The sequence below is a fragment of the Hipposideros armiger genome, unplaced genomic scaffold (assembly GCF_001890085.2).
Source record: "Hipposideros armiger isolate ML-2016 unplaced genomic scaffold, ASM189008v1 scaffold_408, whole genome shotgun sequence".
NCBI classification, from domain to species: Eukaryota; Metazoa; Chordata; class Mammalia; order Chiroptera; family Hipposideridae; genus Hipposideros; species Hipposideros armiger.
Genome location: NW_017731758.1, coordinates 1074642 through 1132553, shown reverse-complemented (window position 1 = coordinate 1132553; position 57912 = coordinate 1074642). Strand labels below are relative to the sequence as shown.

The following is a 57912-nucleotide window of genomic DNA, read 5'->3' as shown; positions in this document are numbered from 1 at the left end:
TGCGAGCTTAGAGCAACAGGGTCGCCGTATTGATTCCTGGCCTGAGCTGAGCTGTTGCTGAGCTGCCAACAGGTGGCAGGATGGCTCAGCCAAAAAAAAATAATAAATAAATTTATGAGTTTTAAAAGGGAATTAGGAAAAATATAGGACTATGGCTTTGCTGTTAAGTATGTTCGCCCTGCAGAGGATGATGAATTCTAGAAGGAATATAATGCTAAGTTGTGTAGAGCTATCACTGGCTGCAGCAAATAACAGAACTGCTCTCCCTTCTTCTCTCTCCCGCTTTGGGTTGTTTTTTGACCCCCTCCACCAATTTTGCCCTCCCAGCACCTGAGGCAACTACCAATCTGTTCTCTATATCCAGGAGCTCAGGGTGGTTTGTTGTTGTTTTTAAGATTCCATATATAAGTGCGATTACACAGTATTTATCTTTTTCTGACTTAGCATAATTTTTGTTTTTTCAGCAATTGTTCCATTTAATCTAAATTGTCAGATTTACAGTGATGTATATAGCATCTTATAATGTCTTTTAATGTCTCTGGCATCTGGAGTGATAGCCCCTTTGTTTCTGATACAATTTGTCTTGTCTCTTTTGTTTCTTTGACAGTCTAGCTAGAGATTTATCAATTTTATTGAACTTTTTATATAACTCACTTTTGGTTTGATTGATTTTCTCTATTTTTGTTTTGTTTTAAATTTCATTGATTTTTGCTCTTGTACTTATTTTCTTCCTTCGCTTTGAGTTTATTTTGCTCTTCTTTTTCTAATTTTTTGAGGTAGAAGCCTTTATCTGAGACCTTTTCTTCTTCTAATATAATGATTTAATGTAAGTTTCCTTCTAAGCACTGCTTTAGCTCACAGGTTTTTATATGTTGTGTTTTTATTTTCAGGCATTTCAGTGTATTTTTTTTTTCATTTCCTTGAGACTTCCTCTTTGACTCATGGAGTATTTAAAAGTGTGCTATTTTTTTTTTCAGTCTCATAAAAGTGTGCTACTTTTTTCAAATGCTTAGAGATTTTCCTATTACCTTTCTGTATAGAGTTCTAGGTTTTTTTCCCCCACATTTTTGTCAGAAACCATATTCTGTATGATTTCAATTCTTTTACATTTGCTAAAAAATTTTTCATGACCTAGGATATTGTCTATCTTGGTGAATGTTCAATGTGCACTTGAAAAGAATGTATATTTTGCTATTGTCAGAGTGTCCTATAAATGTCAGCTAGATCTCGTTGGTCGATGGTGTTGTTCAGTTATTCTGTATCCTTGCTCGTTTTCTACCAATTACTGAGAAAGAGGCGTTGAAGTTCCCAAATATAGTTGTGGATATGTCTGTTTCTCCTTTTGGTTCTGTCAGTTTTTGCTTAACCTGCTTTGAAGTTTTCCGTGTTTTTTTTTAATGTATGCACAATTTAGAACAGTTTTTCTTCTTAGTGAATTGGCCCTTATGTCATTTAGTCCCACTCTGTACCTGGTAATTTTCTTTGCCCTGCAGTCTACTTTATCTGATAGTAGCGTAACCAGTACTGCTTTCTTTTGATTAATGTTCACATGCTATACCTTTTTTCCACCATTTAACCTACTTATATAGTTATATTTAAAGTGATTTTCTTACAGTCAGCATAATATTTATCTAGTCTGCTAATATGGCTTTTAAATGATGTATTTAATTGGTGAATTTAAGGTAATTACTAATGTTAGGACCTAAGTCTACCCTTGTATTATATTTTTGAATGTTTGTTCCCTCTATTTTTTTCCTGTTTCCCTTTTCCTGCCTTCCTCTGGGAGGGTTACTTGAAATATTTTTAGTAATCCATTTTGATTTCTCTTAAGATTATTTTGAGTATTATATATATTATATTATATATAATATATTATATTATATATAATATAATATATTATATATAATGTATATTATATATGAGATTGCTCTAGGAATTATAATATGCCTATGTAACTAGTCACATTTCATTAGTGTAAATATTTTATTACTTTACTATAGTTTCAGGATCTAAATCTGGGTGGTATTCAACATTATAGTTCACTTCTAAAATCTTTTGTTGTATTGATTCTGGTTAGTTTCATGGGTTGGTCACTTGGGAATCTCCCTAAAACTTCATAAACATATTTAAATAGAAGTAAATAGTGGAATATAGAAACCTGGACATTTAGGTCCCTTTATAAATCTCCCTTTTAAAATACACTTGTGTTAAATATTTCCTCTACCTACATTGAGAATCACAACAGAAAACGTAATTTTTGCTTTCAGCCATCTAAGAGGATAGTCTGTTTTTCAAATGTCCATGTCTTCCATCGTTTTTTCCTCGTTCCTACTGTTCCAAGATGCCTCCTGTTATCGCTTCCTTTCAGTTTGAAGAATTTCTTTTGCCAGTCATTTTAGGGAAGATCTACAGGTGACAGGTTGTTTTAGTTTTCCTTCATCTGAGAATGTATTTCATCTTCATTTCTAAAGGGTATTGTTGAATGTAGAATTCTGCCTTAAAAGCTCTTTTCTTTCAGCGCTTAAGAAATGTGGTGTCACTCCATTCAGGCTCCATGGTTTCTGATGAGAAATACACTGTCATTCTAATTGTTATTCCCTCATAGGTAATATGTCATTTCTCTCTGAATGCTTTCAGTACTTTTTGTCTTTCATTTTCAAAAATTTTGCGAGATGTGTCTTGGCATGAATTTCTTTGGGTTTTTTATACTGTTTGGGAATTCCTCAGATTGTTAACCTATCTTCAAATTCACTGATTTTTTTTCCTTTGTCATTTCCATTCTTTTATTGAACCCATTCAATGTGCTTTCTAGTTTAAAATTTTCAGTTTAAAAAAATTCAATTCATTTTTCTTTACATCTTTTATTTATTTTCTGAAACTTCATTTTTTTTATTTGTTTCAAGAGTGTTCATAATTATTCATTGGAACATTTTTATGATGACTGCTTTAAAATTTTTACAGATTCTTGACTTTTCTCATTGAAGTGTTCCTGGCTTTTGGTATGATGATTTGGTATGAAGTGTTCCTGGCTTTTGATTATATTCTGGACATTTTGGGCATTTTGAGAATCTAGCTCCTTAAATCTTCTAATTTGGCAGGTAGTTACCCTATTTGGGTTTAGAACATACATCTTGGTCCACTTTTTCTTTTCTTTTCTTTTTTTCTTTTTTTTTTTTTTTAGTTGATATTTTTGTTCGTATGTCAACTAAATTTGCACAGCATTTACAATGCTATTCTTGTCTGCCCCACTTGAGTGCTACTTAGAGGCCAGTCTGAGTCCTAGTTGGCATTACGCACTGTCATTCACTTCTAAAATCTTTTGCTGTTTGATTCTGGTCCATTGCATGCATAGTTCTCTTGGGAGACCCCGCAGTACTTCATAAACATATATGTAAAAATTAATTTTCTCTTGTTCCTTTCTCTAGGTAATCTTTCCTTCATTTTGACAGGTATTGTCAAAAGGATTCTGTCTGGCTCAGTGCTTCTCCTTTCCTGGTCTTTTGGTTAGAGAGTGGTCTTTTCATGGGATTTTTATGTTGTCTGCTTCTTTTGTTATTGTTTTTGGGCTCGGACACTCTTCAGTCCCCAGGGTATATGGGTGGAAAAATAAAACAGAGAACTTACTTCATATCCTTTTTTGAGTCCTGAAGTCCCTAGCTAATTTGCCTTTTATTCACCTTTCAGAGTTTTCTGATATTTGTTTTATGTATTTTGTCCAAGGTTTTTAGCTATACAGGAAGAAATATGGTAAAATGTGTTTATTCCATCCTGTCTGGAGATGGAAGTCACAAACCCTAGGTTTTTTTTTTTTAATCTGAACAGCTGGAAGGATAGAGTTGCATCAGGTGGGTAAAGGGCCTGGATAGAACAGGTTTGTGCATGAAGATCTGTACTTCAGTTTTGGTCATGTTGAGTTTGGGATATCTACTACTCAACAAGTAGAGATATTGAGAGGGCAATTAGATAACCAAGTCTAGAATTTAGGAGAGATATTTGGGTTGATGATATAAATTTGGTGTAATCAAACATATATGTGTTCTTTAAGGCCACGGGACTTACCACTGAATTTCACAGTGTACAGGTTGCTGGTGACTTTGGTAAGAAAAGGCTAAGTGAATGGTGGTAGAAAGCATTATTGATGTGAATTTATGAGACAGTGGAATAGAGGAATGGGATCATGAATAAAGGGTTCTTTTGAGGACTTTTGTTGCAGGAGGAGCAAATTAATAGGGGAGTAGTTGGCAGAAGAAGAAGGGTTAAGAGATGGTTTGGGGGCAGGGTGTAAATTTTTTTTTAAAGAATAATATCATGCGTGCTGTTTGGAATGATCCAGTTGAGGCAAAAATGATGTAGTAGAGAGAGAGGAGGCATGTTATAGTGATTCCTTGAGTATATAAGAAGGAATGGGATCAAGTGCACAGAAGGAGGTATTGGCTTGAGATAGCAGCAGGAATCATTCATCTATGGTAACAGGTGAGGAAGTAGATATGCAGGTGCAGATGTGAACAGTGTGTGAAAAGTCTCTTCACTTCTCAGTGAAGTACAAAGCATGGCCATCTCTTTGTGAGGATGGGGTAGAAGGCATTTGAGGTTTGAGAACAGAAGTGAAGGTATGAAATAACCAGAGTTAGGAGTGAATGGAATATGGAAATGTACAAAGGCCCACCAGAATTTTGTTGTCATGAAAGTAAAATGCTGCAAGTTAGAATGACTATGTGTATAGAGGGTAATCTGGTGGGAGAAAGAAATGAATCCAGCTTTAGTCTCTCACTACTCAGTTGCTCCTTTACTCCGCACACACCACCCCTCATTGTCCTATTGTTCTTGAAGACCTGTTCTTGAACTATAAAAAAGAAACATTGCAACAAACTTAAGGTGGCAGTTCCAAACATGTGTCCTGTGGCCACATAGAATATTTTCAAATTGTGAGGGAAACACAGCGACATCTGTTGGAAACTTCATGAACTACTAGCTCAAATAGTACACAGTTTCATTATTACACAGTGAAACATTCCTTTCCATTACATAATTTAATTGAATTTGTACTAACTGGGCAAACAGTTAACCAAGTTTACTATTTGTAAGTGCTGAAAAGGCTGTGTAAAGGTTAGACAACCTGAGCTTTTCACCAATGATGCATCTTGCATCACAACAATGTACCAGCTCACCCAGCACTGTCTGTGAGGGAGTTTTTAGCCAGTAAACAAATAACTGTATTGGAACACCCTCCCTACTCACCTGATCTGGCCCCCAATGACGTCTTTCTTTACCCAAAGAGAAAGGAAATATTGGAAGAAAGACATTTTGATGACATACAGGACATCAAGGGTAAACAATGACAGCTCTGATGGCCATTACAGAAAAAGAGTTCCAAAATTGCTTTGAAAGGTGAGCTAGGTACTGGTGTCAGTGCATAGCTTCCCAAGGGGAGTGCTTCAAAGGCGACCATAGTGCTATTCAGCAATGAGGTATGTAGCACTTTTTCTAGGATGCGTTCACGAACCTAATTGTCAGACTTTGTGTATATCCATGTGTCTGAGTGTGTTACAGGACTTTGCAAAGATAGTCTCTTCCTGATCTATAACTGTGAGCTTCCCAAGTCAAGATTTGTGCTTTGTGAATTTTTGGGTCTGGTACCCAGGACAAAGTCTTACACATGCTAACAGAGAAAATGTTGCTAGAATATGGAAATTAATTAATGGCATAAGATTTGCATAAGCAGATGTACAATAAAAGCTAAAGAAGCTTGAGCTTCAGGGCCCCAAACATTTGTGAAAGTGAGATATTTTAAATGCAATTAATTGGAAGTATTATCTCCTTCCACTTTGACCTACTCTCCATCACATCTGACTTCATGTTTGGTGAGATTACAGAGGCTGCAAACATTTTTGGGATTGGGCTCAGGGGGAGCTGAGTTAGGATGTATTTAGTTTGGGTTTAGTGAACACAATGTTTATGTGATTGACTTTCACAAATTTAGTAATATTTCTACTGACAAAGACATTTGATGTCTCAGTGCTAGTTCTTCACAAGAATGAGTCACTTGATCCCTCCCTATCATTTATGGTAAGACATATTTCAGCTCTAACACCTCTAACTATAGAACAACTCTATACAACATATATCTATATAACAGCTCTATAGCTATAATAGCTCAAATTTGCATTTCCAGAAGTGACAGTTAATCACTGAATCAATACATTTTATTTTAAAAGCTGCACACTGTGCAATCTATTTGAAGGCAAAAAAAATAGGTTGTGGGAAACTCGGCAAAACAAAGAACATGGCTTCATCAATTTGAAAATTTTCACGGAAAAAAAAGCGATAGAATGGGAAACCTATGGATTAAAAGAGCTAGCACAATGTGACTTTCTTTATATCCCAATTCAAACTATTAGAAAGTGACATTTATGAGATAGTTGGAAATCATCTGTCTGAATATTTAAGAAAATATTACTTTTTAGATGTGAGATGGTTATAATAGTTCTTATCTTGTAGAGACATATAAAATATTTATAGAGAGAATTATATATCTGTGATTTACTTCAAAATACTAATGGAAGAGAAAAGTATGAAAATACTGGATCTGATTGTCAAACCCAAAGGACATAACTCATAAGATGCCAAGGTCATCATATTAATGACAGAATCATTATATGATTGTAGTTCATGTCTTGAGGAGTTATATTATGTTAATGTCAAGAAGTAAAAATCATTTCAGTTCCTACTAAAATTAAAAGTTACATGTAAATTGTGTGTAAGATACTTTGCTTAGTAAAAAAAAATGTTCTATAATTTTTATTTTATTAAGCAATGCCCAAATATTCCAAGCATAGTAAATACATGTTTTTAAAAGATCAAGTAGCATTTGTAATAGAGGCAGTATTGTTATCCTTAGTATGAACATAAGGTGATCTGAAAAACTGTCTTTTGTCTTGTCATTGTAATAATAAAACAATTGTAGAATTTGTATGAGCCAAAAGATTTTTTCCAAGTGAGACCAATACTTTATAACATACTAGGAATAAGCCAGTACAAAATAAATTTTAAAAAATTCCCTTAGTGCCCCAAATCCCATCACCTGCATCCTCACCCTCGCCCCCAAGCCCACATTTCTGTGTTGTTCTTCCGGCAGTGAGCAGCAGAGGGTCATCAGCCCTGAGAGCAAAGGTGAGGGTGCACTGCTCAGGGTCACACTCCAGGTTCACAGCCCCTCTGCCAACAGGTGAGCCCACTCCACAAGCCAGGGGCCATGAAGCCCAGGGCGGTGAAGTCATGTGCTGGTGGTAGTAGGACAGGTAGTGCAGGTAAACTTCCTGCCTTTCTGCCCCTCCTGGAGATGTTCCTGGGCAGTGACACAAACTCTGGAGTGAGGTCCCAAAGCAACTTGATGCCCTGTTGATGGCAGATGGTAATCGTGTACAGGTCATCAAGCTGCTGTGGGCTCCACTCGAGGTCAGGGATGAGGACAAAGCCATCGGCAGGATCTGGGTTCTCGAGACCAGTACTCACCCCTTTATTTTGTTACAGTTAACATTGTTGAACCCTCACCGCTATTTGAAACTCTCCCTTTAGTCTCGATGACCTCTAACTTCCTGGTCATTGTCTCTCAATCTCATTGATAAACTACATTTCCTCCAATTCATCCTTCAGTCATTGATGTGGGGGTGGGAAGAGGGCTTCTGCATCTGTAGCATCTGTAATCCTCTCCTCTTGGGATTATGAGGAGCAACAGCACAAACTCAAGGGAGATGTCATTCATGGTAGGACCAAACCCAGTCATCTGCTTCCCCTCCTAGTCTACCAGAACCGCTGCATAAATCTTCTGCAGAAATAAAATATGTCAGTTTAGAAAACGCTTCATAAAGAAACCACTTGACTTGATATGATTTTATTTTTCACAGAATAGCACCATAACAACCAGCTTTCCACTTCAAATGACCATAGATACATGGTAGTATCAACTTGGATGAACTGCGTGAAAGGACTCTAAGAGTGACCCCAACAACTTTCTGGATGAACTCCATATACTGCAAGAACTTGAAATCTTTGCCACTAGGGGAACTCTGACGTTTCTCTTCTTTAAAGTTTTTTTGGGAATAATCCAGCGAATGGTTTTGGGTATAATCTCCAGTGAGTCTGCTGGCATACAGGCGTAAAAAAATGGCTGGTTGTGTTTTCCTTCAGAATGGACGCTGCCATCCTCTTGATGAGATTTTGATGCTGACCTGTGTTTGCTTGGGAAATAATCTACTCTTTCTGACTCATCACCACACGCGTTCTTCTTTCTTGTGCATTTCTCTTTACTCTGCATATAACTATAATCACAGTTCCAATGAATGTTCTTTCTAAATACATCAAATTTGGCCTTCTTTCTTTTTTTGCTTTCCAGATGTCTGTGAGGTTTGTCTTGGCTTTTTCTAAGATGTAATTTAATATTTGATTCTGTTAAGGGAGCTAAAGTGTAATTTGTTCTGTTTCTTGTAATCCATGAAAACTTCTCTTCACTGAATGAAACGGAAGATGATACAAATGGGACTTCTACAGTGTTGAGTGAACGGTGACACAACCAGTCAGGAGATTGCATTTTGGAGGACGACGACCTATGTTTCCTGCTTCTGCAGGATTCGTAGGAAGGTGGTGTCACAATTGAGGAATGTTTTCTGCAGCCTCTACTATGATGGGAACCTGAATCTTCACTGTAAAATGGTTTCAAATCAGTTTTGATTTTTTTCATCGTGTAGACATTTTCCAAAGGAATGCCTTTCTGTAATTCAGATGAAATGTTTTGTGATTCCTGACTTAAATAAGGGTTGGCTTCTGAAAACAAACATTCTTCACTCTCACGTACTTCAAGAACTGAGCACTCCTCCAAGTCAGCGGAACTCTCAATAAATGTCTGACGGTCAGTAAAACCTTCAGAAACCTGAATTGAATGAGAATCAACTAAATTAGGAACATGTTCCTGAGTCTTTAAATCAAAAGATTCATGTGTATTTGTTTCTTGAAACCATACGTGACATTGTTTATCTTTTTCTGGAGTTACATGAGATTTTAAAAAAGCTGTAGTGCCTTTCTTCACTGTTCCACGTTGTTCAGGGTTAGAAGCACACACATGGGTTGGCTCCAGGAATTTTCTGATCAATGATGAGTTTTCATAGGGACTGTGGTTTTTGAAAGAGCAATGTTTTTCTAACAGTTCTGTATCAATGGAAAGACTATCACTTTCTCCACTATTATCTACTTCTTTACATATTGCAACTGTGTTTAATTTAATAATATGTTTGGGAAGTGTTTTTGGCTTAGGGGACATACTTTCTACAGGAATCCCCAGGAAAAAACGAAGCTTTTTGTATTGCAAATCAAGATCTATTTGATGAAGAGGTTTTTCCTCAAAAAGTAACAAAATTCTGTTTTTTTGTTTTGGTTCTTTGACACCAGAATGAATATGTTTAGATCGAGATTTCCTTCTACCCTGAGCATCGGCCATTGCGTAAGATTCTATTACAATCCTGGGAAAGGCTTTCATTTGAATTGCCAATGTTTTCACAGAAAAGTGTATGAGAAGTTTGTCTTTTTCTTCTACTGGGTATTTCTGGAGAATATGAGACAATGGCATCTCATTAGCAGAAGTCACTGCAGATGCTCCACTTTCTAGCTTTTTAATACTCTTCAACTTTGTAGTATTCTCCTTGCTGCCACTTGAAACATCCACAATCAGTGTCTTCATACAGCTGACCTGAGGTGAATCTTTTCGGTATTTGTGTTTTAAGTTAAGATCGATAGTATCAATCCCTTCTAGAGGCAAAAAGTACATTTTTTTATGTCTTGGATAAAGCCTCCAACTCTTTTCTTCTGAAATAGCCAGTTTGAGATAAAAGTTGAACTTTTGGAAGGACTGTTTTGCCATCTCTGGTATCAGATTCAGTTGTATTTCAAGTGCCTTTGACTCCAAATGACTGGCGAGCTTATTTTTTAATTTGGGAGTCAAACATTTTAAAATGGGTTTTGGCTGCAATCTAGGATGTATCTTCGTGGATGTTGTATCTGGACCCCATGCAAAAGGTGGTGACTTCCAATCCTCAGGTTTAAGGACCTGTACTTTTCCCACTATATCAGCATAAACTTTGTCTTGGGTCATATTTTTTAGCTGGGACTCAAAGACATTTTTAATTGCTTCGTAAAGAGGAAGTAAACTTTCTGCATTTGTACTATCTGCCACTATTTTTATTTCATTACTTTTAACTTGGGGTGGTATGGGTACAGTTCCTGAAAAAGGGTTTTGTTGTTGGACTGTTTGTGTGGTTGTGTTCTGGATGGGTTCACTCTGACCCCTATGCACAGGTGGCGAGGCACACTCCATGGTATCAAATAGATGAGTCTCGAGTTGTGCTTCTACTCCTGGAGGGGAAATACTCATAGTTAGGGTACTTTTCACGTGGGTTTCCACATTTTCCTTTGGATCTTCAGATACGCATGGACACTCTGTGGGTGTCAGAATGGGTTTTGGCTCCTTTTCTTGTTGCTCGATCATAAGCAAGTCAGGTTCTTTTGTGATCCTTGAGATAACATGCCCTGGAACAACCCTTTCTTCTGTTTGTGGAGTTAAATTTTTCTTATTTATTTCACTGCTGAGGTTTGCTTCTGGTTTGACACCAGGAAGTTTTTGCATTTGCTGTTGGTCCACCACGAAGGGGTAGGAATCTTCTGGAACTATGTTTGTAAAATTCTGGTCCCATTTTTTTATAGTGCTTGATTTGTTCCTCTTAACAACTTTACTAGCATTTGGTGACTTCTCCTGGAATTTAGAAAGACAGATTCTCTTTTCTCTTTTTAGGTTCATCTCAGATTCTATTGTTTCTTCCGTCTGAGATGGACTCATCATGGAAATAGAAAGACTTCTGATAAATATTCCTGAGGCACCTTCCTTCCACAAAGCTATTTGTTTTGGTTTGTTAAAATCATACTCTAATTTCTTTCTATTGCTTCGAGTCCCGTGTCCTGTGTTGCCAAGAATCTGTAATACTGGATGCTTTGGGATTGTCATGGTTGAAAATTGGGGGCACATTTCTCTTTTCAAATCTGCTATTGTTAATCTGCCTTTCTGGCCTTCAAATTTGTGAGAAAGAGGAATATAGGCATACAGTGAATCCAGCATATGTTTCTGAAACAATTTTTGTGGCTGAATGTTTTGTTTTGCATTACATATTTCCAGTTTCTTTTTATGTTTTTGCTTGATTGGGCAGCTGTTTGCCTCATCAGTGATGACTTGAGTCTTAACTTGAGATGTCTCTGCTTTTACAGATGGAGCTTTCAGGTTTATAGTATTGCTTGTATCCATTTTTATTATCTCCTTCTCCAAATTGACAATGGTGTGTTTGTGCATTTCTATTTTGTCCTCTTTCAGATGGACAGCTATGTTTGTGTCTATCTTTAATTTCCCGTCTTCCATTTCTAATTCTTTTTGGTTTGCATTTATAGTCTTGCTTGTGTCAGTTTCGTTTTTCTCTTTCTGATCTCCAGATTGAAGTGGGAAAGTCCCGCGGGGGGAAGGAGACTGCTGGAGCGATTTTAGAATGCATTCGTCTTGTTCTAGGATAAGCAGTGCCTGTACTTTTTTCCCTCGTGTGGTATCCAACTCTGTAATACCCATATGCATTCCTGGTAGTGTTTGTATTCCAGGGTACATTGCAGTTTGCTCATGTACCCCTATTTCCAAGGGTGTCTCCTGCTTTCCATTTTGAAGTGCAAACTTAAGAGAAAGGCTTGAGTTCAGCCTGGTCTTGTGTCCACTCTCAATCTGCTGTACCCCCAGCTTTTTCATGACAATTTCTTGTTCTTCTATATTTTGGTGAGTATTTGACTTTTTGATATGCATTTTCTTAAGTGACCCCTTTATCTGTTGTGCTAATACTTTGGAAGAGAACATTTTGCTCATGTTGTCATTACTTTGTACATCTTTCTCTGGCTTATCAAATTTACATGAATCTGCAGAGCCTAGAGATACTTTTGATAATGTTTGGTGGTCATCTTCCTCAGAAATAGAAAATGCTTTTGAACTTACAGGGGTGCCCAATGTGACACATAGTTCCTCAGATATTTCCTTTGGCAGTGAAACTGAAGTCTGAGGACCTGTTTTATGCTTTAAGTGATCCATTATTTTGGTTTCTTTCTTCAGATTTTCAATTTTAGTTGGATTCACTGTGGGGTAGGGAAGAAATGTAGTAAAAGTTTCTGGGTTGGACTTTTCTGGCTGAGCCTTTAGCCCTGTACAGAAACATTCTGGCCTTTTTCCACCTCTCAGGGTATCCAATCCTGTGAAAGGAATGTCCTCGTGCTGTGAACTTACAATTAACTGACTCAGATCTCCTTCAGATTTGGCTTGTGGCATCTCATTCCTCCGCTGTACACTGATCATAAAGTTTGAGGTCCACTGTTGCACTGCCTCTTCTCGTGGTACAGCGCATCCTGCTTTTTTCAGAACGATTTTACTACCAGGAACTGACTCTCTAATAGCTGTTGTCTGGGTATCTAATGATTCCTGGGGTTTTTTCTGCAGACAAGCGGATCCTCTCATTCTTGGTGTGTCTTTGTCTCTTTTGCTCCCTGAATCTAGATAAAGGGGAGGTGCTGATGGGATGGAAAGAAAAGTGCTTGTCCGAACCATACATTGTTCGTCTTTATTGTTGTGCACTTTTTCCTTCAGCTTTTTAATATTCAACACAAATTCCTTTGTATTAAATATATGGGAAATTGGTGAAATCCTGGCCTCCTTGTGTTGCATCCTGATCCTCATGTCTACTTCATGCATTTTTTCTTTCTGTGATATATATTGTTTTCTTTTCCTTACACCACCACCAATTGCCTCTGTATTTACTGTCTTCTCGGCATCTGATAATGCTGAAAGCCTTAGTGGAAATAGACAGGGTCTTTTAACTCTAAGCCCTTCTCCATCTACTTGTGTACCTTTATCCAACTTAAGGTTAGTTGGAGGAGGTTTGGAAACATACACTTTTCTTAGCACCATACTGGGTGGTTTACCTTGACCTTCATGTTTCTTCTGTTCTTGCCTTCCAATGTTCAAATGCACTTCTGTTCTATGGAGCACATATGGGGGTGATTTCTTTGACTTCAAAGTTCTATCTGTGGTATGAGTCAAAACTCTCACAGCTACTGTTTTTTCTCTGTCCCTCTCTTCTTTCTGAGGTACATGCTGTTTCTTGCTTTGAACATCTTTTATGATCTCTCCATTAATTGGCTCAGGATGTACTATTTCCCCCGCATTTGATATTCTCTGCAAAACAGACCTTTTAAGTACTAGCATTTCATCACCTACTAGTATTTCTTTACCCAAATTGATGTGAGGGAGAGAGGGTAATGAAGTAGGAGATTGGGTCAGGAGCACACCTGGTTCATCTTTCCTTTCCTGTATCTTCTTTTCTTGGTGTCTGGGGAACATGAGGTTTATTATCTCCACTCCATCTTCTTCCTTGTCCTGTGGCGTGCACTGTTTTCCTTTTTGTGGACGGATCCAAATATCGCTTGTAATTGGCCCTATGTATACCACTTCCTCAGAATCTGCTAATTCCTGGACGTGTACTGGGGAAACAGAGGATCTTGTTAATGTGGGTGTGCTCTTTTCCTTGATTCTGGTATCCATGTTATGGTGAAGCGGGGAGGGTGTAGAAGCACAAGTCTTAGTCAGCATTACTCCCACTGGCTCACAGGGAGCCTCCCGAACCTTCCCCTCTTGCTCTTCAGTTTTCCATTGCAGGTCCCCCAGATTGCATGGAAGTAAAATAGGTGATTTCTTTGCATTCAAAAACATATCATTGGGATCTACTACACCATTCACATCTACTTTTTTGTCTCTATCCTTCTCTTCTTTATGTAGCATGTGTTCTTTGAATTCTTTTATATTACTGGAAAGTTCTCCATCAGTTTCTGCATATGCTATTTTTGCTGCATCTGATAATTCCTTGGACTGTAGTTGTGGCAAAGGCAACTTCGTAACTCTTATCATGTACCCCTCTTCTTCTGTTGTATCAAATTTAAGATATGGTAGGGTCAGTAAAGAAGTACAAATGTTTTTCACATTTGTAACTAGTTTATTTTTATCTTCCTGTACCTTTCTCTTTTGCTCTTTAATTTTCCACTGCAATTCTTTGGTATTGAGTATATGTGGAAGTGGTAATTTCTTTGCCATCAGATCCATATCTATTGGGAACATGTTGTCTTCAATATCTATTTTGGGTCTGTCTTCCTCTTTTAACATATAGCCATCAAATGACTTAGTATATGCTTTTTTGCCTGGATTGGATGGATCCTGACTCTTCAGTGGTGGAAAATGGGATTGTGTTTCTCTTAGTGTGTCTTCCTTTCCATTCATTCTAGTCTCCTGTTTCAGGGGAGATGGAAAAGGTAAGGAAGCAGAAGTTTTCCTCAGAACCACTTCTGACTTACCTTGGCCTTCGTGCACATCTTTCCATTGCTCTTCAATATTCAAATGCAGTCTCTTTCTACTGAGTAGATGTGTAAGTGGTGATATCTCTGCTCTTAAAGTTATTTGGGGGAATAGCCTACCTTTCCCATCTTCTATTTTTACTTTGTCCTTTGCCTCTGTACATGGCATATGTTGACTAACTTTTATTATTACATTACATGAGCTGATCTCTTCATTGGAATCTGCATATTTGATTTCCTCAGCACCTGATGACACAGGGAACTGTAACTGTAAAGGAGACAATCCTGTAATTTCAAGCAAGTCTTTTTCTACTTTGTTTCTGTTTTGTATTCTGTCCTTTTCTTTCTGTGGTAGATGCTGTTTTCCTTTCTCTACATAGCTGTCAGTGAACTTTGTAAAGGCTATTTGCCCTGAAGACAATGACTGTTGGAACTCAAGACATGGCACATAATTTCTTATTATTCCTGGTTCACCTTCCTCTTCTTTTATTGCATCCAATTTAGGATGTGTTAAGGAAGTAACAAAAGGACAAATTTCACTCACAATTGTGTCCTTGTTACTTTCCTGCCCCCTTTTCATTTGCCCTTCCATATTCACTTGCAATTCTTTTGTTTTGAGTATATGGAAAAGGGGTGATGTCTTTGCTTTCAAAGCTGCACACATGGGATGCATTGTGTCTTTCTTAAAAACGTATGCTTTATCCTCTTCTTTCCGCATCATGTATTTTGTTCTTTTTGAATCACTTGAGATATCATTCAAAGATGACACTGTATATTTTAATTTGTCTGCATCTGATGATTCCTTCTGCCATGAGCACGAAAGAAAGGGTCTTGTTATTCCTCGCTTCTCTTCCTTGCCTTCTCTACTTTTGTTGAATTTAAATTGAGGTAAAGAAGGTCTTGTCAGAACTTCATCTAGTTCACTTTTCCTTTCCTGTGTGTGTCCCAATTTTTCTTTTATGTTTGTCTGTACTTCTTTAATTTGGGAGCCACAATCTCTAGGGGTACCAAGTACACGTGGAAGTGGTAATGTCTTTGCCTTAGAAGTTGTGTTTTTGCAGTACATTATATCTTTTGTAGTTACTATTTTTCCTCCTTTCTCTCCTTTTTGTGGCTCGTAGTCTTGTCCTGATTTTACATCTGAGATGATATCACCCCCAACTGACTTTGTATATTCTCTTTTCTCTGCATCTGATGATTTGTGGTGTGATAGTTCTGGAAGAGAGTATCTCCTTACTTCAGTTAAATAGTCTGCTTTTTTTATTTTTGTATCCAATTTTAAGTGAGAAGCATCAGGCATGGAAGTGCTGGTATTGGTCAGAATCACACTTGATTGACATTTAAAATTTTGTATCTTTTTCTCTTGCTCTTTGATGTCCCACTGGATTTCCTGTGAAATGGATGATTTCATTTTCTTCAAAGGTATGGCTTTTGCCATTTTTATTCTCTCATCTTTTTCCTGCATTGTATGTTCTTTGGCTTTTTTTACACTGTTTGAGATATCACCATAAAGAGACTTTTTATACACCATTTTTCCTATATCTGCTGACCCCTGAAATTTTGGTTGTAGAAAAGAGGATCTCGTTTTTATTAGCATAGCTGCTTCTCCTTTTATTCTTATATTCACTGCAGAGTAAGGTGGCAAAGAAATGAAAGCACAAAATTTGCTCTGCATCCCAACTTGTTTATCTTTATCTTCCTGAAGCTTTTTCTCTTTTTCTTTGATGTTCAACTGTAATTCCTGTGCAATTGGAGGCTGCTTCGCCTTCAAAGCTATTCTTTTGGGATGCCTTATGTCTTCCAAAGCCATTTCAACTCTATCTTCCTCTTTATGTGGCCTAAATTTTGCTTTTTTAATACTGCTTGAAGTATCACCAGTTGGCTCCTCAAATATTTCCACTGCATCTGTTAATTCTTGGAGTGTTAATGGAAAACAGCATCTTGTTATTCCTCGCATATATACTCCTTTTATTCCAGGACTCTGTTCCAGGTAAGGTAAAGAAGGAATGGAAGCATGGGCTTTATTCTGAACTACATGCAGATCACTTTTATCTTCCTGCATCACTTTCTCTTGTTCTTTATTTTTCCACTGTGGTTCTTTTCCATGCAGTATGTGTTTAAAAGGTGTCTTCTTCCCTTTAAAAGTGATACATTTGAAGCCCATTATGTTTTTCACATATACTATATTTTCTCTGTCTTCCCTCTTTTTCTGTGGCAAATGTTGCTTTGGTTTTATTACATTGCTTAAACTATCTCTATTAATTGACTCTGCAAATGATGTTTTCCTAACATCTGACGATGCCTGGAGCTTTAGTGGTGGAAGACAGCTCCTTAGTATTCCTGCTTTATCTTCTCCTACTTTTATTCTTGAATTCCAATTAGGACATGATAGAGATGGTAAGGAAGTACATAAGGTTGTCAGTTTCACACCTGATTTACCTTCACCTATCTGCATCTTGCTCTCTTGCTTTATTTGCACAGGCATTTCCTTTCTATCGAGTGTATGTGACAGCGATGATTTCTTTCCCTTCAAAATCACATTGAGATTCATTATTCCTTTCATATTAACTCCTTTGATTCTATCCTCCTCCTTTGTCTGTGATATATGTTGTTTTGTTCTTTTAAAATTATTTGTGATAATCCCATCAACTGTCTGTGTATTCAATTTGAGGTGAGGTAAAGCAGGAATAAACTCATATATATTTGTCACAACCAAATCAGGTTTACCCTTTCTTTGTTTCTTATTTACCGTTTTCTCTTTTATGTTGCACTGCAGTTCTGGTCTGTTGCCTGGGGTACCACAGTCAGTGATATCGAGTGTACTTGGAAATACTGATTTCTTCAACTTCAAAGTTCTTCTTCTGGAGCATATTATGTCTTTCTTAACTCTTTGCTTTACGCTATCCTTCTGTATTTTACTCTCAGGCAAAATAGGCATGAAGACAGAAGGAGAATGTGAAAACATTCCAGGTAAGCATATATCTTTTTGTACCTTTTTTTGATATGCCTTACATAATGGCACCTTCTTTCTAATTCTTAGCCTAGGGGAGCTGCCATTAGATGTTAAATCAATTACCTGTGCCCTATCCAATGATTTCTTTCCTTTTGGAAATGAAACATTCAGATGTTTTATAGTTTCACTGCATGATTCTAAAGGCAGAGCTGCATTTTGTTTTTTCATTTGCTTTGGAGGAATTGAGGGCACAGTACATTCCAGTTCATACTCACATACAGTATTTGGTTGATCTTTAGAAAACAAGTCTAATCCTGTTGCCCTGCTTGACACACTACCTACTTCTGATAATGCTTTCTTTGTCTGAGGCATTAAGTTTTGCCGGAGCCACGGATCATTTTGAGGGTAAGACATATGCTCCAGAAAATTCTCACAGGGGATCAACAGGTGCTGTTGTTTTTGTTCTATACTGAATAAGTTTTGTCTTTTTTCACTTTTTTGAGTATATCCAACTATGTCATCCATTACTTTTAATGCTTCTTTAGCTTGTGAAGTTAAATATTCACAATGCATCATGTTTGTGTCATCTGATTTTACTTGTTGCAATGGGGTATTAATTTGAAGTAGACCTGTTTTGGAGTAGGATGCAGGCTTTGGAAGCATCTCACATGTACATTTTTCTTGCTGTTCTCCTTTTCTTGTAATAAGTGAGCCAATTCCTTCTGCACTTAGAGTGTAATCCACAGTGCTAACCATTTCTTCTGATATCTTCTTTTTACATGGCATCTGACTTTGAAACATTTCTTTCAAAGAATGAGACGCAAGCTTTGTAAAAGTCTGGTGTATACATTCTGGTTGCTCTTCTTTTCCTTCTGTATTTGAAGTGTGCTGTGTTGGACTGTCTACGGCCTTGAATGCTTTCTTTACCCATGGAGACTTAATCTGAAGTATATCCAATGAAGAATAAGAAATAGATGTTGGAAGAACTTTGCACATACTTTCTTGTTGATGCTCTTTTCTTCCTCTAATGTGCAAATTAATTCCTTCTGAGCACGGAGGTTGGTCCACTGGAATACCTGCTTCCTTTGACGATTTCTCTACCGTTTGACCCAAAACTGTTGATTTTATTCCTTTTGCTGAGACTTCTTTCTTTAGCTGTTCAATATGGAGATGATGCAATATACAAGAGGAAATGGATTCCACAATATTTTCTTTAGAACTATTGAGTTGCTTTGCCCTTGTTTTTTCTGAAAAGTTCATTTTCTGTCTATTTGATTTTAATGGAATATCAGTTAACTTTAATTGCTCTTTTTTCCATGGGTTTACATCTAAGCTTATAGGGATGCTAACATTTTCTTCCCTTGTTGTATTTACTGACTGTTTTACATGAAGAGGTTCCCTATTGGGGCAAGATACAGAATCCAGAATACTTTCAGGGATGTGATCTGGTTTCACTGCAGACATATTTTGCTCTACTTCTAGATTTATACAGGGAAATTTCTGTCCTTGTAAGATATCAGTTTCTTTTAATCCTTCTCTTCCCAATAGATGTGAAATATTTTTTCTATTAATGTACATGTCTTTCTCAGCTACCTTTCCTGTGTTTTCCAAATTAGGAGGTTCCGTAATGGGGCAGGCAGTAGACTCCAGATTTGTCATTGAAGTATTTCCTTGTTTCAGCAGTTCTTGCTCTTTGCAAATCTTCTGTTGAGAAGCATCCAACTCTGTAAGGAACATATTCTGTCCTTTTGAACTTAATGAATTACCAGTTTTCTCTGATACTTCTCTCCCCCATGGAAATGAAACTGAACATTCGACAATGTCTACATCTCCATCCTTTATTCTTGGTGCAGTAAGGAATTCAATTTCTGTATGTGTTCTAATTTGGGGGATGTCAAACCTAGTGTAATTGATTTGCCTCTCCTGTGAGGAGAGATCAAGATATACGTCTCTTCCCAAATCTACTGCTAATTTGACATGGTCAGGCTCTTTCTCCACTTGTTGGTTAATCACTAACTGATCTCTACCTTGTGAGAGAATGTCTAGTAAAACAGTTTGGTGGTTATCTTTTTGCTCTGTAATATATTGTTTCAGTGTTTTAATATTTCTTGATATAACACTCTTATCAGTGGACTGTGAAGATGACATTTTTCTTCTTAGTGATTTGTTCAGCTTTAATGGTGGAGGAACGCGTATCACCTTTCTTGACTTGTCTGTCTCTCTTTTTACTTCCACAAACCCTTTAATTTGAGATGGAATAGATCCAGAGTCACAAATAGGGCTCAAGACTAAATCTGCTACAGTTTTACCTTGCTGGAACGCCTTCTTCTGTGTATGAATGTCACATCTCAGTTTCTTTTTGTTGCTTTGGGCTCCATATCCTGTAGTATTAGGCATCTGGGAACCAAGTGGTTTCTTTGTCTTCACTTTTGCCTGTTTAGTATGTACACTGTTTTTCACATTTGCTGCTTTTGCAAATTTCATCCTAGGATTTCCATCCCAGAGAGTGTCACATTGTATTGAATCAGTCTCTGATTTCCCTGCTTTTGAAAATGGAGTCTTTAGATTCCAAAAATAGGTAAGATTTTTCCTTTCTGGAAATTTTAATACCTTTTTCTGCCTGTTAGACTCAGACAAAACAGACGTTGTAGACACTGTTAGTAATTCTCTTTGCAAGTCTTCATGGTTCTTGGCAATAGGACCTCCCACTTTCCTTCTACAGCTTTTATTACATGGCTCTCCAAGCACTGAGCTCCCTGACTTGGTTGGTGGGATATTTTGATCAACTGTGTATTTTATTGTTTTTATGTCTTCCTTTTCTTCTTCAGATTGTAGGTAAACTGCACTGTTAACATCCAGCTTTCTTGTAGGGCTCCCATCAAATGTAGTTTCATTGATTAAAAGATCATCAAACATTGCTTTCCCTGGTTTTGGATGTGGAATCTTTTCACCAATTCTATGTCGTATGGCTTTTTGTGGTGGAATATTCTTCTTCAGATTTTTAGTTGGGATCAGTGGAGAACAAGTCGACTCCAATATATTTGCTGAAACCAGTGTCTTTTGTTGTACTTCTTGCTCTACAATAAGCATATTTTGATCTTTTCCACTTCCTATACCATTCAGGAATTGTAGATGTGCTTCCAATAACAGTTCGTTGCCCTCTTTTTCTTTTTCATTTTGCCATCTTGATTCTGATGTGTTGTTTGAGGTACTCCATTTATTAGAGGCATATGTATTCAGTGTTTTCCCTTCATCTTGCTTTAGATGTGTAATATTGGTTTTTATTAATGGGCCTTTCTTTGCTTTTACTTTTTTATGCGTTTTGACGGCAGGTGAAACAGGTGTAGATGAGAGAAAGGTATTTATAAATATATTTGACATACCTAGAGGTATTTCTTTGGTCATGTTTTCCAAGATGTGATCCTGTTCCTTTCCATGGCGAAGGGCACCAGACCTAGTGACATTAACTGTCCTTAAAACTGATGCCATCTGCGCTGCCCCAGTTCTAGACTTACGGATTTGTGCTGCATTTCCCTGCCCTTTAAACTCAGATGAAGCTGGCATGGAGACATCAAAAGGCTCTAGGGTTCTCTCTTGGAAATCCTTTTGTAACCTTATCTCTCCCTCTGGCATAGAACTAGCAACTTCCTTCTGAGGGCTTTTCTCAAATGGGAGGCCACTCTGTGCTGTAACAATTAAAGATTCACTAATTGACTTGCTTGGCATCAGAGATAAAATCTTTGGACTCCCTGTATCATTTAATCCTTTTTGTGTTTCTGTTCTTTTTGGTAGCTTCTCAAATGGAAGTAAATTCAAAATAGAGCAAGAAATAGAACGCAATACACTTTGTGTGAAAAGTGTTTGTTGCTGCATCTCCTGTGCTGTGGGGAGTGATTCTGGGACTTTTTTCCTTGCTGAATTCTTCAGTTCTAGATCTGATTTCACAAAGTGAGGCTCCTTAATTTTATGAGCTTTGAAACTGAAGTGTTGAGAATCCCGAGGAACTGCTTCTCTATCTTGGACTTCCTTTGTGCTCTCTGAGGTGCTGTCCCTCTTATCACTAGAACCAGCACACCAGGCTCTCTCTCCATCTGGTGACGGCTCTTGCTGTCGCGGTTCATGACTGAATCTCATCTTCCAGGGCATGTCTGTTTCAACTTTTATTCTCTTACGTACTTTCATGTCAAGTGAAATAGGCATGGCAGAGGAAATAGCATTTAGCATTATATGCGCCACAGGTTTACGTTGCTTCATCATGGTTTTGAAGTTGCATTCAAATTGCCTTCCATGGATGGGTGTACCACGTTTTGTGATATTAAATGTCTGGGAAGTTGGTGACTTCTTTGCCTTCAACGTTACACATTTGGGACTCATTTTATTTTTCTTGTGTATAAGTTTTAGAATGTTTCTCTTAGATGTAGGTAAAGCAAGTGTTGATACATCCAAAGACTCGAGAATCATTGCTGGTAATTCTTGTGCTAATCCTTCCTTTCTCTCTACTGTAAGATCTTCCAGTACCGCAAAATGTTTCATATAAAGTAAAAAGTCAATAATCTGTGATTTCAGGGTCTTGAAAGGTAGGTTTTTTAGACAACCATTCCCTGGGATGGTAAATATCTGTGAAATTGGTGTCTTCCTTGCCTTCATAATTACACCTTTGGGACTCATTCTAATTTTTAAGGCTGTACATGTAAATGTCTTTCTCTGCCTTTTAGATTCAGATGGGTCAGGGGTGGTGACATCCAAAGACTCCAGGACAGTGGCTTGTTGATCTTTTTTAAACTCTGTCTTTTCCTCCTTACCATGACTGTACAGTTTCTCTGTGTGGCTCCCATCACTTGCATCACTACATGTCATTGTATCTATTAAACCTTCACCAACCAGTGATTCCTTTGACTTTATTAGAGGAAACTTTGAACTTGCTGTATATATTGTGACATTTTGTGTCTGGTGGCTTCTCTTTGGTTCCTCTACCTGCACTGGATCTGTAGGCTGCATTTGTTGTGGGACATCTTGTTCTACAGCAAACAGTATTTTCCTACTTCTTTTGTTTTCTGATTTGTGAAGGTCAAGCTCCGCCCTCTGGTCTGAACAGAATACGAAATGCTGGCTGTGTTGCAGAACTACTTTTAATAATGTCTCCTGTTCACTGTTTTCTTCCTCTTCACCTTGAAGATTGGTTTCTTTGGTGTCATCTGAAATAATATTCCCTTCATGTGATATTGCTTGCCTTCCTTGTTTAGAACTCAGTCTTTCTTCTCCTAACCTATCTTTTTCTCTTTCTATCTCGCTATACATATTAGTGTCATGTATAATACTCATGAAGGAGCACATTTTATCTGCCATTTTTTTACCTTGATGCACTTCTTTCGTTTTGGTTGTCAAGTTAAATCCCAGTTCTTTTCTATGGCTTGGACTACCCTTGATATTGAGTATGTATGAAATCGATGGTTTCTTTGCTTTTAAAATTTCACATTTGGGATTCACTAAAGTTTTCATGCCTAAATATTGTTTGAAGTTTCTCTTCCTTTTGGATGTAGAACAAGCAGGCATGCAGCAATCAAAAGTCACTGTCTCTTGCTTTTCAATATCACCAGCCTGTTCCTTTGGATGGTTTGCTTCAGATGGGACACCACCCTCTCTTGTAGAAAATATGATTTTATCAATCTTTGCTTCCCCTGACTTTGGAGGTGAAAACCTAGCACCATTCTCTACCTTTCCAAATTGAAAATGATCCAATATGGGGCATGGAGCAGAATCCAAAATAGTTTGTATACTGTGCATTTGTGGTTGTGCTTGAATATATATACTTTCTGGTTGTTTCAGTTCCTCATCTGGTTGAACAAGGTCACGGTTCTCCTGATATGCATTGACTATGAAGTCTTGGTTATTCTCTGGAGCTGGTAGAGCTTCATGTTCCCCTTCCACCGCCTTCCCATTTTTCACACCGATAGATAAACTACTCATGTCAATACAATCTGGGCAATATACTTTTCTTCCATTTGGTGGCTTCTCTTGCATTAGCTGCATATGACCAAGTCTTGTTATCCTCTGAATGTCTGTCTCTACACTTAATCTGCTACTCATTTTGATACTAGGAAAAATAGGCACTTTGGAGTGAAGGGTATCCAAATATGTATCTGCTACATTTTTATTTTGCTGTGGATTTTTCATCTTTATTTTCAAATTGCATTTCAGTCCCTTGCTCTGACTGTCATTAAGCATATGTGAAATTGATGGCTTTTTTCCCCTCATAGTTCTATGATTCACTGTTATTTGCTTCCTTGCTGTTCTTGATGTTTTTTTCTTTCTTTCAGATTTAGGAACAAAGGGCTCGACAGAATCAGAAGACATCAGGAATGTTGCTTGCAAATCTTTCTGTAACTCTAAATTTTTTCCCACAAAATAAGAATCTAGTTGCTTTTCAGGGTTTCTGCCAGATGATAAGCCACACTCCGTCATCCTGTTCAAATGTTTATCAAGTGATGAGTTACCTGCTTTGGGAGGTGGAATCTTCAGACCCATATTAGCTGTTATGGCATTTTCTGTTTTGTTGGTTTTCTGGGGTTCCTCAGCTTCTCTAGGACCTGTCTGGAGGTCAGTCTGTAAAGCAGTTTGTGTAACACATGTTTGGTACTGCAGCTCCTGTGTTAAACAGTTCAGTGCTGGGTCTGGTTTGTCAAGGTGGGTCTCCTCCCCTTGACATGCATCAGCCGAGAAGCATCTGGTATGTTGAGGAGCTGCGTCTAGCAAAGGTTTCTGCTCCACTTCCTCTCCGTCTTGCACTTTTGCTTCTTTGTTGTCAAATGCATTCCTCTTATCAAAGAAATCAACATACCGTGGTCTCCCTTCATCTCTGAGTTCTCCTTGCTTTAACTGCGCATGACAGAAGCCATTTGCCTCTCCTTGTAATCTGCTATGCATGGGAGAATAAAGGGCATTTAGGAATTCATATGCCAATCCATTAGCTTGGTTGATTATTTCAAGCTGGGTCTTAAAGTTGGATTCCAGTTTCTCTCTGTGACCTGTGACATTAAATAATTGTGAAACTGAAGGCTTCGTTGTCTTCATTGGTATAGACTTGGGTCTCACTGTACAATTTATGTGTGAGAATCTTACCCTCTTTTCCTTCACTTTAGAATGAGTTAAATCAGGCACGTGGCAATTAAAAGTCTCTGGGAAAGTTGCGGGTAAATCTTTTGGTAATTCTGCCATTGTTTCTGCAAAACAGTAATCCATTTCTCTTGTATCACTTCCATAATCTGAAACATCACTTTCTCTTGTTTGGTTTAAAGGGTCTCCAATGAGTGATTTTTCTAATGTATGAGGAGGTATCTCAGAATCTGCAGTGCATTTTAAGTCTGTCTGTGTTGTTAGGCTTTTCTTCATATTCTCAGCATGAGATGGGTCCATTATGAAGGAGGAAACAGACTCCATAATGGTTTCTGCAGATGTGATTGGTTGATGATTTTCTTCCTCTGTTTTAAGTTCCTTCTCTGGATGTGCATCCAATCTGAGACTCCAGCTATCATTAAGGACTGCTTTTGGTGGAGTTTCCTTGTTCCCTCTCAGTTCATCTTGCAATTTAGCTTCTTCTAGTGTGTTTCCAGAGTCACCTTCTTTATTAATTTCTTCCCTCTCAATTTGTGATTTCTCTTGTTTTAGCTTCATATGATGGTGATTTTCTGCATTTAATCTGCTGTGTGTTCTAACACGAGGCAAAATAGACACGTGAGAGTAAATGACATTCAGACGCACGTCTGCCATAATTTTAGCTGGAAGCATCTGTTTAATTAGGATGTTTAAATTGCCGCTCAGTCTTTTTCTAAGACATAGAGTACCATGTCTGTTGAGATAAGGCATCAGTAAAATTGCTGGCTTCTTTACTTTCATATTTACACATTTGGGATTGAGTACACTTATCGTTCCTGCTATTTTTTTTCTGATTTTCTGCCTTTTAACATATGATAAAGGAAGCACATGGGTAACGAAAGACCTCAGGTCTTCCTTTTCTTTTGCGATATGATCATCCGGTGTCTGTCTGGGGCTTTCACCAAATGGGACACCCCATTCTGGCATTTCTGTGAAAACTTCCCCAGCTGGTACGTCCTTTGGTACTGTAAGGGGAGTCTTCGGATCTGCAGTTTCTCTGCCTGTCGGTCTGTCTCCACTTTGCTTCACCTTCTCAACTTGAAATGGATCCATGGTGGGGCATAGACAAGTCCCCAAAATTGTTTGTGTAGAAAGAGTTTGTGGTTGTATCTCTTGCTCTTTATTTTGAGTTTTTCTACTTCCTGAACTGCTCTGTCCTATTTGAAATTCAACAGATTTGGGCTTCTGCTTTAGTTGTTGGCTGAACCCGAAATCTTGTGTCAGCTGTGAAACTGCTTCTTGCAGAATTTGTTCCTCTTCCTCTCTGTCATGTTCTTGTGGCTTTTTAAATACATATCCCTTCTCAATGCATTTTGCATTCCATATTTTCTTTTCATCTGGTAATTTTTCTTGCTTTACCACTGAATGACTAAGTCCTATTATTCTTGGTGTATCTGTTTTGGCTTTTAATTCGCTATGCATTTCTGTATCAGGTGGTTCAGAAATCATAGTGTTGGTGGCATTGTGAAATGCATCAGATATTCTTTTATCTTGCATATTTTTAATGTTGCTTCTAATATTGCATTCCATTTCCTCACTTTGATGTAATTCTTTCTTCTTACTATAATACTTGCATCCTAACTTGCTACGTTTTGAAGTGTGACATACTGCGATTTGAAATACCCATGAAGGTGGTGTTTTCTTTGACTTTGCAGATGGAACTTTGAGACTGGATTTAGTTTTACTGTGTAATGTTTTTCTTCTGTTTTTCCGCCTTTTAATGGCAGATGAAAGAGATACTAAGCCATATACAGAATACTGGTTTAATTTTGATGTAGCAATTTGTTTCTGGCTTTTTGGCTTTATGCTCTTTAGTTGTGGCATCCCTTTAGCAACTGAATTTGGACTTAGAGCTAAAACTAGAGATCTGGCATTTTTAAAAATAGTAGTATTTTGCCCCTGGATTGAATATCTGATCTTATATGACTCTTCAGACCGACCATAATATTGGACCTCATCTGTGGGATTTTTATCACACTCTAGGCCTTTGATTGAATCTCGAGTCTCAACAGAATATGGGACTTTGACCAAATGTTGGCTCCTGTCCATGGCTTGGGTCTGGAAGGGGTCTTGTGTGCTGCTGGAAAATGGTTTTCTCCTTAAATCTTGAGGTACAGCGAAGTGTCTGGACTCAATATCAGGCTGGCTGTTGATTAAGTCTTGGTGATTAACAAATTGTTGAGCTTGATTAGTAAATTGGGTTTCATAAAATCCTTGATTATGAATAGCACTTTGTGCTGGAAAAGAATCTTGTGCTTGGGCAGAAATATCCATTCTAACAGAACGTTGATTCTGAATCAAGGACTCTTGAGGTCTTGAGCACAGAGTAGTTTTACTCTCTAATGTAGCATTGGGTTTTAAAGGAATTTGATTTTTTAAATTTTCTTCCAGAAGTCTGACTTGGTCTCTAGATAGAAACAAATGGGCGGGAGGGCATGGTGCCACATCGAGATCTTCACTTTCTGTAGTGATTCCAGAGGTTCTTGGAAAGTTAAAGTCAGAGGAAAACATTACACTTTTATTTTTGTTGGTTTTCATTATTGAAAATAATTTCTTTGATGAACATTGTATTTTATTTTCATTTTCTGGATACTGTCTATGGCTTAGAAAAATTTTCTTTATTTCTGAATGAAATGGTGACAAAGATGAACTAGTCCCAGTTGAAGATGCCGTATGACTTTCACGAAAGTAATTTTTTTGATATTTACTTTCCCTGGTATCTGCACACATTATTTCATCTGCTGGTGAGACTCTTTTTTCAATGTTACCTTCATTTTCTTCAGATGTAAGTGATGAAGTAACTATTCTTTCTGAAAAGTCATCAACTCTGAAATACAAGAAAACAATGTGTAAATGAATTGTCACTTTTGTCACTTAGGACATATTTCATACAAGATTTCTCTTCTAGATTTAAGAAAACCCAATATGGCATATGAAAACATAACTCAATATAAATTGGAAAGTCATATCTACATTACAAAATAATTCATTACCTAGTTCCATTCATTTAATAAATTAATCCACTGACAAAGTGAAATAAATTATTTTCATATCTCAGAGGAGGGATTTTCACCTCAAAAACCTGTCCAAGAGTCTTTTTTAAAGCAATGAGTCAAAGTTGCAGGTTAAGATTATATCCTTTTACAAGAAATATCTGTTTGTTTCTGTTCTCTGTATGAAAGTTTTGACAAGAATAAAAATAGTCTTATGGAAACTTAGTAGGTACAACAGAAGAATGTCCAATACCATTAAGCACAGCTTTCCATAAATAAGGTCAGGTTATTTTAACAGCTGTTTATTTTTGATCAAGAAAAAACCCTGTGTTTTAGGGCAGTGCTTCTAGATTAACGATCATGAAAATGGACTCTCCACTATCCTTTCTACCTCAAATGATTGGTGTGGTCTAACAATACTCAGATCAATCATATCAGTGTCACCAGGAAAATTATAAGAAATGCAAAATCTCATTGATTTGGATTCTGCTAATTAGAATTTGCAGTATTTTATTATTGATTACTTTTTTCATAGGTAACACAAAAATATTCGGTGACTATTTAAAATATGTTAAATAGTTTTCAAGTTCTTGTAAATGTTATTTATTAACATTTAATATATAGACTACATATACATTTTTGTTATCTACTGGGATAATTTTATGTGTCAACTGGACCGGGCTGAAGGACACCCAGATTGCTGGTAAAATATTATTTCTGGGTGTGTCTATGAGGGTGTTTGAGGAAGAGATTAGCATTTCAATCAGTAGACAGAGTAAAAAAGATCACTCGGACCAATGTAGGCAGGTATCATCCAATCCAGTGAGGGCCCAAGCAGAACAAAAAGGTAGAACAGCAAGTTCTTCCTTTCTCTTCTTGATCTAGAATGTCCATCTTCTCCTGCCCTCAGACATCAGAGCTCCTGGTTCTGAGGCTTTTGGACTCTGGAACTCACACCAGTGTTGCACCCCCACCCCCTCCCCCACCCCAGACGTTCTGCCTTGGACTGAATTATATCACCAGCTTTCTTCATTCTCCAGCTTGCAGAGGGCAGATTGTGGAACTTCTCAGCCTTCCTAATCATGTGAGCCAATTCCTATATAAATCTCCATATCTATATATCTATATCTATATCTATCTATGAGGTCTGACAATTAAGTTCGCAAACTTGCCACCATGTGCTTACATTGGCAGTGCTGTATAAACAGCTCGGTAATGTTTCATAACCTTGGTATATCAGTGTCTCACAGCTGTGTTCGTGTCGATGTGTGGCGGTGTCTTGCTGAGTGGCGTTCATTATTGTAGTGTGTGTTTGTGTGCTGTCACAAGAATGTCTGGGCTTGAATTAGAGCAATGAACAAACATTAAATTTCTTGTTAAACTTGGCAAGAGTGGACGTGAAATCAGGGTCATATTAGTCCAAGTTTATGGGGATAATGCCATGAAGAAAATGGCAGTGTACAAATGGATTAAATGTTTTCTGAGGGGAGGGAATGTGTCACTGATGAAGAGAGGTCAGGGTGGCCAGTAACGAGCAGAACTGACAAAAACATGGCAAAAATTCATCGAATTGTGCATCAAAATCGTCAGCTGTGAGAAGCATAGCAGACCAAGTAAACATCAATAGAGAAACAAGAAAATATTAACTGAAAATCTTGGCATGAGAAAGTTGTGTGCAAAAATGGTACCGAATCTCACCGATGAACAAAAGCAAAGGTGAGTTGAAGTTTGCCAAGACCTTTTGGAGAGGCAAGATGATGTTTTGGGCCGTGTTATCACTGGTGATGAAATATGGGTGTACCAATATGACCCTGAAACAAAGCATCAAAGTGCACAATGGAAGTCAGCCAATTCTCCATGACCAAAAAAATCCGTTAGTCCAAATCAAGAGTCAAAACGATGTTGCTAACCATTTTTGATATCATAGGGGTTATTCATTATGAGTTTGTACCAACCGGACAAACAGTTAACCAAGTTTACTATTTGGAAGAGCTGTAAAGGCTGTGTGAAAAAGGCAAAAACTACCTGAACTTTTTTCCAACAATTCATGGTTCTTGCATCACAACAATGCACCAGCTCACATGGCACTGTCTGTGAGGGAGATTTTAGCCAGTTAACAAATAACTGTATTGGAACACCCTCCCTACTCACCTGATCTGGCCCCAAACGACTTCTTTTTTTACCCCCAAATAAAGGAAATATTGAAAGGAGGACATTTTGATGACATTCAGGACATCAAGCGTAATACGATGACGGCTCTAATGGCCATTTCAGAAAAAGAGTTCCAAAATTGCTTTGAAGGATGGACTCAGCACTGGCGTCAGTGCATAGCTTCCCAAGGGGTGTACTTCCAAGGTGACCTTAGTGATATTCAGCAATGAGGTGTGTAGCACTTTTTCTAGGATGAATTCACGAACCTAATTGTCAGACCTTATAAGACAGAACACATTCTCCCCCACAAAACTCTGCTGTGATTCCTCATTGCTACTCAGAATAAAAGCCACTGTCTTGAACATGGCCTATAAAGCCCAATCACAATCTGGTCACCTATTACTTCTCTGACCTTCTACATGTCACTCTCTCTCCCTCCCTGCATTAGACACACTGGCCTTTTTACTACTATTCCTCAAATATTAAGCACACTCCCCACTCCCCCATAGGGCCTTTGCTATAGTTGCTCCCCCTGTCTGGGATACTCTTCTATTACATATGTTTGGTTATCTCCCCTATTGCTTCAAGGCTTTAGTCAAATCCCATATTGCAACCTACCTCTCCTCCCCTACTTCTGGTACCCTGATTCCTCTTACTCAATTCTATCTTTGTTTTACTCTAAAACTTATCACCTTCTGACATATTACATAATTTACTTATTTATCATGTTATTGTTTATTATCAGACTCCCCTCCAACTAAAAAGTAAGGCAGCAATCATTGTCTGTTTTGTTTACTGATGTATTTCAAAGGCCTACAGAAATGCCTGGCACATAGTAGGTCCTCAGTAAATATTTGCTGAATGGTCATCTTTGCCTCTAGGTTTCTGATGCTAAAACTTGTGCACAACAAGCTGACCCAGACATACAGCCCAACCCTTTCTTCAGCAATACCAACAATTCCCACTTAAATATTAGGCACGTTGCTCCATTTCTGAAATGTTCTCTGGCCTTTCTCCACTAGGAAATCTCAACTGGCTTTTAAAAATTTTTTAAAGAACTCCCCATATGATTAGGAAAAGACTGATAGTTCTATAGCCATGGTAACAAGGTAAGTACCAGAGGTGGTAGTAAATCAAATAAATCAATCAATGGCATATAGTCATAGTCCTGTAGTCATAGCAACAAATAAACACAAAATCTGCTTTTTTTTTTTTAAGATTTTTATTGGGAAATTGGGGGAAGGGGAACAGACAAGTTGCTGTTCTTTTGTTCTTCAGTCTAGTTGTGGAGGACGTTGCTTCACTGGCCCAAGTTGGCACCATCATTGCGCTCTTCCCGGGCGAGGCAGATCAGTCACCAGCTTCTGGACGGCCGCTCACTGCGGCTGCTGGCTGCTCACGCTGGCTGCTCGCTACACACGGTAGCCCATGGCAACCCACTGCCACAGGGGCTGCAGCCTACGCCGTCGCTGGTGACTCACGGCAGCCCAGCTCCAGGTTGAGCTGTTGTTCAGCATCTTAGCTGTAGAGGGCAGTGTCACTGGCCCTCATATGTGGGATCCGAACCGGGGCCCTCTGACGTCCCAAGCCAGTTCTTAACCATCGCGCCACTCGGCCGGCCCATACCATAGTTTCTTAATCCAGTCATCCCAGGAACATATTTCTAAGGGTGAGGTCAATCCTGAAAGAAATCATTCCCCAAAGCCTGAGCAGCAGTTTCCTTTGGTCACTGAGACTGTGCCTGGCCAGCATGGCTCTGCCTGATTTCAGATACCAAGCGGTAGGCTCACCTTTGATGCCTTTAGGCCATTCAGTCCTGCTCCTCCCCCTCCCTGCCCACCCTTTCCCCTTTCTCTTCTCTCCCATGTCACACCAAGACAAAACCGACTCTGTCTCTGAAGCGATACACTGGAACCATTTTTATGCTTGGGCTTCTACCAATATTCAAGGCCTTTTAATTTCAAAATAATTTAAGATGCTTCCCAAATATAGTTCGGTCCCAGAAAGAAATTCTCGTGTCAGAGTAAAATATTTTTGCTTTGTTACACATATCATTTTAACTAATCTTCATGATATTCCTAAGAAGTAATTCCAACTGCTATTTTGAAAGTAAGGAAATGTAGGTATTTTGAATTTAACTCATTTGTCCAAGGCAGTAAGAGGCATAATGATATAAACCTAGACCTTTTTCATTCAAGCTTTGTGTTTTTTCACTACAATATGCTGCACAATATGTAGCCATATTTCTTCCCTGTCCTTTTCCCTCAACGACCCCTGCCCCATCTCTTCTTCTCAATTACTTTCCCCTAATGCCTCCTAGAAAGGTGCCACATAAGGATTAAATTCCCCCTAGGCAGGAATGAAATAATGGCACACAGGGATGGGGAAACTCTGAGGTCACCTTGATTCTGAAGCTGAAAATCCTTTTCTCCCCCTTTCCTCTCTTGCCTATCAGTCTTCAGGTTTTTAATTACAGACAGTCCCTGACCTACGAGAGTTCGACTTACGATTTTTTGACTTTGCAATGGTGGGAAAGCGATATGCATAATTACATGAGATATTCATCACTTCATTATAAAATAGGCTTTGTGTTAGATGATTTTGCCCAGCTATGGACTAATATAAGTGCTCTGAGCACATTTAAGGTAGGCTAGGTTGAGCTATGATGTTCTGCAGGTTAGGGGTATTAAATACTTTTTCAACTTACAATATTTTCAACTTGCAGTGGGTTTATTGCGACATAACCCCATCATAAATAGGAGAGCATCTATATATGTGAACCTTCAATACAGTGCACACCTAACCCCTGTGTACCTCAAACACTGACTTCTGGATAATCACTTATTCTGATTGCACTATTGATGTGCTCTAGTTTTTGCTGGCATTCCTCTTCCCAAACCATCTCTTACCAAGATTCTACCTGCCCATACCTCCAGGTATTGTTACTGCTTCCCAGGGCATCCACCCTACAACTCAAGGTGTTAGTACCTTGATGAAAATAGAGCCACAACGTTAAATGAATAAAGCCCCTTTATACCTGACAAATAAAAGGCATTATAGTCAAGTATTGGTCAGGTTCATTCTCCACACAGCTAATAGTGATCTGGCTGAAATACAAAACTCTTGTCACTCCTACACTTAACCACCTTCAGTGGTTACAAACTATCTACAGAGTAAAATCCAAGCTTCTTAATAGGTACAGAAAGTCCTCCATGATCTGACTCCCACCTACCTCTTCACATGCATCTCCCACTACCCGCTAACTCAACCTCAGCATTTTAGCCACTTTGAAACAATCATAATTTATTGCACATACCCTGCTGTTTTTGTTTCCTTGCCTCTGCTCACGTCCTGAAAGGCCTTTCTTCTTCTCCTAACCTGCTGTCTTTTTCTGGCCAATTTTCACATATCCTTTAAAATTCAGTTCCAGCATAACCTTCCTCATGAAGCCATCCCCAGAACCCCTATGCTGGCTTAAGTATGTCCTAAACGTTCTCATATTTTTATCACTGTGTTACCAGACTGCAGGGCACTTGTCCTTTAAATATTATGTCTCCTCCACAAGAATATAAGCTTCTTTAGAATAGACTCATTGTTTGTATCCCAATACCAAACACAATCTCTATTGTATATCTAATCATCGTTGGATTTTGATGAAAACTAAAATATTGATAGCAACAAGAGTAGCAATGTCAGTATTTAATCCCTTGTAATGATATATCATTATGATGCTGATGAATTCTGATTGTATATAATAAAGTCCTTTCGTGTCACTCCTGCAGCACTTAGCTCAGGGTTTGCTTGGTTCACAGTAGTGCTAAATGAATCTTTTTCCAACTGAATTATCAGAACTGCTGATTACTACTTCTTTGTGTGTATTGGAGAGCAAGATTGGTGTAAGGAAGCAAGTCACTTTAACTTAAGCATTATTTTCCTCATTTATAAAAACAGCAATAATACTACCTATTTGGAAGGTTAATTTCAATAATGTATGAAAAGCCATTAACACACTTTGGGACAGAGCAACCATTTAAAATCAATGTTAGATTGAATTATGATGTTGAACAGCTGTGGTTCTCTATACATATGAAAAAACCCTCTTCTAGTACTCAGATGTAAATTGAATTTTGAATAGAACAGAACCAACCTGTTTCATTTAATTTCAAAACATAACTCTTACCTTTCTTCTGAAGATGAATGAGTTGACCAATTATCTAGAGATAAATGTGAATAAAAAAAAGTCAGAGCACAAATGGGAGAAGCTCAGGCTGAACAAGGTTTATATTAAAATATGATATTGTATATTTACCAAATGTCAGGCTTTTCAGGGAACTGTCGTCATTCTATTTCAACAGAGACAACAAAATGTTAGAGGAGTAATCCAAATAGCAAATGTATTCTTATGTGTGATTTTGAAAAACAGGAGAAGGAAATCAACCATTGTTTCTTACCTCCTGAGAATCCGAATTACCCTTTTCTGCAAGTGCAGGCTTTTTCTGAAAGGATGTACAAATCCTTAGGAGTAGGATCTCAAAAATAATTCCTAGGAAAATTATAAAGAAGATTGCCATCCAATCATTTTGAGAAGTCCAGGACTCTACAAAGTCCCATAAGGTCAAAAATATATTATCTTCCACTCCATTTCTCACAGCTTTTTTAAACAAATAAAATTGCTTTGACATTTTTATGTAATATGTGAAATCGATTGATATCTCATTCTGAAGTCCTTGATTTCGGATGCCCCCAAACACAAAAAGGTGGTCTGCTCATCTCATAACCACATGCAACACTCTGCCCCCCAAAAATTTCCAGTACTGCTCAGTGTCTTATCAAGGGCAGCTCTGGGCCTAAGTAAAGTGAGGTACGTGTCATAATAGGTATTTAAGTGAGCTCATATCAACTTACTTTAGCAACAATGGAAGTTCACTTGTGAGACATGTATGACGCTGGAAGTCATTTTTTTATTTAAAAATTTAAATCCCCTATTAATTTCACAAAAAGAAACACTATTCTATAAACAATCCCTTAGCATAGTTGGATTATCACTGCTCTGTAAATAAAAAAATGTATAACAAATTTGAACTGGACATAACCATTTTTTATTTCCACCAGAATAATAATATATTTATACTTCTTTGTGATCAGAAAAATATGAATGTAGGGTTGTCAGGTTTAGAAAACAAAACTAGATGTTTCAGTTTAATTTAAATTTCAGATACACACCAGATAATTTAAATGTCCCATTGTTACTATATAGGACGTGTGATAGCTTGTTTCTCATAGGCCTGCCTGATTTTTTTTCCCTTAAAATATGACACCTCATTTTATATTTCTTTCTGCTAGATGGGTATGTTGGCAATGTTCTTCTTCAACAATCTACTGTTATGCTGAAAACCAAAGTTACATTTTGCAGTGGTCTGGTGAATTTCCTTTTCACCGTCTCTGGTGATTTCAAGGAGTACCTACTCGTGATGCTTCCTGATGTCAGAGCTAGGGTGGGGCAGAGCCAGGTTGAAGTCCTGCTCACTTTCCCTCACAGAGAGTAGTTTAGTCACAAGTAGACAAGGGAGTCTGGACTATTAATGAAAATATTACCAGTAACTTGGATTTAGAGTACTTTCCCTTTGAAGATGTAATTAATAATTCTTCACTTATTTAAGGTGGATTGAGGAAAAAAAATAATCTTTAAACCAGTTAACTGTTCAGGCCTCCCCTGTCACGTAAGTTTAACTGAGTGCACCGGAGATTTATGGGGCTCTTCCTTTCCGTGAATATGAAACAATGAGATCAAAGACATATCCTCAGTTGACGTCATAGTTGTCCAGTCTAGTGGGCCACAGCGTACACATGGTTATGATCTTTATTTAGGTTTAACTGTGATCTTGGAGTTTGTTTTTGCAAAGAATAGCCTTCCAGGATGCATGGTAGGCATTAGTTCTAGAAAAAACTTCAGCAATTCCGCTGGGTTTTTCTAGGGTAAAGTACACCCTCCTCTCTGACTCCCCACCTACATACACAATCAGGGGGATTTTATTGTTTTTCTATACAATTTAATGCAGCTGGCAAAACACTCTTCTCTTGCCTTATGGCAGACATTCTCTAATTCATTTAATGCTATCTACCTTAAAGGGGATACAGTGTCTTAATACTTTACTCTCTAGTTCCTTAAATCTTTCAGAGGTTTATGGCACTGAATCCCTAATTAGTATATCACTGAATAGCTCTTATGAACTTAAAAGGAACTTCTGTGCAACAATCCTGCTGATGGTTGTTTGCAGAGGTGGAGTATCCCCCTCCAGGGCTTTGTCATGTCTGTTACTTATGTACTTGGCTACTAATAAAATTATACAATTACCTAATTTTCAGCATAGATATTTCTGTCATTTGCACTAGAAACCTCTTATGTCAATCTCAAGTGAGCATTAAAAATGCTGTTAGTTTTAAAAATCATGAAGACAAAAAAATAATGATCAGAGAAATCCCATTACTAACAGTAATATACACTAAAACACTCAGAGAAAAATTATATTAAAGTGTTAAAAAATCTATTACTGCTACCAATATCACATTCTTTGAACTATTTGGACATTGTGAACTAGGTTTTTATTCATTATGTATCAGGAAAAAGTTCCAATAATAGGTGTATAAACAGTAATATAAAACTAGGGTTGCTCATTGGTTAAAAACTTTCCTTCTGGGCCGGCCGAGTGGCGCGTTGGTTAAGAGCTGACTTGGGACACCAGCTCTGAGCAGCAGGGCCCCAGTTTGGATCCCACAGATGAGGGCCAGTGACGCTGCCCTCTACGGCTGAGATGTTGAACAACAGCTCAACCTGGAGCTGGGCTGCCGTGAGTCACCCGCGAGGGCATAGGCTACAGCCACTGCTGCAGTGGGTTGCCATGGGCTACCGTGTAGCCAGCAGCCAGCGTGAGCAGCCGTCCAGAAGCCGGTGACTGACCTGCCTCGCCCGGGAGCGCAATGATGGTGCCAACTTGGGCCAGTGAAGCAATGTCCTCCACAACTAGAGTGAAGAACAAAAGGACAGCAACTTGTCTGTTCTCCTTCCCCCAATTCCCTAGCGCTGTTCCCAGCCCCCAATTCCCCAATAAAAATCTTTAAAAAAAAAAACCAAAAAACTTTCCTTCTGTAAATATCTTAGTTTAGTACAACAAATATTTATTGAATAATGAAGGCATGACATTGAATAGTAACTAAAAAGTGCTTTATGGATACAAAATGAGTAAAAACTATTTCCTGACTTGAAGGAGTATATAATTTAAGTGATATGGAACAAATATGTCAGTAACTTACTGAGAAGGCACAGTGTACTTAACAACAGAGAGGAAAATACTATGTGGGTTCAAAGGATACTTGGTTGGGGTAATACAAAGAAAGCTATAAAGAGGGAAATAGAATTTAAATGTCTTCAAAGATGAGTAGGATTTGATACCAGGCAAAGACTAACAAAGAAGAGTTTCAGAAAGAGGAGACAGACAGACTTGTTCCATAACTTTGTGTAGTCCAGGTTAGCTGGAGTATTTGTGTGCAGGTTCAGAGCACAGGGGAAACGAGGCTAAAATGTTGATAAGACCTATTGTGGAGAAATTTGAATGAAGGAAATTTAACCTTAATAGTCACCTTTGGAGATCCACCAACAGATTTTGAGTTGGAGGTGTCAATTGGTTTACTGAAACAAAAAGGCAATAAAAAAAGAAAATCAATGAGGCTACTGCAATTATATAGATGAGAACTGATGAGAGCCAGAATTAGTGACTAACTTTACAAGTGTTGTTACAAAAACAAGTGTTGTTTTCCTTTATTAAAGTTGACTCCTGGAAAACTAGATAGAGCACTTTCTCAGTTGCACCGCAATAAGACAAAAGTTCCACTGTAACAAAATTCAAAAGTTTATTTTTTCAAAACTTAACTATATTAATGAAAATAAATAATATTTAGACCATCTTTAATATTCGTGCATCATCTTTATAGAACTATGCTTTCAAAAGTCATGTTGTAAAAGACATCAATTTCACAACTAGAACATGTATTAAAAATTAGGGAACACTGGAGAACCTTAGTCAGAAATATATCTCATAATGCTGAGATTTATGCTGGTTTTTATCAAATTAACTATATTTGTATTCAAAATAACACGGCTTTTAACTAAAGACAATTATTTCTTGTCCATTTCGGTGATTTCCTGGATCCAATACAAAATCTGTGTATTTATTTCTTTGAAAACATCATTTGTTGACCGTCCTTTCACTGCCATGGAATGATTTGCCTTGTCAATCCAGTGGATTTTATTAGGAGCTTGCATTTTCTGTGCCACTTTCTCCAACAAGTTCTAAAGGAAAAAAAAAAAAAAAAGAGGATACTAGACTAATGTCCAATAAACATCCTCTCTCCCCAGCCCCACCTATACTAGCATCCATTCACTAAATATTCATTAAATACGTACTCTACAAACAACTTTTGAGGCAATGGAAATGTGCAAGGAAATGTCCACAGAAGTGGCAGGCAGTCCACATCTTTCAGATACAGCCATACTACAGGACAAATATTCATTATTATGATAAAAATTAAGTAAACTGGAGAAAAAAAATTCTTCTAAAAATATTTTTCTCAAGGAAATTATATGCTTTGGGAAATACATTAATATTTACTAATATGTACAAGTTACTGATTTTTTTCTCGAGTCAATTTTATAAAAAATTAAAGCATCTGCTTGAATGTTGAAACGATAAACCAAATGTACAGTCTAGAACTCCCCAGACCACAAGATTCAGATTAATCCTTTATTTCCCAAGTATGAGTAAATTTATTTACCAACTCTCTTTCCAGAGAAATGAATTTTGTCATTATGCTTATATTTTTTAGGTTTTCCAAAGCAATGGGGTAACTAAGGTACCAATCTAGCACTAGTCAAATCAGCATCATTTTAAAGACTGAATGCTGCAGGTAATAATATCTTGTTCCTAAGATGTTTTTTTCCCAGTCTTTTATTTTCACACAAATAATGAAGTTGTGAATCACCTTTTCACACATTTCATCTGCTGCGCCCGACACAAATAGTACAGGGTCTTTTATACGAAAGAGATCTTCATCTCTAAGTTTATGCTGCTGCTTTGGATGGTGCAGTGGATAAGAAATACAAATAAGACCTCGAACGAAATCATCAGCATCATCTGGCTCAATATGACACATTACAGAAGCAGCTGCTCTTGAGCCCATTGAACGACCTAAAATCAATTAAAATTAAGTTCAGTTTGAAGTATAAACATTCATATAAAGTTGTGGTGATAATGTAGCAAATTAGATTTCATTTAGTATTCATATTTATATATCAACAAATTACTTTACTCCACAAAGTGGCAATTAACAAGTTGGAATACCCATAATGGACACCTATATCCTTGTGAAGTAATAAAAAAGAATCCCAGGTCAAAATTATTTTAAAAATAAATTATTTTTCTGAAGGATCGTGAGGACAATCCTCATTAAGGGATTTTTTTGTGAGAAGGTGAACCAGGGATATAAATAAAAGGAGAAGTCTTTGGGTTACAATATATGACGTTTACATTTGCTTTAAATATATAAACTACCTTGATGTGATTGATACAAGGAAATGACTTACCAAACCAAAAAAAAAAAAATCCTTAAATTAGTTCCTGTCATCAATAAATTTTAATTCTCAATTACCTATTCCTATATTATTAATAGCAGATTTAAAAACAAGTTTTCACGAGTATTGCAACTTACCTCCAAGGAAAACACCGGCAAGTTTGTATTCTCCTGAGGTCTTTAGGTAACTCTAGAAAAGTCAACCAAAAAATTATCAACTCTTCTCCTATATAATACTTCACTGGAAAATCAACATATATTTCTCATCATTGCTGAAACGTAGAAAAATCTTTGCAAAGACAAGCACAAATCTTAAGGGATTCTTCTTGAAAGAATGAACCAGTTCTTTGCTCTTCTGGTCATGCCTTCACTATCAAATCATATGCTGGGTAATACAGGCAAATATGTGAGCAAAAAAATCACTTCACCTGTCTAAAAAATTCAACTACTATTGTAAAATATTTTTTAAAAGAACAAATTACATTAAAAAAAAGGCCAGTAAAAGATTCCCAACTAATGTAGAACCTGAAAATAATAATAATAACATCTAATTTAAAGCTCTGAAAAATTTGACAAGCTTGAAATAATTTGGATTTAAAGAAATTTCAAATGTGCTTTATCTAGGGATTTTATAGTTTCTAAATAACATGTATAAAAATCCAAGCTCTATTTGTATATTCATAGTATAGTAGGCAAAATATCCAGAACTATATTCTAAAGTTACATACTTCCAATAAGAAAATTATATCATAAATGGCTTCCTTGGCAGTATCATGGAGGAACATTTGTGTTGTGGGCATTCATCTCCAGGGAAACGTCATTTACTGCTGAATTTCCAAGAATACTCATTAAAAGATTTTTAAATTAAATGGCTTCTAACAAAATTTGTCTTAAATTAAGAATTTTAAAACAGAATTCTGTTATAAGTAAATATAAAGAAATTTTCTTACCAAAACTGATTTATATGCCTTAATTCTATGTACAATATTAAGGCCTTTACAGGTAAATCTCAGGCAAAAAAACCCATGAGATGCAAGATGGGATGCCAGTGACATCAAATGAGGAAGATTCATATCTCCTGATGCTCCATGTGTAAGAATTATTCCATATGTTAAGCTCTTGTTAGGTACCAAACAAACAGCATCTAGTAACTTATTTCCAAAAGGTATTTTTAATTTAACCTGGAATTCAAGAAAATAAAGGGATCAAAAATTACTTCCTTGCCTATTCAGACAACTGAATAACTAACTATATGTCTGTTCTGCAAGGCCCATGAATCAAGTTTTGACCTCCAAATAAAAAGCAATGATATTAATAGCTAATATTTAAGAAGTGCTTATGTGTCAGGTACTATTATAAGTTCTTTATATGTATTAACTCAACCTTCCTAATAATTCTAAGAGGCAAATACTATTATTATCTCCACTTTATAGAGGAGAAAACTGAGGCACAGTCGGTTAAGTAACATGTCCAAAGTTATATAGCCACTAGCTAGGATTCAAACTTGGGCAATTTGCTCCAGTCTCACTCTAAACCACTAATGCTATACTGTCTCTCATAGTTCAAGTTGAAAATAAGAAAACTACTCTGGAGCCATATGACTACAAAAAAAAGACAGAAAGAAATCCTGAAGATGCAGAACATATGAAAATATGTATTACCTCGGTATGACTCATTTTCACTGTTGAATAACAAACTTGAAGTGCATTACATCTGAGAAGCAAAGGACATCTCCCTGAAAAGAAGATTCTGTTGTGAAAGATGGGTTGGCAGACATGGGTATAAGAACTATGAATGAACACATGCAGTAGCTGAAATAATCACATTTAGAACTACTTCTCTAACCTAATATCTTTACATGTGCATTATTTGATTAATTATTTTCAAGGTTCCTATGGGCATTCAAAACCGGTTATAGGGCCAGGTATGGGGCTGGCATAATATAAAGCCATTGTGATACCTTAACACGGAAACCTTAAGAACACTCATATCTAAGTAGGATGCTGTATGTTGGCACACATATACATATTTTTCTAAGCATCTTTATTCTCAACCAACTATCTTTAACTTGACTTCACAGCATCTTTCTATTAACCCATTTCCTTTATCATTATCATTCTCAACTCTTCCTCCCACCCTGCAATAGGAGTATACATCCACACCCTTTGGCATGTGACGCTGCAGAGACTCCTAGTAAAGGAGTGTGAATCTCCACCCTGTTGACTTTGGGCTTGGCTATGGGACTTGCTTTAACTAATGGGCTATACATAAAGGTTTCAGTGTGCCACTTATGAATAGAGGCATGGCAAATTTAAAGAGGCCCTCTTGAATTCTCACCCTCAGCCATGAGAAAAGCATGCTGCAGATATTTTTGGGTTTTTAGCCTGGGCCCCAGCATGAAGACATATGGAGCAGATATGAACATAACACTAAAGTCTGGAGTCTAGCCAAGATCTACACAATTGAAGAACCATGAAATGTTGACCTGAAGAACCAAGAGCATGAAATGTAAGCCACTGAGATTTTGTTATACAGCATTCCTTCCTACTTTAAATCTTTTATTGTTTAGGACATTATCAGCATCAGGAGCTCCATCGTTCATCTCTTTTTCCCATTAACGTTTTATTCATTCATTCATTCATTGAATAGATAACATGATTCAAGGTTCAAAAGGTACCAAAAATATACAGTGAGATGTCTCCCTTATTACATTTTTGCCTACCACCCAGATCTCCTCTCCAAACTCACCAATATTACCTGCTTCTTGCATATATCTTTCCAGATATTTTATATATTTATATATCACACACACACAACCCTCCATTTTCTTTTTATAAACTGGTGATATTTTTTCTGACCCTTTCCCCCCCCACTTAACATATATCTTGGTGATTACTCTTTTCTTTATACAATGAGATTATTTCTTATGGCTGCAGAATATTCCAAGGAAGGGTTGACCTAGTTTATCTCACCATCTATTAATGAACACTGAGACTGTTTTCAATCTTTTGCTAAAATAGTATTGCAACGAGTAGCACTGTGCTTACATTATTTTCAAATGTGTACAGATATATCTATATGATAAATTCCTAGAAAGGAATTGCTGTGCCAAAGGATACTCGTATTCACTTGTGATTAATTTAAGAAACACATTTCATTTTTCAATGAGTAATATATGTACATGGTACAAAATTTTAAAAGAACAAAATGTAAATAAAGTCTCCTCACATTCTTTTCCGCCAGCCAACAAGTTCCTTTCCCTTCCTATAAGCAACCACTATGATCAACTTACGGTGTAGGTTTCCTTCTATGTGTATGTGTGTGTACAATTCTCCTTTTTGAGCCTGAAGGGTGTTAGTCTGGCTGCAAAAGTTCTGAGATTTGAGTGGGAGGAGGATGCAGGACTTTAGCTTCAGTGTCCATTTTCATAAATGTAGCCCCATAATTAACTGTAACTGGGGTCCCCCGTTTCAAAGATCCTGTTTTAAGTTCTCAAGAGAATAAAGCCTCTCATCTTCTAATGGGAGAAAGGCAGTCACCTAACAGTGTGACACAGGGAAGGAGATCTCGATATCTAATAGCTTTTCAAACAAACTTCACCTCCGTCATCTTTACTGAAGCCCTCCACATCCATCCTTAGCACCTTTACCTGCACTGCCAGCTCCCGAGGTGTCCGCCCAGGGCTGCCGGTGTCTGTGCATTCTGAAGATTCGGTGGTTTACACAGAATTGCTGCACAGTATTCCCTGCTGCTGGTTCAGAATTAAGCTAAGATTTGCTAAGACATTTGCTTTCAAGTAACCCAATATTTTATTGCTATTGGTTCCTTCCCATTCTCTCCATTCCTATGGGTTTAGATCTTAAAAAAAAAATCCCTTTAATTTTAGTGAGATTTCAGGAAGGAGTAAAATTAGATACATGTATTCAATCCACGGCCTTAACACCCAGAACGCTCTAAAATTCCTCAGCAGCTTGGGTTTTTGCGTGTTTGCTTTCATGACACGTCCACGCCTTTCCAGACTTCCTGAGGACCTGTCTGTGCTTCATACCCGGCGTCCGAGTTCGGGACCACTTCCGAAACACCCAACCCGTCCCTACCGAGACCCCTGCCGCGACCTGTCGAGGCGGCCCAGGTTGTAGCCTTTGGCTCTGGCTCCCTACAGAGCGGGGTCTGACACCTGGCTCGGCCTCCAGATCTTCATCCGCGAACGGGGAAAGCACCACCGACCTCAGGGATGCTGCGGGGATCAGGGGACAGTCTCTGTCCTGTGGCGGTGTCCCCGCGTCGTCGGCACTCAAGAGTGACTTTTATGACTGCTACTACTCTGAGCGCCCTGAGCGATCACATCTGACGCCGAGGGACCAAGCCGCCACCACCACTGTAACTTGCAGTTAGAAAAAGGCCTGTGAACCAGCGATGACTTCCACGGCAGTGTGCTGGGAGCCACGGGGCAAACGCAAACGTTACGCGTCCAGGCTCCCAGGGCGGCGGACAATCTGGCCCCGGGGTCGGCACCACCAAGCCGGACCAGGGTAAAAAGGTGAAGCGGGGTTTGGAATTTCAAAGGCACCTGACAAACCGCTTCTTCACTCAAACGCCGCGCGCGTGCCCCGGGCTGTGCGGCGGCCGCTCACAGCTCGCAGGCGGTTTCCAGCCGGCCGCCTGGGACAGGCTCTTGGGACCCGGGCTGAACCCGTTCAGCTTTCCCCACCCTCGCCATCCCCACATTCGGGCCTCCTAAGCGCCCAGGGGGACGGAGCCCCAGCGGCGGGTGCCCGTGAGCACCGAACTTACACCGAACGCCTCAGGAAGCCGGCCAACTGCCCAAGAGGCGACGGCCGGCCGGGAGCCCGAGATACCTCAGGCGGGGCCGGCAGGCACACTAGCACGAGCTTGGGCGACCACTTTCCGCTTGGTAGCGCCAACCGCCGCCGCCACACTTACCGGGGAAGGGGAAGTGGCCAGCAGCAGCCCGCAACCGCCCTCACTCCCTTCAGAGAGCAAACTACCACGCTCGAAGTGACCGCCTTGCCGTACCGCCGGAGCGTTCCGTTACCCCGCATGCGCGCGCAGGCCCCGCCCCTGAGCGTGCTGGCCTGCGCGCGGGGCACGCTGGGGGCGGGAGTTTTCCCGCGGCTGTCCACCGTGACAGGGCCGGGGCGGCTGGCAAACATATGTGCGGCTGACGAGCAACCTCCAGCTGCTGCCTCGCCGCCAACTCGTTCCGCTCTAGGTCCGTCCCTATCCCAGTCACTCCATTCTCGCAGTTGCACAGGTCAAAACGTGGGGATCAACGCTAATTATTCACTTTATCACACCCCACAATGAATCGATCCCATTGGCTCTATTTGCAAATACATATAGAATTCAACCGCTTCTCATACCAGACCAGTCAGAGCCCCATCATCTTTGCCTGGATTACCGAAATAGTCTGCTAGATGGTCTCTTGTCCCCTCCCCCAGCCCCTCTTGCTATGTTGTCAATACAGTGGGCAATGGGACCCTGTTGAAATACAAACCATTTGGCTCAACATTTTGCCCATAATTAAAGGCCAAAGGCCTTACCAAGGGTTTATGTGGTCGGTCCCCTCACTTCTTATCTTGCTATTTCCTATTCTCCTTTCCCTGGCTCCTTCAGCTCTAGGCACCCAGGCCTCATTTCTATCCTCACATCCAAACCCACTAGACATGGACCCACTACAGGCTTTTCGTCCCGGCTGTTCCCTCTTCTTAGTGAGATCCCCGTGGCTAGCCCTGCATGTCTTCACGCACATATCAGTTGCTCAGTGAGGCCTTCCCTAATTACCTTCCTACCCTTCCCATCCTTCTACCCTAGTCACCTAGCATAACATGGAGTGTCTTGGTCTCCTCGCTAGACTGTACACTCCCCATGAAGGCAGGGTATTTTGTTGTTTTACCTTCAGTCTCCTGTGTATGAACTAATGCCTGACAAATCAGTATTTCTTGAATGAATGCATCTTCCCCAAGCCTAGTGCAGTTGGTAAATGCCCACTTTTTTGTCACAGCACATGAATGAAATAAAATCCAGAAAACCACTTGTCATTTACCTCATTCGTGTGGACGGAAAAGGGGCCACACGTAAAAACTGACAAGCTCAGGAGACTGCAAATAACCACATAGGATGGCATGAACATAAAAATTCCTAACTAAGGTGGGCCATGGCGGGGAAGTCAAATCCTTGGCCTGTAGTTTCCTTGACAAAGGTCAATCTTTACCTTGAGCCTGTCTGTAGTCTTTTTGCATCTAAGATAACATACCCTTGCAGTATCAGAGTAATCTCTTTTTTCAGACCCCCCAGGGGCACAACCCACCACACCAGAGCAGGAATCTACAAAATCCCTCATTGTTATCTTGTTCCCCAAATACTATCTCTATGTGCTGTAAAATGCTATTAACTATGCTGTACCCACCAATGTAAAAGAAGTGTGTGGCTCTCCATTTTACTTTTTATCCAGTCCCACAGATTTCCCCGCTTTGCTTTCTCCCACCCCCTTAATCTACAACCAAAGGATTTCATGTAATTCTCCTCCTTTGATTCTAATGTATAAAATAAGTTGCACAACGGCCATTTTTCCGGAGCATTTTTTCAATCTGTTGAGACTTTGCTCCCAGCAATTGTCATCAGTTTAGCTCAAATAAACTCTTACAATCTTTCTCTTATGCTGGATGTTTTTTGTTGACAATTGTTTTCCTGAATTACAAATCTGAACATTTCTTGTCTCTTAATTTTCTAGCTATGCTTTTAAAAACAACCTTATTTACATGCCATAAATTCCACTCTAAGAGTACAATCTGATTTTCAGTAAACTTACAGTCAGCCGCACTGGAGGATGGGGGATTCCTGTTCAAAGGACTTAGCAGGGTTCTTGCTGTAACTGGATTTTTTTTTTTCTAAAAGATCCTTTTTTTTTTTTTTTAAGATTTTTATTGGGGAATTGGGGGGATGGGAACAGTGCTGGGGAACTGGGGGAAGGGGAACATACAAGTTGCTGTCATTTTTGTTCTTCAATCTAGTTGTGGAGGACGTTGCTTCACTGGCCCAAGTTGGCACCGTCATTGCGCTCTTCCCGGGTGAGGCAGATCAGTCGCCGGCTTCTGGACGGCCGCTCACTGCGGCTGCTGGCCGCTCACGCTGGCTGCTGGCCGCTCACGCTGGCTGCTGGCTACACACGGTAGCCCATGGCAACCCACTGCCAAAGGGGCTGCAGCCTACGCCGTCGCCGGCGCCGGCGCCACGGCAGCCCAGCTCCAGGTTGAGCTGTTGTTCAGCATCTTAGCTGTGGAGGGCAGTGTCACTGGCCCTCATATGTGTGATCTGAACCGGGGCCCTCTGGCATCCCAAGCGAGTTCTTAACCATCGCGCCACTCGGCCGGCCCTGTAACTGGATTTTATAAGGAAGTGCACTGTCTGACTAAAGTTTGTCAAGCAAAGAATCTTTGTCAGTAGTTACATGGATGTTTTCTTATAATTTTAAACTGCAGATACATATTTATATATTTCTCTATATAAAATACAATCCACAATTAAAAAAATTTCTAACAGATTATTTAACTGCAGGATGGATGGTAAAGGACCAGAAAAAGGACAAATAAAGGAACTAGAAATCCTAACACTGAACCATAATATAATGTTTTACAAATTCCTTGGATCTTTTGTAAAACTTTATATTATGGTTCAATGTTAGGATTTCTAGTTCCTTTTTAGTTCTCTTAATCACGTTTCAAAGTGATTTTCATTCAATCAGTCATTCAGCCATTCTAGTTAGTTGCAGGCACTCTATTAAATAGAAGAAGAGCATGGTCTCTGTAGTCAAGTTGATTAAAATATGGTAAGGAAGAGAGACAACCAATTACATCACTACCCCATAGCACTGTAAATACAATGATACAAGTATGCAGATGGGGAGATTCAGAGGGGTGATTCCTGAAATGAGCACTGAAGGCTATCTAAGCCAGAGGAAAACGAGAGGTCATGGCATTCCAGATCAAGGGGAAAGCATATTTGAGGAAGGTAAGAAAAGCCATCGAAAGAACAGTAAGGTTTTGGTTTTGCTAGACTACAGGGTACTTATTAGGAAGTGGTGAGAGGTTGCATTAAAGATTCAGGCAAAGAACAGATTATGGAAGGCCTTGTAAGATGAATTAGTTAGGTTTGGCTATGAGTGACTGATATCCAAAATAATAGTGTAAATAAGACAAACGTTTATTGCTTTGTCATGTATACCATGTGTCAAAGTGGGTGGTGGCTGCTGTGATGCTCCAATCTGAGTACAGGACCCACACAGATCCCCTCCTTGTCTCTCTCTCTGGAATCTTTATAAGAGCTTGTTTGAGCCAAGCTGATGACATTTGCAAGGGAGCTAGATCTCAAATGCTCCCCCAGACACCCTCTTTCCTTACTGCTCCATGGTCCAAACACAGCTAATAACTAGCATAACACAGGCCTTTAAAATAAAAATGGTTTTATTATAAAATTCTAAACGTGTGCTTTACAGGACAGTCATGGGAATACTGCATAATAAGAAGAAACATATTTTCATAACCCAGACAATCACATAGCAGATTTTATATTGTTCATGGAATTAATATTTAAAAAACATTCTTTTTTTTTTTTTCAGTTAAGAAGAGTCTTCAGAGCACCATTATTTGAAGGGAAGGTATTTTTCATATCAGAGTTCATCTTTGGTCTGCAATTAAGAAGCAAAATATTTAGAGCCATCAAAAAGTATCTATGAGTCAGGAAGACTTACATTAGTCTAGTAATGGTTTTCCCCTAAAGATGAAAGAAGGAAGAGAAACAGCCAAGTTACTGCCAGAGACTTGTAGGATCTAGGACTATTTTTGGAATCACCTAAGGGTAGAGTTACATTGTGTTTTATAGGGCTACTAATGTGGTACTCGAATATCTAAGGGTCTGTGTTACTGTAAAGGGCCTTGTGTTATGAATGGTATCAGTGAGGGGCTACGGTAGACAATGAGGAAGAAGTAAACAAAGCTGTCATTCTAGCCTCTAACTTCTACAACTCAGTGGAATCATTTGGCACCCCTTGAAATCACTTAGACAAAGATAAAAGATAAAAAGAGGAGTGGAGAAGGGAAGCTGCCCAGTTTCATTTGGAGCTCACAGAAGCATTCTGATACCAAATTATGAACTTGACGAGAGCGTACCTTTCAATTAGGGCAATTTGTTTTGTCACTGGCTTTAACTACTTTATGACTTTGCAGCACTGACAGGGGTTCAGGTTGATGACGTTCTACTTTAGAGGGCTAGTTAGTAGCAAATGAGTTCACAATACAAAACAAAACCAAAACAACCAAAACTCTAATTTGTTGCATGTGCTGTTGTCATGGTGTAAATACTCCCACCAGGCGGATTCCAAGCTACCAAAATTTAACAACTATGCAAAATTTTTAAATATCTAACAGTCATTGAACTTGTATGAGCTGGTTCCATCACACCACTGGGCCTCTGGTTACCTTATTCCTTTCAACTCCGCTTGAGAGACAGACATAATATTTGCCAAACCTGCCTTCTCATTTTTGGTTATAATACCACAATTTTCAGTTTATCCATTCAGAGACATGACGATGCTGCTTACAAAGTGTCAAGCCAACATATTATATATAATCATAATATATATAAAATCACAATTTTATACAATATACACTCCTACAAAGAGAAAACAACTATAATGAAAACAACTGTCCCCTCCTGCACTGTCTTCATACACAACCATGCACACAATTTGAAGATGAGGGATTGGTGTTTGGTCCTTGCTTTACTATAATCCAGATAGATGATTCTGAGCTAAGTTCTCCTTTGGGCTCAGTTTTGCTAACTGTAAAATGAAGGATGGATGACCTCTAAGTTCCTTTTTAGCCTGACAAGTCCATATGTGAATCTGCCTTTTCCAAACAAAATCAGTATAGAGTGGTATCAACAGAGATTGCTTTTCAATGAATAATCAATGAATAAAAACCGTTACATAAGTTTTCATCTCTGAATTGGAATGATAAACTTTGCCAAACCTATCTCAGAAGGAGGTGAGGCTATTAGGTGATGCATGTGAAAATATTTTTCAAACATTAAATAGCTACTCAAATGCCATGTGACTGAATTCTCAGATTAAAAAAGGCTTTCCTCTACTTTGCCAGGAACTCTTCTCACTTAACTGAATCTTAACGCCTTTTTGCCTTGTAATTCTCATCTGTATCATTCTATGAGAAGAGAATGAAGGCTCCAGGAGAAACTCAAATAGTTGTTGCCTGACTGAATGACTAAAGGAATGAATGAGGACTTGGATCAAAGTTCTTACTTGGGGCCGACCGAATGGCTCAGTTGGTTAAGAGCTTGCTCAAGTGGTTAGTTCTTACTCTGACATTGGCCAGTTGTGGTTACCTTTTTCCTAAGGCACGTGCAAGGAAAGAGGTCATCCTCCGTCTGTGGTTCTACCCTCTTCATGCCCTCTCGGATTTGGGGCTCACTCACTTGTAAATTGGCATATTCCTACATAGGTAACAATATAAAAACATTCCTTATATAATGCTTAAAGTACAATTACCAAATTAGGTATGCTAGAATTTGCTAGAATATGGTCCATTTAACTTACACATGTCAAGATATGCTATGCAAAGTCCTCCATACTCCCCTTAAACACCCAACAACAGAGCTTCTGAGAGGCAGCTGTTCTTTGGACCCTGACCACCTATTTCTAAGGGATTTCTCCAAATGTATCCTTCATTTAAACGACTTGTATTCACTTACTTAGTTTTTACTCCATTTTGCCTTGCAGTGAAAATAATGACACAATCTTCCCTAGACTGAGAATTTGAGGACAGAGACTATTTCTGCCTTACCCACCATGGCTTGCACAGCGTCAGTAACCATCTTCATTCATTATGTGCTCCCTGTTGCCAGGCTCTGGGCTAGGTTTGTATGTTCTAGTATGTAAATTGAATGAATGAGCAGTACCACGTAGATCTTTTGGAATTTAGATAGTGAATCCCTCCTGCTCCTTCAGTTTACACACTTCATCCTCTAGCCCTTCACCATTCCCTAGAAAAGGTTATAAAGGGGAAGGGGCCAGTGCAGATCAGGACAAAACCCAACATTCTTCTGTAGCAGTCTAATATATGGGGCTCAGCATCTGCAATCCTGAGATTTAAAAAACTTTAATTTAGATCTAGTACTACTACTAGCAAATCATTTGTTTACTATTGCATTAAAAAGAAAAAAAAATAACTTTCAAATTGTCAGATATGCTTTGATTACAATCCCTAAATGCTTAGGTCCATGAAAAGAATTTCCAAGAGAAGGCATGGCTCATATGGGTGCAACACAACAGTTATAAACATACCTTACACAATGTAGACAAAGAAATAGTATCGTGCTAAGAGAAAATGTGAATCTATGTACAGTAACTTTGCAAAATCAGATGCCAATTTCCTAACCACATACCACATAGTTCTAACGTTAATACTTTTCCCTTAATGTTAGAGCATTCTCTATTAGCTAATCTTTGTTTTTCTACTATTTTCATTATTTAATATTTGTCCCTGATTTTCTCCCACAGAGGTGTACATTTATCTCTGTATATTAATATACTTTTAGAAATTGTTAAGTGAAATATTATTTGCTACTAACATGACCAATTACATGTTGTATGTCTATTTTCTTAGAAAATACTGACCTGGAAAAGTTTAAAATAGTAACAGAATATGTCATCACCCATGAGATTATTTCTTGCAAATTCTTGTCCTGTTTTTGCTATCTTCTTTGCCTAAGGGAACAACAACAAAAAAATCGTTTAATGAAACATATCTTTTCACATGCAAACATAGGAAAACTGATCTTCAGAGTACATTTTAGTGGGACAGTATGTCGGAAAAATATATTTGGGGGTAGTCTTTCGTGGAACATTTAACAAGGTATGTTTGTTTAAATTAAAAGGAAGGGTTTTAAGACTTGAAAAGTTGAGAATTCATATTAGATCTAGAATTAAGCCTTTCTTGGAGAGAAAAGGTACACATTTAAATGAAGTAACAATGGCTTTGTAAAGTAAATGTAGGATGAAGCTTAATGCACTGCCTTAAAGATTTTTAGCAATTAGTTCGAAGTTTATATCATGAAATCTCTTTTTAATCCATAGCCACAGTTAGTGTTTCCTCCTGCCAGGCTGGCTATTTTAATTTTCATATTCTGGTAGCAGTGAGAGAGTGCTTGAGGCTCATATCAACCTGACTAGAAGAGAGAGCATAGTCAAGGCTAAGGTTTAGCTTTTTGTTTCATGAGCAGACTGGACAGTTACCGTATTTCCCCATGTATAAGATGTGCCCTTTTTCAAAAAATTTGGGGTCTAAAAACTGAGTGTGTCTTATACAATGGTTGTAGATTTTTTACTTGTATTTCCCACAAGTGATGAGGAGTTGTATGAATTTTATGATGAGTAAAACTTGAGTTCAATAACTTTACGTGATACATTTTTTTCAAATTTAGGGTCCCCAAATTAAGGTGCGTCTTATACATGGGAGCGTCTTATACATGGGAGCATCTTATACATGGGGAAATATGGTAATCCAAGCTTCAATGCCTGTGTTCATCCTGAGGGGAACTGTGCTAGCCATGGGGAGGTGGCTTCCCATTTACAGGTAAGAGTCTACATCTGAACGCTTCCTGAGCATCCCGAATGCTTTCCAGGCACAAGACATTTAAAATGAACCCATGACATTGGGGTACAAGGAGACTGACCTTACCTCTTCATCGTGATCTTTTGCCCATTTAAGTTTTTCTAGGAGATCGCTCAGGTTGCTTTTAACGGGAATGTAGTGTTTCCAGGGCTGCAGCTCATTATAAAAGTGTTCATAGTAGATGGAGTCCTGTTTCAGCACAACGCTGTCGCCGACAAGAAGATATGGCAGGCGATATGCCGCGACAGTGCCATCAATGTTTATTTGATACTTGTGCTGTGAACAGCAGTAAAGTATAAGGATCCCCATTAAATTTCCTTTGCCTCTACTCTCTTTATTTCTCCTCCCCTTTCCAGACAAAAAGCCTCACTGTCCTCAGATACAAACTGGTCAGATTTTGCCCTCCGCTTTCACCATTTAGGAAGTGCTATTATGTAACGGTGCTGACCTAGTAAAAGGCTTACTTTGATGCTCTCCTAAATTTCCCAAAGGGGCCACAAGTCTAATGTTGAAGCAGCCAATAAAATAATAAAACTGTTGTCCTCAGGCTACAACCTAAGGAAAGATAGATTTATGGTGACTTTGTAATCCCTCTACTACTTTATTGACCACATTCTATGATGGCACATTCTATGCCATGTTAACCATATATTTAAATATCAGATGACCACACACAAGTCTTAAGGAAATTAACAAGCTCTGAGACAAATACATCTATGAATAAAAATATTCATAGCACTGTGGTAATCACGAGTCTTTAGTTGTAGCCAATTCAACAGGTAGGAATATAACAAAGCCATGACAGAACACCCTGTGAGGGGGGATGGGTGGCATCAGCTCTCTTTGGTTTTAACCATTTCTTTAAAAAAATCTTTGCGATATGCATATGGCAACACCGACAATTCAACTAAGGAATTCTTTAGGTCTACCTGTTGCCACATAACCCATCAAAACAAAAAAACAAAAAAAACTTAGCCATATACAGCAGAGACAGAGCTCGCTAATCATTTGCCTTCCCACCTGTAGGACAGGTGACTACCTGTTGCCCACCATTTTTCCCACAAGGAACTTCAAAAACTACTCAGTAGAGAACAGGGCAGTGTCCTACTGCATGAAAAGTGGAGTTGTTAGAAAAAGGATCACTCCCCAGGAAACATGAGCAGTCCACATTCTAGATAGAGAAAGTGCTCTCCCTAATCCCCAGAATTCCCATGCAGACTATTTGGCTGGATTTCAATTCATTTCCCCACCAGAGGGCCTGATAAGAGGCACCTGGTTTATATTGTCCTTAGTCTATTGTCATGCCATGGCTCTGGGGAGAAGTATTTGTAAAATCGCTTATATGTATTTATTAATACAAAAAGGCTTTGGAGCTGAAATGTGCTTGAGGGTCAACTGGGGAAAATACTTTAGCTCTCCGCTGGCCCCAAGGTCCCTGATGTATATTTAATGCCAGGGGTGGGTACTGAGTACAGACTTAGGTTGCCAACCAGTCCCTGGGGTCCTATGTCTTGATAGTCACTAAGTTTTGTGCTCACTTCTCCTACCCCTTGTAATTTGCAGGCCTCTATTTCCCTCTCCCAAATGAAGATACAGTTGACCCTTTAAAAACATGGGGTGAGGGACACTGACTCTCCCCACTTCCCCAGTGCAGTCAAAATCGTGCATATAACTTTTGACTTGCCCAAAACAGTTGTCTCTTGGTATCCAAAGGGTATTGGTTTCAGGACCCCCGCCGACACCAAAATCTGCAGATGATCAAGTTCCTTATGTAAAATGGCATAGATCAATGCACATAGTCAGCCCTCCACATCTGCGGATTCCCAGCCTTGGATGAACATACCATTATACTGTTTTTGATCTATAGCTGGTTGAATCCATGGATATAAAACCTGGAGATATAGAAGGCTGACTGTACACTGAAAAAAATCTGCCCATAAGTGAACCCATGCAGTTCAAATCCATGTTGTTAAGGGTCAACTGTATTTGGAAAAATGAAAAAGGATTGGCCACAGATGATGTCATACCTTGAAGAAATCAAAAAATGAAATGTGTTTCACAATGGGGCCATATAGGCTTTCATCGTGTTTAAAGAAGAAAAAGTTGGTAAAGGCAGCATCTATGAGTTCTGGGTGTTTTCTGCTGAGTTTAACCAGCTCGAGTCTCTCTTTGCGGCTGTCTCGCCCTCTCCAGACAGCTGTGGAGTTTTTGCTTTCCCAGGGCGGACCCGTGTTAGCTTGCACAGACATCATATCCAGACTTACTCTGGAAGACAGAAAGTGCAACAGATTTTCCACCCAAACCATCACATCGCAAAGGCTGTTGGGAAAGAGCTCACCACAGAAAGAAAACCAAGGCTCTGGGTTATCTTTGACCCATCTCTCACCGGCCCATGGTTTCTAGAACAGAGTCAGTAAGGTCATAGGTAGGCATCACGATATCCTTAGAATCCGTGGAACCACACCAGGAAAAGATTGGATGGATGAGTGAACTGGATTTCTTTTTTTCCAAAGGCCAGTCTCCCAAATTAACAAAAAACTCCACATCTGGCATCTTCACCTAGAAAAAAGAAAACAAAGAGCTTATTCACATTTTGCATTGCATAATGCCTTCTATTGATCAACGTGTTGGGAAAAGCAGTCTCCTGTGTGCCGTGTTCCATGGCCAAATAAGAATAACCTAGGGCCTGGTACATGTCCTTACCAAGAGATAAAGAGCCCCCTCTCACAGTCTTGACTGGGTTTATCTCCTAGTGAGGAATATACTCTTTTCCTTCTGCTTAAATGCAGGGATCAGTGGCCCTCAGGCATGCCCTCAGCTTGCTGTGTCTCACATCCCACAGGAGGGGGTCAGGGAGCTTCCACTGCAGCAGAAAGTGGGAGGTGTGGTTGGCTGTAGAGTGGACTGGCTGGCCCTGGGAGATGGACACACTGAAAGGAGCTGAATCTAATGCACACTCCTTTGCTCTAAGTTAATGCTGGACCACGGGAGCCTGGTGGGCCTGTTGTCTGTTCTTATTAATCTGAAACCATGCACTGGTATCTTTCCTGGATGGCACTTACCTGCCTTTTAACCTTGGCCACACTTGTGTCATATTCTATATTGAAGTGCAACCTGACGACCCAGTGAGCAATGAAGCACAATAAAAATTAGAAATTGTACCAAAGGAAAGGCCAAGCTTCAGGTAAGGATAATTACCTTGCTTTGAACAGAATATTGTCATATGTGTAAGCATACTAGATTTCCTTTCTAGGGTGCTCAAATGGGCCAATTGACTTATTTCAATAGGGATGAAATGACAAAGGTAATCTCTGTTCTAATACTGACAAGAGACTCTAAGATGATCAAAGACAGAAAGAGAACTATAAAAAAATAACTACAATACACAGTACTTGGAACTATTAACTCTAGTTCCTGGTTAATAAGCCAGATGCTTCTATTTTAAAAATACACCCCAGATAGGTAATGGGACCAGGATTTGAACTTAGAAAGCCCAACACTAAAGCCAACACGAGTAACTTCCAAGCTAGACTGCCTCTACTGGCACACACAGGTTGAAAGAACCTGTTTTATCTAGCTATGGGAAAATGTTCGGGATATTTATAAAATAAGATATATATATATATATTTTAGACAAGAACAGAGCTGGTTAGTTTGAGAAGTATCTTGAGAAACTGGAGTCCTGAAGAACATTTTTATTTTCCCATGGATTGACACAGAGGAGCAAGAATAACTTGCCAGGCCTCTGATGCCTTAGCTTAAAGGAGGCAGAATACTAATGCTATATAAGTACCCAGGTTTGGAATTAACTCACTATAAATGTTTTGCAATCTTAAGAAAGGTACTATGATTTTCCATGAGTAATTCAGCCAAGATATACACACAGGTTATTCAATAAATAACTAGTGAGCAATTGATAAAAATGATGGTATAGTTTTTTTGTATCAGCCATTTTACTATCGCTGTCAAGAACTCCACTAGAATCTTGTTCAAGCACATTATACCAAGGAACAGGATACAGAATGTGACAAGTCTTCTTTGGGCTCAAAGTAGCTATAGTACCAAAATAATTTTATTGTAAGGCATTTTTTTCTCTAAGGTATTGTTATGGGCTGAGTGTGTCCCTCAAAAAGATATGCTGAAGTTCTAAATCCCAGTATCTCAGAAAGACCTTATCTGGAAATAGGGTTGTTGAAGAGGTAATTAGTTAAGATGTGATCGTACTGGAGTACGGTGGGCCTTTAATCCAGTATGACTGGTGTTCTTGTTAAAAGAGGTGAAGACATAAAGGCACAGAGGGATAGCTCCATGTGACGACAGACAGAAGACTGGACTGATACAGCTGCAAACCAAGGAATAACAAGGATTGCTGGCCACCACCAGAAGTCAGAAAAAGCCAAGGATGGGTTTTTCCCTATAGGTTTCAGAGGGAGCACAGCCCTGCTGACACCTTGATTTGGGACTTCTAGTCTCCAGAACTGTGAGAGAATATATTTCTGTTGTTTTAAGCCACCCAGTGTGTAGTATTTTGTTATAGCAGCCCTAGTTAATTAATACAGGTATCCCACGTAACATAAAACTCCAGAATAGTATTTTAATAAGGCTCCAGAATACAACAGCCCTGATATTGTTATTTTTATTTAGAAAAAAAAACAAACTATATTGTAAAACCTGGGCTTCAATTGTCTATTGTACATAAGAGAAAAAAAAACACTTACTTTTCTAGTCAAAGAAAGGAGTATGGCATCCATGAAAATTCTAAAACCTACATGTTCACCATGGGTCTTGATATAAACCTGAAAGAGAATCAAATGTTTATTACATGAGTCTAAAAGTACTAGTAGGCTTCACTGAGGTCAAGCTTATCACAATGATACAATGATTTTTAATAAAAGTATGTTGCTAGTTGTAGCCAAACGATCAAAACAAAACAAAACAATCACTAATACAAACACGTAAACTTCAACTATGAATTGTACCTTGTTATCCTTCAAGGTATAGTGACACAAGCTCTGCCTTTGTCCAAATCGCTTTGGGATTTCTGCTGCAATCTTTTCTGGATCAATGGTAGGAAAATGTGCCAGATCTCTCTGAATCTGAGCAATGGTTTCTGGGCAGTTCATCTCCTGTAGCCAGGCTGCACTATCTTCCAAAGGACAGTCACAGTTCTCATGGTAAACTGGCCCTAATTACACATAAGTAACAAATAATACAGTAGTGATTTTTACTCAGCATTTGAAACATGTAACAAATATCCATAATATGGCTTCATAAATTTTGCCTAGGTGATAGGAAGGGCATTTTGATATAAAAATATTTTGAAAGAAACATTTTTTTATTACAATGGAGCGTGACTTAGTAAGTCAGTATTTTGTTCTAACAGTTCTTCAAAGTGAAGGAGAGATTTTTTTCAGAGTCAGGCTTGCTTTGCAGTTCAAGAGAAAGCCAATGGGTACTATGTTTTGCTCACAGGGGCTACTATAGTGCATGATTCTTTATGTCTTCTGTACTTAAGAATAACCAAACATTGGTAAAAGGATATCAAAGGAGTATACTTGTTTTACTGAAAGACAGAAGTGATATGAAATTAATAATTCAATTATACAAACAGATTCTTAAAGTGTCTAAGGTATTTCCCTCAATGAGTAAATCATTGTCAATAACAAGACAAGTAAAGGACCCCTAAAAGGCTTGTTATTTTCTTTTTTAAAGAATTATTAAAAAAAGGTAATCTTCAAGGGCCGGCCGAGTGGCTCAGTTGGTTAAGAGCTCGCTCAAGAGTTTGAGCTCTGAGCAACAGCGGTTCGAGTCCAGCCCGAGCTGAGCAGCTGCTGAGCTGCCAACAGGTAGCAGGATGGCTCAGCTAAAA

At 38.6% G+C, this 57912-nt stretch overlaps 3 protein-coding genes across 6 annotated transcripts in view; all 3 read right to left on the bottom strand.

Annotated features, from left to right (window-relative positions):
- Nucleotides 1-7960: 7960 nt before the first annotated feature.
- LRTM3 (leucine rich repeat transmembrane protein 3) lies at nt 7961-34394 on the bottom strand. The gene is given in 8 exon segments (XM_019663858.1): nt 7961-10357; nt 10451-14731; nt 14795-18135; nt 18265-23325; nt 23911-27395; nt 33893-33926; nt 34022-34055; nt 34164-34394. Coding segments are annotated over 8 exon segments (18864 nt in total).
- Nucleotides 34395-37598: 3204 nt separating this feature from the next.
- On the bottom strand, nt 37599-44419 carry TEX30 (testis expressed 30). 3 transcript variants are annotated; one of them, XM_019663854.1, is made up of 6 exons: nt 44281-44419; nt 40998-41071; nt 40287-40517; nt 39475-39526; nt 38749-38954; nt 37599-38059 (listed from the first exon to the last, which is right to left on the bottom strand). In XM_019663854.1, the coding sequence occupies exons 2-6, from the start codon at nt 41010-41012 to the stop codon at nt 37886-37888; spliced, it is 678 nt and encodes a 225-aa protein (XP_019519399.1). In that variant the 5' UTR covers nt 41013-41071; nt 44281-44419; the 3' UTR covers nt 37599-37885. The 3 variants fall into 3 exon arrangements, with proteins under 3 accessions (XP_019519399.1, XP_019519400.1, XP_019519398.1); XM_019663855.1 differs by having other exon boundaries at nt 40998-41085; nt 44281-44382; XM_019663853.1 differs by lacking the exon at nt 44281-44419 and adding an exon at nt 42986-44062.
- Nucleotides 44420-47799: 3380 nt separating this feature from the next.
- POGLUT2 (protein O-glucosyltransferase 2) overlaps nt 47800-57912 on the bottom strand; it is a 13008-nt gene continuing 2895 nt past the window's right edge. The window contains exons 3-10 of one of the 2 annotated variants that reach the window (XM_019663863.1): nt 57023-57228; nt 56762-56839; nt 54430-54602; nt 54071-54308; nt 52110-52319; nt 51047-51136; nt 49756-49863; nt 47800-48043 (exon numbers count right to left, since the gene is read on the bottom strand). In XM_019663863.1, the coding sequence (XP_019519408.1) occupies nt 48026-48043; nt 49756-49863; nt 51047-51136; nt 52110-52319; nt 54071-54308; nt 54430-54602; nt 56762-56839; nt 57023-57228 (1121 nt within the window). In that variant the 3' untranslated portion in view covers nt 47800-48025. Of the gene's footprint in view, nt 49864-51046; nt 51137-52109; nt 52320-54070; nt 54309-54429; nt 54603-56761; nt 56840-57022; nt 57229-57912 lie in introns of both variants that reach the window. The other variant, XM_019663862.1, reaches the window with a different exon arrangement.

Bases quoted from the DNA above. Each gene is read 5' to 3' on its own strand.
- TEX30 (XM_019663853.1), bottom strand. From the start codon at position 43,037: ATGCACAGACACCGGCAGCCCTGGGCGGACACCTCGGGAGCTGGCAGT. The intron at 41,072-42,985 runs GTAAAGGTGCTA...TCTTCTTTTCAG, and splicing joins CTCGGGAGCTGGCAGTGCAG to GGAGATGTCCTTTGCTTCTC. The intron at 38,060-38,748 runs GTGATTCACAAC...TTTTTCCTTTAG, and splicing joins CAGATGAAATGTGTGAAAAG to AACTTGTTGGAGAAAGTGGC.